Source organism: Meleagris gallopavo, chromosome 1 (assembly GCF_000146605.3).
Source record: "Meleagris gallopavo isolate NT-WF06-2002-E0010 breed Aviagen turkey brand Nicholas breeding stock chromosome 1, Turkey_5.1, whole genome shotgun sequence".
NCBI classification, from domain to species: domain Eukaryota; kingdom Metazoa; phylum Chordata; class Aves; order Galliformes; family Phasianidae; genus Meleagris; species Meleagris gallopavo.
Genome location: NC_015011.2, coordinates 87,724,087 through 87,794,832, shown reverse-complemented (window position 1 = coordinate 87,794,832; position 70,746 = coordinate 87,724,087). Strand labels below are relative to the sequence as shown.

The window sequence follows — 70,746 nt, the reverse complement described above, 5'->3', positions numbered from 1 at the left end:
GGGGCCCGTCCCAGGGCTGGCTGCCACCGGGTGGGACGGCTGGGGGTGGCTCTTGCAGGCAGCACAGCTTCACTGCTGCATCCCCGTACTGAACTGAATTTGGGCGCAGTGTTGCTGAGTGCACCCCTAAATCAGATAGCCACGTGCAGAGCTTGAAAGTATTAGGCTGAGAGTGGTGTCTTTACAATCTGGATATGCTTTTTCATCTCAGATGTGTTATCATTGCAAGAGTGCAAGAAAAGTACTGAATGGCCAATCATCCTATACCTGGTGCTAAGATATCCACTGGCAGTGGGTTCCCTATAAGCCCACGGATCACATAATCACAGAATCATAGGTGTTGGAAAGGACCTCTGGAGGTGATGAAGTCCAACCCACCTGCTAATGCAGGATCCTTACAGAAAAGCATTAGGTTGGTCTTGAATTCACCTCCAGAGAAGGAGACCACCATACAGTTTCTCCCTGAGCCATGCATGGCTAAGCTTATCAGATGCTCACAAAGGAATGTTCATCCAGTCCTCAGCTATGCAGAACGTTTGCCAGTTAACTGCCCTCATTAGTTTGTAGCTGTGAAACAAAACCAAATTCAGGCAAAGAGTTGCTGAGGCAAACTGTTAGCAGTGATGAATGTTGTACATTCGTCACCATTTTGGAGGGCAAACAAACATAACTGAGAATACTCTCAGAGTTTTGTCAAATCAGTTTGATTCCCTGTGTCCGGAGCTCAGCTCATATGAAATTCTCAAACCAGTTTCACCTGGGACTGGGATTCTGGACTATGCAGGTGGTGCATAGGATCTTGTCCAAAACTGTCAACAAGTTTTGGGGACAGCTTGCTTAAAGGAAGAAGGAATATGCAGTGGAGTGGTCTTCCCACTGCTGAAGCTTCGAAGTCTGATCATTTCATCTGTTGCTGGAATCTTTGCCGTTTTGATTCCATGGAAACCAGTATATCCCTCCACGCCAATAAATCTGGATAAATATAATACTGAATTAATCATTAGAGTCTAATTTGTTTTTATACTTAGAGCCTTTTTACATGGGAAAATTGATGAGCTATCTGCTATAGCAGAATAATTTACGTTAATACAGCTTTGCTGATATAACATTCCAGGTAGATGTATTAATTGTGCATAATTATTCCATTTCCCTGCATAGACAAGTCCTATATAGATAAATCCTTAAATCCCCCTTTATGCTTAACAATCGAATCAAATTACATCTCATAATTACATTTACACCAAGTTCAAGGCACTCTTAAGCCGGGCAGGAAATATAATGGGGCCGTAATGTAACTGAAAGTGCAACCCTTAAAATCCTATTTGTGGCAGCTATAATCTAATTGTCATCTGCTATATTATTTTCATTTCTACTCATTCCAAAGTAAGAAATGGCATAAATTCCATTAAAGCGAAATGTTTTGAAGGGCTAACACCAAAATATGTGCATCTATTCACCGTGGCTAAGGAAGCAAATGCAGTTTGTCATATTTCAGCAGAACTGTGCCCAGTCTGTAGGTAACTGCTGCTAGTGCCAGGTTCAGCGCTGTAGTAATCAGGCATCCTGGGGACTTTGTGATAGGAGAGGAAATTTGACTTCATGACATCAAAGCTAAATTTGGCTCTCCAATGCTTAGAACACTCCTGAAGGTATGATGCTCCAAACAATTAATTCTGCATATTATTGAATAAATGCATATAGGACACACTGGCTCACTTTTTGTAATTCCATTGTTACTGGCATATTTTCTCATAAAGAAATGTTTTTTCCAAAGCTGGCAGCCGTCCTGTTCGAAAGCATCTTTGTGCTGCAGAGACACAAAGGACCAGACTCTCTTTCCAGCCCGCTTTCCCCCCTTTCCATTCCCCTACCCCCACCATTGTACACCCACCTGCCCTTCCCCCCATAAAGAAAAGCCCTTCCCCTTCATTTAGACCCGGTTTTTGGCAAGGCTTCTCCTCTCTGTTCTTAACCCTTGTGGTCATTTGAAAACAAAGTTCTGAAGCAGTGTGAAATTAATTTATATGCATAACATTTGAAGTGACGGCACAAATTCCCGCTGGAATGAAGGGCCATTCACTTCAGTGGGAATCTGTAAATAGATTTGTAACAGAACCAATGCGCTTTTCTGAAAACTCTCGCTGCCATTCTCATGGATGGGACGGGGCCTCCCTAGCAATGTTTCTGCACCACCACCCATTATGGCCTTTTAAAATAAAAATACAATGAAACAGCCCAACAGAAAACCTGCCCTTTTCCACGCACCATCCACTGGATGAGACATTTTGCCTGCTGCTGGGTAGAGTGTCTGTGATCTGCTATGAGGTGCTTGCATTTCACAGAGAGTGAGACCATCACTGCATCTTCACCGAAGTTGGAGTCATCCTGTCTCCGTCCATGCAAAACTTCAGACGGGGTTAACAGTGTGTATGGAGACAAACGTCTGTCCAATTCCTGCTCCGGGAAGCCACGGAAATGCATCTCTGCAGGCATGATTGATGCCAATTCCAGAAGGGTCAAAGGTGCAGTGAACGTGGGCTGCATATTTATCTGCATGCATCTCCCATTTCTGCTGTGGGCTCAGTGCTCTGATCGTCCGTGAACTTGTTTGGGAAGGGCTTAGAAGGGCTCCTTGCAGTGCACAAAGTTTTGTTTATTGCTTTTGAAATGTGCTCTTAATAGTGCTGGGTATGCTTAGGAATCTTTGGGCAAAGGATACTCTATAACCACACTTCTTACTAAGAGATGACTAAAACTAGAAATAAATTCTAAAGTTGGATTATTCTTACTTTTTTTTTTTCCTGCTTTCTGTATACAGTGTGATGCAGAATGGTTTGTTATGTCATCTCATAGAAAATTCAAGCACAATGTTTTGATTTAAATCATAAGCAAGCTTAGCCAAGAACAACATACATACAGTTGTATCGTATATGATGTTTAAAAAATTATTTTGCCAAATATTTTATTAATTGAAGATGGCATTTAAATCTTGTACCTTTAAGGAGAAGTCTGAGTGACTGACTCCCTCTGTATTGCAGAGTGCGATTAAGAAAACTTCGGTTCTCCTGCACACAGAGCAACCCTGCTCTCATCTGTTAGTGCAAGACCTTTTCCATGTCTCAGCAAAGTCTGAGATCTCATTCTTCATTTCACAACATAGTAAAGTAGGTCCCGACAGTAATTATCCCTAACCTTACGTTTCATATCCGTGGTCAGATGTACACATCATCCCCTCTTCAATTAAATGGAGAGCTCCATTGCCTCAGCCAAGAGGTTTTAGACTCCCAGCCAAACAAGCAAATTCCTTATCCATTTCTGACAGGCAAAAAAAAAAAAAAATAGGACAAGGAAATGGTCCGGTTTGCAGTTACATCTCTCTGATTACCGCTTACATCCCCGAGAAAGAGGACAGAAAACATAAGGATTCCTCTTGGAAGGACGCTTGCAAGCCAGACAATGCTTCCTCTGTTTTCTTTCTGCTCTGCTTCCCTTTACTGTAATCTCTTGCTCTCATTCTGTGAGCCTGTTTTCTGTGCTTTCTCTCTCTTCATCTTTAACTATTTAGGTGTACTTACACAGATACGTACATATGATATTTTACATTAATAAGTACAGAAATACCCCTTGATTAATTTGTAGCTGTGCAGACAAATGCACAGCTTGTGTATATCATTTTGAAACGATCACATTTCCTTCCAAGACACGAGCAGTTGATATTTAAGATGATCAAAAAGAGAACATGGTAAGTTTGTCACTCAAAGTAGTCCCGATGCTACGTGAGAGGATGCTTGCCATCCCTCTCAGTGTTTTGCTCATGGCTCAAGGAATCTGCTTTCTTGCTGGGTCAAAAAGAGCGAAGATTAGTTCCTGGAAAAAAAAATGTTTATCCCAGTGAGGTCACAATTTCATCGTGCATGTCGACCTTTCACAGTGATTTTCTTATTGTTGCTATTCACTGACATGGTCCCAGCTCCAGCAAGAGCTTAGCTCTTGATTCAAGGAAAAAGCAGTTTTTTGTGCATTCATTTAAATGGGATCTTTTATTCATTTTTAGTATCATTACTGTTACACCAGCTTTACTTAATTATGAGAGAAGAAGCAGGCTTACAATTCCCCAGAGAAATTTTCTTTGTGTTTTTTTTCTTCTTAGACTTAGTCTCTTTGTCTTCTCGGCTTCTCTTCCCTTAGTCTTTTAATTTTCCTTGAGTGTACTTATACTTAGCTTAGAAATAAGCACATTTTCATGAGATTTTAACTGCTGTAAGAGGTGTAATCTTATTTTTTTCTTTCCCATCATCTTTTCCTCTGTGTTCTGATCTCTAAATGCAACAGGTATTCCTCAGGAGCAGGGTCCACTAACCCAAAGGTTGTGCCTGCATGTATCCTAGGAACACAGCTTGTATATGTAATATAAGAAAAATGAATCAGGATAAGGTCACAAGGCAACTGCAGTAATATATATATTCCTACTGTTTACATCCTCATTTTATACTTGTAACCATATTAACTTCCGCAAATTCAAAGACCTGCAAAAGGTTGAAATATGCCATGGTTCACTAAGAAAATTTCACCTTAACCATACCTGTAGATTTCTGCTATATTAAGCATTAAGCCTGCGTACCTTGCAGATTCTACAATGGCATTTTTGAATGTATGTCAGAATTAGTGTTGGCCTGAAACTAAATTAAGGTTTCAGTCTCTGAATAATTTTTAAGTATATCTTCAATCCTTTACAGATCAGGTCTTTTAAAACTTTGAGTGGGAAAGAGAAGTGTGTATTAATTTTAGACAGCTATTTTTACACTTGTATAATTGAATTCAGAATTTGCCCTTCTGCCTTCAACCTGGAAAGAGTAGCCTAGAAGGTGCTGACATGCCTTTGATCCTTTGAAAAAGATTTGTAAACTGAAGAAATCTCATTAAACTTTAAAAACTAGTCTCTGTGCACTGAGTGCTTCATTTCTATATAGCTTTATAATAGATGCTCTTATACACAATTCTCAATATGATATGATATGATACGATACGATAATGTCTACTTTAACATGAGCAATTGTTGGTCTGTCTCAAGGTGTGCCTTTGAACCAGGGGATGAACACCGGTCCACATAGAAAACATTACTGAAGTTGAGGTCTTCATCTATATTGTATCTTCTACCACTTAAATTATTCCCATGTAGAAAAGAAAGATGCATTTATACAGGTATGGATAGCCTTTTTTTTTTCTGAACAGAAAAGAGTGCTTTTATTGATAATAACTGCATCTAAATTGCATTTATGTAATGCTTTTACCTCATGATCAAACCTGTTATGCAAGAAACAAAAATCTCTGTAGATTAAGGGCTTGTGAACAGGGGATTTTTTCTTTGGTGGTCCAGCCAAAACATGGAAAGAAAAAAAAAATAACAACATTAATCTGTGCAAAAAAGAGAATATGGCTTTTTTAATGAATGTTTCTGCCCCCTTCAAATTAGGCCAGTTTCTGGACAAAAGCGCCTTTTAAGCGTGAAGTATCAGTGTTTCAGTTTGGAAATATTGTTTCAGTTCTCCAGAACTACCATTTGCTGGAAGCTGTCCCAAATTCACATTTTCCAATTCTGTAAAAATTAGGTTTGGCTATAGCGGCGGGGTTGGAACTAGATAATGCTGAAAGTCCCTTTCACCCCAAGCCATTCTATGATTATTTTGTCAGAAGCAAGGTGGGAGGAGGCAAGGATACATCTACACCTTACAGAAGGGTTCACAAGGTCTGAGAATTTTTTTCTTTGGATTTATTGTAATGTGCTCAAAAAGGATTAGGTAACCAAAAGAGGCTGTGCTGCAATGAAAATACAAAAGTCTATTTTAAGCTGATGCTGAACAATAATTTTGAAGGAATATTTTATTTCAGGTGTACAATACTGAGAGACCCAACTTGCTTATAATTCTTCCTTTAATAGACACAATCAAGGAAAAATATAGACTAAACTGGTAGAAAGCACACGTGTAGCTTTAGGTAGGAGAAGAACCCAATTGCAAAAAAAGAAAACTTGCTCTAAGTTGTATGTGCATGTAAATACCTTGCTAAACAAGGACAGTAAAATGTATTTTTCCTGCCCATAAACTCACACCTGCTAATACACCTTGTAAAATTAGTTGCATCCTCAATAATATCCTTCAGCAATGACTTCCAAGGTCTAATTATATGTTTGATTATATATTTTCTGTCAGCTCATTTACATCCAACTACAATCAACAGGATGTCAGCTGGGATCAATTCTTTGACAGTGATTTTATTATAGTTTCTGTGTAATCGTACTTTGGTATATCCACCCTGTTCCCACCCATGAGCATATGGTATCTTCTTTTATGCATCTGAATTAGAGACAAGCACCAGCATTAAATATGAATCTCTTGGCTTTTGACGGTTGCCAGTCGTCGAGTTGTTTGCAAATGTTTTTGATATCAATTTCACTTCTGTACCACAAGTGCTTTGTTAACATCTGCCCTGCAGCAGATGATCATTTTTATTTACTGATTTATTCATATATCTATATTGTGGCGTGAAAACATATTCGTAACTCTTGGGCTTTAATTTGCGGAAGGAATACAACATAATGAAACACAGCCTTGCTTTGCACTTGAAAGGAAAAATGCATTATTTCTTTGTTTTTCAAGGTAATCCCAGATATAATAGGTAGCATAGCTATAATAAGTTCAGTTCTTTGTTGAAATTCTCCTTCCCTCAGCCAAAGAGCCGTGCTTTTTCACACATCTATAGTCTATCAAATGTTCTTGGAGGATCTTTTTGCACCAGATGCTATCTTGTTTCTCTTTGTGCTTCAGATTAGCTCCCTAAACATTTTGACGCACACAAAGAATTATGCCAACTAGTAATTGACATATCCTGTTTTTCAGACTTTTTCTTCCAGTTGTCCAGTCGTGCAGAGCCACAACAGTGGCTGAGTTCACTTTGTCATTAGTGTGAGCTTAAAGTCCCATTATCTTATGCTTCTGCAGCATATGTGCACGGACGAAATTGCATGACTTTGTGTTAGCACTGTATACCTAGATAAGTGACAAAAGTCTGTGAGTATTTACATCTTGGTTGTGTAAATGATTGCGTGTGGTCGAGGAAGGGCAGCATCCAGCCCATAAGTTGTGTTTTCCAAGAAGACTCCATGTTCCTACCAAAGATTTGCCTTTAGCTTTGAGTGAGCTGGGATTTTCACTTAATTGTTTCAAGCTGAAGTGGCCATTTTATATTAGTTTTAGTGACACTGTGTAGTTTTTGGGTTTTTTTTTTAGTTCAGAAAACACGTGTGAGTTTAAATCAAAACTTCCCATTAAAACACATGTACCAGTTTCAGAAAGACTGAAATTTCCATTGGGAGAGGTGTCTAAGAGTGAACAGTAGCTTTGCAGGATGGCTGTGCAAACCCCTGGGCCTTTTTCCTGAAATACACTTGCTAGATGAGACCTCTTAAGTAGACAGACAAACAATTGAACTGTTGAAGGAAGAAGTCACTGAAGTGTTCACGTGAGGATTCACATGCACATGTGCTACTTGAAGTCCACGTGCAGCTTCTGGCTTGGTCAAGAAAGGAGCTTGAAGCTGAGTGGTGAAGAAACGAGGAAAACAAGCAGCAGGAAGATTGGCTTTCAGAGGCAGCACTGTTAAGTGTAGATATTCAGTAGACAGACTGAAAAAGGCCTACTAGGTTACTTCCATTAAAGTAAAATGCTGTTTCTTATTCAGCTGTTATGACTGTGTCTATTGTTGCTGCTCCATTTTAGAGTGAATATTTTTATATCTTTTATTGTTATAACAGCAAGGATATATATTTTTTTTCAATTACTGGAGAAGCTACCAAAAGTGTAGTTATAAAGTGACCAAAATTGTTCACACCAGTGAGTGTAATTTGGCAAATAATTATGACTGAAAAAATATGGAAGCAGTATAAAAAGATCTGAAATGTTTCATTTCAGAAACACCAACTGCTTATTTTGACATTTTTTAATGAATCATTTTGGCTTTTCCTTTCTCTTTCAAACAACATTTTGTATTGGTAAGTAGTCTATTTTTTTAAGGAAGAAAGAATTAGGGGTACATTTTCTGAGAACAAAATGGAACATTTAAATGAAAAACACACAAAATGTTCTTTTTTATTTCAGTGGAGCAGACAATTTTATCCTTAGTTTTCTATCTAACAAAAAAATCATCATTTTCTCTGCTGCATTATTAATGATTGTAGATGTCAATAACCCAATGTATGCATCTCAGTTTAGACCTACTTCCTTCCTCTTGGAAAGAAGAAAAACAACAGAACTGTGTGTCAATGCCATTGTATATTTTCATAACGCTGCCATGCCACACAAAGAAATAAAGGTAGCTACACCAATTGTGAGTGCATGACTGTCCAGACAAGGTCCTGAGAGACAATGCATATTAGCAGAAGAGCTCTGATGAATCCTGGTTCTGCCATATGTGGCAGCTTTGCAGGAACAGCTGTCATAGCAAGGACCTCATCAAAAGCCCAGAGTTCATTGCAAGACTGGCTTAACGCCATACAATATATATAGTTATAAGGAAAGGCGTGGGCTTTTTTTATTTCCTCCAGTCTTGGAGATGTGCTGAAGAAGCAGAACGGGACAGCTACAGAAGTAGAAAGCCTGATGTGCTCAAGAGTGAATTTCTGGAAGATGTGTTTGAAATACACCAGAGCCATGTTTTAGAGCTTTGGCATGGAAGCACAATACGCAGATCTCATAAACTGGGCAAAGAAGAGTTAAGATGCATGGCACAATTCCAGGGTATACAAGTGTTAAGTATTAAAGAAGCTGTGCTGATGCAGAAGAAAAAGGGGGTTGGACCATGTTCTTTCAGTTATTTTTTTTATGAATTGTTTATGATGCTCCACCAAGCATCTGTTGGCTCCTGGTACAGCACAGAAACCCCCAGTGCAGAATTCTCATGAAATGGTGGGGCTCAGGGACCCTGTGGTAGGCCCTTGTGCAGAATGCCTGTGTTACCCTGTTCTACTGAGAGTATCTATACTGCATTCTTCCAACTCTTCCTCCTGTATTATAGCAAAAAAAAAATTATAGCTATTTTGTAACTGCTTATGCAAGCTCCTTTGTAAGTTGAAATGGCTCTATATCCCCCTGGGTTATCAGTAGTAAATTGAAGTTTGCATGTGCCAACTCTTTCACATTTGTGTGTAAAGAAAACTGAGGGGATTAGTCTTAATACCTTAGAGCTAGATAAATATTTACTGAGTTTGATTCTGTCATCCTTTCATGGCCAACACTAAGTACAAGGTGACAGCAGGACTACTGAAAATATACAAACAGTATTAATTATGTTTTTCTCCATTTTCAAACCACAGAATCCACTTTCATGGCATACTTTGATTCTACATTTATCTCAGGTGAAATAATGGCTTCTTGTCACTTGTGATGCTGTCATGTCTCGTATGTGTTTCTGAAATATAATGCTCAGTTTCCCTGTTTAGATATGCCTTTTTGGAGATCTACAGCAGAAATTTACTGCTGCAGCAGCTGCAGCCAAGCATCTTCTGCAAAATCCTTCCCATTCTGGAACTCCAAAGTAACCATTGGTCACTCCAAACAAGAATCTGAATGTTCAAAATCTGCTCTCCTAGTAGCAAGAAGAATTTAGTTTTAGCTCCCCACGTAAGGTTCAGCTAATGGTCAGAATCATTCAGAATAGATACTAGTGGTATCCAAAGTCCCTATGAATGCATAACTTTCTGATACATGAGTAAAAATCACAAACTTACTGAAGAAACAGAGGATAGTGACTTTTGCATTGTTCATTTCCATGCATGATTACTATAATTCACTGAACCTGCAGCTTTATGTGAGGATGACAAGTAAAATCACTATGTTGGAAATGTAGCACCTTATGCTGATTAGCATCAGACTTTTGCAAGTAGAAGAGATTCTTGCCTCTTTTCTTCCTTTGGCTCCAGACCATCTCCAAAGTCAGCTGAAGACCTCAGACATAATCCTCTGAGTAATTAATGGATCAAGTCTCAGCTACACAACAGATCTGGTTGCAATCTTTGAATGTCTGAGACAGCTACTTCCTGGGGGGGTGAAGGAGAGCACTGAGCTAGAGAAGCTGTTTTCTAGCACCTATGGACTGTATACCTATGCCATATCCAGATGTCATTAGGAAGTCTTGCAAAAGTGCTTGGCAGTGCCAATGTAGTTGATGGCTAACCTTGTTTTGGAAAGGAATGGCAATCTCCCTTAGATGACACAGTTTTGTGACAGCCATGTAACAGATGATCACTTCCAAAAAAAAAAAAATTTTAATAAGCACTGCAGCCTCCCCTCTTCTCCAACTATTCTTGGACTTAAAAAGCATAAGAGGATTAATCTAATGAAAAGTAAATGTATTTTCACTATGCTGGATCTTCTCCACAGATGCTGGAGAGGAAAAGTTGTTTCTGTGGTGTTGTTCAGATCATCCTGAGGTAGGGTGGGTAGATTCACCCTTAAAAGTGTTTGCTTCTTACTTTGAATAATTGGAAAGGCTGAGCTAATTAGCTCAGTTGTGGCATTTGCATTATAGGCATACAAATTTAGTGAAGAGGAAGTCCACTTCTCATGAATGTATTTTGGACTAAGACTCATCATAATTACTGCAAGACTATATCATTTTCTTAAGTACCATGTATGCATTAAGCAGACTTTATGTGACTGGAGGCACATTAGTGTCCTCCATACAGGCAAAAAAAAAGGGAAACTGTAAAGTGCTTGAACATACTTCAACTAAAAACTGGCACAATGACTTACAGGACAAAAGGAAGAGACCTTGCACAGTCTTTGAGTAAATTCTGTTACAACCACATTTGTTCATTCATTGCTGACTGTATCACAAGGCCAGCTGTGATACATTATGTGGTGTCTGTATCACAAGGCACCACGCATGTTAACCAACCTGAGCTCAGAACAGCTTCAGAACGGAGAGTCCAGAATTTTATTTGATATTGTTCCCAGCACTGCTCTGTACCGGAGAACTAACTCCACTAACACTGCCAAAAGTGACTTCTGTTTTCTCAGCTGTAATACCTCTTGTAAATCTTGAATTTGCTTACTTTTTTCCAATTAACTAAAGTTAAACTTCTTCCAAATTTTCTTTCCTTGCTGTCTCCTAGAACATATCACCAGCACCAAGGGAAGCTGTTGAGGCTGACAACATCATGGACTGCACAAGAAGCGACTAGCAGCCTGATGTTGAAAGCTCAGAGGCTTTAATAGCAATCAGTCTTTATGTGTTGAGGTTTTCTCTGACATGTATCCCAAACATAGCTGTGTATAGGCAGTGTTTGTATATGCATCTTCTAAAATGAGAAACACTTAGGAGAGTTGGGCTTTGAAGCATGCACAAGCTTGTTTGGGTGTTGGTGTAATTAACGATGACTGCTGGTACTGTATTATCCGTGTGTATGAGAACATAAGCATACAAGTTAATGTCTGAAGTCACTCCTTCCTGAGATTTGCCTATAACTGACTACAAAAATGGCACTGCAAACCCATTTTCCACTCCAAGAATTCTCTCTTCAGAGGCTTCCATCTCAAATTTGAAATCTCATGGCTTTTTTCTTGCTCTATGCTACCCTACTAGCAAAATAACTTGTAAAACATACCCCCACATTTTCAATTAATATGACAAACACTTTAGTTCCTCTGAAGGATGAAGCTCAGGAGAGATTAAGATTCTGAAACCTACGCACACTGACATATGATCACAGTAATTTTTACTGACCTGCTGTTAATTTCTTTTCCAGCTTAGTGCCATGCAAAAAGACTTCTGACAAGACACTGAGTTACAGGTCCTGAACCTGAGCCATGTAATATTTGTCAGTTTATTCTGAAAACTTCATAGCTGTATCAAAGCTATTCAGTGTTGACTGACTTCACTGCTGATTTCATATCTTTTCTGAATTTTCCGAAAGGAAGTATTTTATCCATTTTACCACAGAGAAGATCGATGCTGAGAGGAGCAGTGGAATGTCTTGACATTTTGGTAGAGTGCAACCACTTGAAGAAGAAAAAGTATCTACCAAAGAAACTAGCAGAAAGTCAAATAATGAAAATTTCACCAAACAACAATCTAATCTGTTGATGTTTTGCAGATGTCCAAATCCTCACCAATCAACTCTGCAGAGTTAAGGCCAGGGCATTTGGAAGGGGTGGTGTGGTTGAGATATTTTAAAAGAGGAAGTAAAAATTAAAAACCCTATGGAGAATTTTAAAGGATGTCTTTGAGGGTGATGGATCACTGGCACAGGCTGCCCAGGGAGGTTGTGGAGTTTCCTTCTATGGTGATATTCAAGACCCATTTGGATGGCTAGCTGTTGACCTGCTGCAGGGAACTGCTTTAGCGGAGGGTTGGACTCAGGGATCTCCAGAGATCCCTTCCAACCCCCACGTTTCTGTGATTCTGATTCTGTGAGACGTACTTTTCTGAAATACTGTTTGACCTGAATATTGAGATCTATACTTGCAATTAATCTATTAGGTGCTTTTGTAGTCATCATTGACCAGAAGCTTGAGTTCTTTGGATAAGCTGCTCTGGAAAGTGTGGTAATTTAAATGGAAAAGATCTGTTGCCATGATTAATAATTAATTAAATATTTATTCTGAAAGATATCTTGGTTGACTTTCTTATAGCTACTTAAGTATGCTCTAAAATCTTTTATCTCATTACTATTTCTGGTCACTGCTTACTCAAAAACCTTAAAGTTAGATACAGACTGAAATATATATATATATATATATATATATACAAGTATTGATATTCAAGTAGATAATATTTTTCGTTCAGAATTCATGCAAAATCATGCAAAATTCTGATGCAATAAATTAAAACCATTCTGTTACATGCATCACTCAAGATCTTATTTATGTTATGGCAATTTGGGTCATCACGTCTCATGCATAGCAGATAAAAACTTTATTAAGTAATATACTCTTTCAAAGTTTTTTAATGAGTTCTTACTATTCAAAGTACTGACTGTTCAGAATTACAACCTACCACATAGTGGTGGTAAGCAAAAATAAGGGAGTGATTTAATTATGAATATTTAGGTGAATAACTCTGTAAAAAACTGTCTAATTTATGTTCCTCGTGATGAAGCAGTAAGTGGCCGAATTCCAAAAGTATGAGTTTGAAAATGTAATTCAGTGTCTAGCGTGGCTTAATGGCCATATGTCTGAGAAAGAAAAGTGCAGTCCAAAAGCTTGGTTTATGTTCCCTTCAGAATCTTTGTGCTAGAAAGCAATTGCAGGTTTTAGAGTATCAATATTTATCATACCTCTGAAACTGCATTGATATGATTTCAAATCCACATCAATAATAAGCATAATTTCTATCTCAGATATTTTGAGTTATAGCAGACTGTAATTTACATCACCATCACCATCAATTACATCACAGTCCTGTCTAAGACTTTAGTATAAGGGCAGGAGACATATCTTCATACTCAAGCGCTCTACAGAATAATGCTTTAGTATCTTGTCATTCACTGAGACCCCAGAGATGTACAAAGCAGCTTATGCAGTGTGCAGCTGCAATCATATCTGCAGTATTTCCTGTGTCATGGAAGCATGGCAGCTGGTGGCAGGTTCCATCATGCAGTGGTGCTGGGGAAGAGGAGAGGATGGCCAACAACCAAGTGCCAGAAGTGAGGCAAAGCTCAAAATTCCAAAATTTGAATTCCTTAGGAGCTGCAATTTTGTGGAACCAAGGAAAGCAGAGAGATGAAGGACCTCAGCCCTACAGTGGACCATGTTTTTGAAGCACTTTACAGCTTACTATGGCCACAGGAAGGACGGTCTGTCTCCTCATGCTACCAGTTATCATTCCAATTACATGTGTCGCAGAAGTGGTAAATTCTTTGTGGGATGAAAATCAGCTCTGTTTTTGTCATTCAGTTTAGTGAGATTAGCTTTTCATGATAGAATTTTCTTTTTCACCTCTCTATGGAAACTAGAATGTGGCACAAGGTGACCCGAATACGAGAAAAAAATTAAAGTAAAAACTATAAGAAAATAATAATGTGTAGATTTTTCTCTTCTTGGGATCAGGGGAGGAGGCTGCATGTGATTCCCATACACTCATGTGCCCATTTATTCGCCAAGAGAAATTCAGATTTCTTTTTCATCTAGTAAAATTTGTATATAATTCTCACTATTTTATATGTATGTCATTGTAAAGCCATGCTATTTCTTACTTGATCTCTGTATTATGAATCCTCTCATTTTATCTGACAGAAAAACAAAACTGACCTATGTTTGCATTTCCATGACTGAAATTACTATGAAATATGCATGCAGACTTCTCATCTTTTTTGTTGTTGTTTGTTTTGTTTTGTTTTGTTTTGTTTTCATCCTCGAATTCCTGGTAAGACAGATTTCTCTAAGATGCTCATTGTTTCGTCTGTGCCATTCGGCACTGAAACAGCATTACTCAAGGTTTACAGACATCTTTACTGAAGGCACACACAGAGACCCTCCAGGAATCTCTGATCTTTGTCTTCTGCTGCAATTTTAGCCTACACAAGTTTGTCTGACTTGTGAACTGTGCAAAATCTTTTCTGAGCTTTTTTTAAGCTCTCGTTTTGTCCATGGGAATGCATGGCATTTTATTACTTCAAATGTGAAGGTGTTTGTTATAACAAGGGCAGAACAGCAGGAGCTAAAGCTTGTTGAAGGAATGTTAGTTAAGATAACTAAGTAGCGGAGACTCAGATCGCCTTCATAAGCCTTCACCAGTCTTGAGTGTAAGTCACGAAGTAAGAAAAATGAGTTTATTCGTAGAGCAAAAACATTAAAATAATAAAAAATATCTTTTCAGATAAACGTTAAGGTCTGCTCTGTTTTACTGGCACAAACATTATTCATTCCAATAAAGTCCGTCTTTTTGTCTGAAGTGATTTAATAAATTAATGATTACACTTTCTTCATAGCTGGACAAATCCAGATGTGTTTAGAAAGTGTGGTATGTAGCTTTGACTGACTTCTTAGATCAGCACGTTGCCAGTGATTAAGGTAATGGATTCTATCTTATGGTGCTGTCAGTAAGTGAAACCAAGAAGTTGATGTGAAGAGCTGTGAGTCACATGCAAGACTGTACACAGATTATTGCACAGTACAGAAGAAGACTGCTGAGAATTATTCTTACTTTTGAGTTCAGCAATTTATTTTAATGCTTTATTAGCTATATATCATTAATCTTTCAGGAAAGCTATAGGACATTCTGGCATATCTTGAATATTCATACAAAGACAAAGCTGTCTGAATACCTATAGTTAAGATTTTGTTAAGAAAACATCTTGTTTTGATGCAAAGCAATCATACAATATGGAAATAGGCACTTGTTACTTGTCTTTATCTGCATTACTGAAGCAGATAAACTACTACTAAATAGTTTCAACAAGCAAAGGACCATGATTTTGTGAACTGTAGACCATTTCCACTGAGGAACTGAGCACTGTGTGTTCCTGTATCAGTCAACCAATGTTGGGGGTGCTCAAGTGTTTGCAGAGTCTGGACCCAAGGGAAAAGGTTCCACAACATTTTTCCCATTAATTTCATGTTTATGGTTACATTAGCAGGAAACCGTTCCAAAGAACATTTACTGGAATATCTACAGATGAGTTACGTGATTGCTGATCACTTTCAGTAAACATTGCTGTTGTGTGATGCAAATCCTGTAAAGCTGGGATAAAAGCTTTGAAGATAAGAATTATCATGTATATGCCATTATTTGGAGAGGAAGAATTAAATATACTACCTTGAAAATCTTTAATGATTGTTTTACCTACATGCATATAGAAGAAGCAAGTGCCAAGATCAGCGGATACTTGGCTTTTTGAGATTTTAGGTATTGATTTGGGTGATAAATACAGGCTTAGATTTGCAGCTATATCAATTCAACTAAGATTTCCCTTCAGTGTTTTACAATGTAGTTTTGCAAATGCCTTCTTCCCTGCCTCTTCTACTTCACTATCCTCTGCTCAAATCATTTTCTGGGTGGCTCTTTTTAGAAATGTGCTCTGTATGAAATATGAGTATCAAGAGTAATAGACTTTAGATGATACTGTAATTCTCAAATACGAAGAAGCTAACTTCATCCTAATAAATCATAGCTCTAGTAGAATAATGATGAGACTGAATTTGAGTTTTCTTCCAATCTTGCTGTGAATTGAAAGATTCAATATGCTTTCAGTTAAAAGCAGCCAAATGGAAGTTCAGATCATACTCACAATTCTTCCTTTTTTTTTTTTTTTTTGTCAAATTGAAGGAGATAACAGGTGTGCTAAAACTGAAATTTTACCTTAAAAGTGCAGACAAAGTCAGAAACCATATTTCAGCTTGCAGCTCAGAGTTCAATCTCCACTAGTATCAAGAAGGGCAGACCAATATCTGAGTTACCACCTTGGGCTTTGATAGAAATAATTATTTGAAAAAAAAAACAACCCCACATTCTAATTCAGAAAAGAATGATAAAATTAAGGGTAGGAAAACATCTCCACATCTTCACCATCTCGCATCCAAGATAGCCAGGTCAAGTGACAGATAACATAGTAAACACATAAATAACACACTAATGTAAATATAGTAAACTATTGCTCTAGAAATGGTCATGTATGCCATTTCTTAGATCTGTAACTAGGATACTTAAGAAGTACTTTTTACACAATTAATGTGCATGAGTACTGACAAATTATTAATGTACTGGGTCAATCACATAGGACCATGTCCTGCTGGATTATAAAACCAGAGCAAAACAGTGGTTCAAGGAGTGTCTCTTAACCTTGTTGAAGACACTTCTCCAAAGACCCTTGCAATAAATACCCCTACTGCTGCTGGACTGTGACCCATTGTCCTACTTGGAAGATTTGGTTCCTCATCTGCACACCACCCTGCCAATATCCCAATACTTTTTTTTTTCTTTTCATTTTAACAAGCATTTGTCCAGTGCACTGTCTCACGTTCTGTCTATGCTTTAGTCGTGAATTGGAACTGGGCTGTTTCTCTTCTCTTTCCTCTCCCAGTGCTGTATCCCATTTCTGGAGACACTGGAATTTCAATGAACAAGTTCTGTGGTTTCTCTACCCAGCTGCCGAAAGTGACTTTAGAACGAACTGTAAAGAAACGTGATTTGATTATGCAGGATCCTATGGCTTGTAAATATAGGACTTTGACCATTGAACAACTTCCCTATACTAACATTTTCTTAGCTACTCTGATCTCTGAGGGCTTGGAATCCATTTACTTTAGGAGTTAAGTTGTCCAAGGATGAATGTAAGATGTATGTAAGATGAAATCCATTTTCAGTCTTCAAAGTGAAGATAAAGTCTGCTACTTAAGGTAACACAATGCAGAGTTTTTCTTTAATAAAAAAAAAAAAAAAAGGACGACAAAAGTTGAGAAGCTTAAACAGTGAATGCAGAAAAAAATGATGTGTGCTGCTGTCAGATAACTTCAGTCTTTTGGCAGTAAATACAACAGTCCAAGTTCTAGTACCTGTGGCCCTTAGCTGCTTTTCTCAGGAGCCTTGCTACTGCAATTGCAGGCATTTGTGCAGAAACACTGTACATGCTCTTTCACAACTAGGGGCAGAGTAGGCTTCCTGTGTAGATGGTGATTACAGGTTATACATAACTGCGTTTGTCAAGTACTTTAGGCCTTTATGAAGTGCTGTAAACTCCTATTTGAGGGTCATACTTTCCTTTCAGAGCGCTCTCTAAAACACAGAAATATCAAATAGCCAAAATCAATAGCAGGGATTGTTCTTTGCGGAAACAGCAACTTCACAGAGATTAGCTCAGTTTGGCCTCTTTTTTTGTGGAGATCATAATATTGCAGTATATTACAGGGATGAAAAGGTGATTGAAATTGAGAAGATCAATACATCAGCATCTAGGCTGAGAAATACCACACATCTAAAGATCTCAGGTCCACCCTGTAAAACAGCGAACATCCTGAACCACATTGGGTTGTCCTGGGCTTTAGCATATTGGTTTGCAGTGGAGAGATGAGTCAAGAGAAAGCTAGAAAGTCTGCTCTCCTCTTTGCTGGAAGCTATTGGCATGTCATTGTTGAAGACAGAGGAGTATGAGCACTTAAAGTAAGAGAAAGTAAAGCAATCATGAAGAACTGTGTAACTAGGTCACAGGAGGGACTCAAAGGAGACACCAGAAGAGCATGAAGACAAAGCAGTAGTGCTTCCTCTCTCTAACCAGCTTTAGATACTAACACAATCTGCATTGGTGGCCTAATAAAGCAATTGCTCTTATCTTCCAGAAGTTAGTTAAATAAAAAGGAAAAAGGGAATAAACTAGAGTCAGGGTTCAAAAAAAAATCAGCTAAAGGAAAAATCAGTGGGACTGATTTTGTCACGTCCAGACTTCATCCTCAGAAGTGTAAAATGTCCTCAGAGTAAATGGGAGTTCAGCGTAACAATGCATGCCTCACAGCTCCTGTGAAATGCCTGAGAACTGGTCTTATTACGGTCTTCTTTGTCCAATTTAATAAATAGTGAGCTGCAGAATTCTTGGCACGCAAAGGAGCACCATCTGTTCACAAAGCATGGATCCTTGTCGCAGAGAAGGGAGTTGCTGTTATTTTTCATGGAGAGGTAGTTGCCTCACTGTAGGTGAGACTAATGGTGAGTTCTCAGAGTATCAAGTACAGTAACTGTTTTACTATTCTCTATGCTGTTCCTTGTCTGATAAGCCCCAGAAGTTATTTACAGTTCAAATCATTCCAAGGTCACTGGTTATTGCAGTAGGAGAACACATTGTCAGGCAATGAAGATTACATGGCTTGGAAGCACTTTACTACAAGTAAATAGAAATTTTTCCAGGTCGCTCTCCTGCGTGGGCCAGGTTCATTAAAGTGAAGGCTGGACCAAAATTCCTATGGGGCAAGGAGCCATGAACTGAATTCAGTACTGGTGTAAATAAAGTAATATGTGCTCTTGAAGGGCATCTGCATTTACTCCATATAATCTCCTGTGAAAAAAGTTCTTTTCTACCACTACTAATACCTTTCTTGGGTACCAGAATAATCAGATGTTGTGTAAACAGTCCTTGACTGCATTCACTCCCAATCAGCTCCTCTCTTGTTTAATCACTGTTAATTCTTCCTTTAACATCTCTTCTGTTGCAGTCTGTGCTGGGAAAAGTCAGAGAGAAATTTTGGCTCCCAAAGGTCTCCTGAGCCTCGGGGATCTGTGTGCTTCCTCTTGCCCACATGGATGGATACTCACCTATGTTTACAGACACCTTTAGTTCTTGCAGATTTCGTCCTCTCCCCGCAGTCACATCAGATCCGACTTCAGCATCTCCTGTTTCTAACCTCAGGAGGGTCATGTTCCTGGAACATACTTCATCTGTGTAAAACAGTGGTGTAAAACAGGATGCTTAATTTTAACTCCATTTCCTACGGAAACAAGATAATGTAATTCTGCCACATTTTTTTTGCCTCCACTGAGTAGATTTGAAATAATAAGGCAATTGCAATGATCATTGATAGAGAGATAGAAGTTTTAAAAGATAGTTCAGTTCCTACATCTTTAAAGAAAATAAGTGTTCACAGAGCTGAACGAGACCATTTGTTCATTTTTATGCCAAATTCTACCATTTAAACTCTCATCAAACTAGTATCTGAGAATGCATGCATCAGAGTGTGATAAATTCCCACCTATGGCAGAAATTTCACTTTGAGCTCAAAACAAAAAAGCCAAAAATAGACAATAATAAGACAACTCTTCACAGAAAAATAAGCTTCCTTAGGCTGGTACTTGTGGGATGTCCCATTTGATGTTTCTTACTGGGGGCTCTCTTCTACCATAGTGAGTTGCATCTTAAGTCCCATCTGTACATAACAGTGAACAAATAAATGGAAAGTGCAAGACAGCCCGCTCTACAAATACCAATAAAATACCAATAACAAGAAAATAATAATTAGTGCTGAAATGTATTGATTCTCAGGCAATTTTATTAAAGCAGTTGCCAAGGCACAGTCAGAGTCCTTTTAATACAGCTGCAGTGCTGCAGTAGTATTAATACAACACAAATGAGTGGCTCTTGTTTAGCCACATTGAGGGGCTGCACACAGTAATTTTTAAAGTGTTCAGGAATGTACCGATTGCTGTGGTATCAATTGCACTGGAAGATTATCAAGAGCCTTCTGTCCTGAAGTTTTTAGCAAAATAATTAAAGATTTGAACCCCTCATGAGTCCAAAAATTCTTTATTGTTTAATACCATAATCTTCTTTGTTATAAATAAGGGGTCTAGTCATACAAAATAATCCAAAGCCTTTGGCAACGCATAATCCAGTGAAAAGACTCTAGTTTTATTTCAGTAAGCTATTTGTAGCAGGTAGAGACAATAGCAGGATTTTATAGCGGTCAGCAGTTTGAGAGATCCTCTGATAGAAATCTGTGAAGGAAAGTCGTAGTTCATTGTCTGAGGAAGACTTTGTGAAAAGCAAGTTGTTCCCATTTGTTTATTCAACAAGAAGCATCTCTGGAATGAGGTTTTTTCAGGCTGCAGGTCAGGAAATGCAGCTTTGTGTCCAATTTGCGTCTGCATTCACCGAAGTTTAAATACCAATAAAATCCCAAATCATTGTAACAGCAGCAGCTGATGATGAAGCACAGATAAACCAGGGAAGGGAAGACAACTGTTATCAATATACATTTACTTAGGTTGCCAAATCACACTTTTAAAATGAGGGTGAAACATCAAATGGAGATTTTTAATTGGGAAAATAACTTCACTGCTGCCCTGTGCAGCTGAAAGGAAATTCAAAGGTTTTCCAGACATTAATCTCTTAATTAATCCAAAGGAAATCCTTGGATGATGAGAAATAGTTTCAAAGTGGACCTCAGGAGTTACCTCATGTAAATTGCAGGACTAACCCAGAGATTCCTCTGTGGGTATCACATCCTGGCTATTAGCTACTTAAATGCATCATGTAGCTCAGTACACTGATGGATGCTCAGCGTCTGTTGATGCATTTATGTGGATAATGTCTCTATCAAAATCCTCCACCAGCTATTTACATGACAGTCATATCTCTCTTCAGACTTCTATCTTCCGAGTGCTCGGCACTTCCTTCAGCCCTTTCACCAAAAGATTTTCGATTGATGATATGCAAAAGCAATATGTTAATCTGGACCTTTAGAGGCTGAGGGAAGATGTGCTCGGATGCAGTGACACCAGTGTGAGCCGTAGGATGAAGGCTGCCAAGTTTTCAGTGATCAATCCATCAAGAGCAATGAGGCAGTTCTGCAGCTGTCTTCTAACTCCTGTGAGTTCTTTATAGTATTGTTAGGAACCTGAAAGTAAGGTAACTTGTAGTTTGCCACAGAATTATATTATGCAGACTGCTCACTGGCTACCAAGGACCAAATTCTGATTTTTTTTGTGCGTAGATCCCCATCATGGTTGCTGTTGACTTCAAATGGCTCAGTGTTCCTGGGTGACTTTCAAACTGTAAAGTCTTCAGTTGGACAGTGCTCTCAGATAAACCATAGGAGTACCTATAAAAAACCTTCACAAACTTTTCTGCAACTTGAGCTTTGTGCTGATTATGCAAAAAATCATGAGTCAACAAAAAATTACAATCTCATTTTTCTCTCAAATGCATGCATCCTAAGTTTTTTAAAAGAGGAAGTTCAATGAATAAATTAATGGCAGTTGTCTCAGAAGAATTAAATGATATATCCCCTGCGCTGTGTGTTTTTAATCTTTTCACTTAATTTGTCAATGATTCAGTATCATAAATACTTTTCCCTTTTGATTAGAAGGGAAACTTATGGGTTTGTTAATTTTCCAAAGAGTAGTACAAATATAATGAAATTCAGAAAACAAAATAACCATTTAATGTACCCTCTGCTGGTACCTTGCTTCAGTATATACAAATAAAAAATATATTTATGTGCATATAGAGCAGATAGTCCTAGAAGTTGTCACACGTTATATTCCCAAGGGTCACATGCTTCGAGCAGGTGAAAACAGCAAATGGAATGCTGTTGAACTTGGTCTTCCTCCAAGGCTTTTTTCTTTGGGCACCCAGACTGCAACAGCAGAATTTGTGGCCAAACTTTTCATACTATGTCTGGGCTCCTAAATCCTTATTTTGACAGCTGATTGGGAACTGATGGGGCACCGATAAACCTCACTGAAGTATTTGCTTTTGAAAACAAGGCCTTCTTTATTTTGGTGATGAAAATGGATGTAAGACCCTTCATCTAAACACCTAAGTTTGGAAATATTATCAGAAGGTTTTACATTAACCATAGATTAAACAGAACTGCAGACAGCAACTGAAATGAAAAAATGAAAGTCATTCCCTTCCCTGACCAATGTATCTCTTTCTTGCTTACAAGAGACTCAGTTCCTTGTTTTGCCTGTGCCCCCTGAGCAGTTCATGTGTTTTCAGAGCCTCGGTTTGTTTTCCACCTGCACTTTTCATAGCAGTGTTGAAGCTGTTGAAGTGTCAAGGGATCGGTGAGGGCTTACAAACTCAGTGGCAAAGGCAGGCAAGTAGAATACGGTGATTTTATTCTTTTTTTTCATCCTCCTGCCTTGACTCACTGCATCAGCTTTCCTCAGATCCACATTTGCCTGCATTCGTGTGGAAAGCATACCACAAGTAGGTGATACATTCATTCTTTCTTTAGCTCAGTCCAAACAAACTCAGCCTCGCTATTCATTTATTCTCTCTAACCATTATTAACATATAATGCTATCTCCTCAATTCTTTGCTTCACTTAGCCTCTTAGAGGAATAACTTAACAGCTTCACAACTTGCAACTGTGCTGAACAGTTTTCGAACATATTGGGCAATTTTAGTCACGGACAGGAGGTCCTCAGGACCCTCAGTCACTTGGCCTGTAGAGTTACAGAGCTCCTGTTCCTAGGATTCGTTTGGGTGCTTATTTTTGTATTTATTTTTCTCCACTGAACTGAATGTCTTTAACTCAATTTCTTGACAAAACTCATAGCCTTGATCCAGAGCTCATCTGTGTGAATCATTACTGAACCATTTTTGGCATATGCTCCTAATTCAATACTCTTATTTTTCAAACTTCCTAACTTTCCTATGCAACTATTTAGATGTCATTTACTTTCATTTTTATTTCTCTTTCTCTACTTTCTTTTTCCCTACATACAAAGAAAAAGAGAAGAAAAGAAAAGAAAAGAAAAGAAAAGAAAAGAAAAGAAAAGAAAAGAAAAGAAAAGAAAAGTCGCTTATTATCACTAAGTCTTCATATGAAGTGGTCAATAGAAAAACATCCATTTTAAGTGGTGGCAGCATAAAACATTCATGCGATAGAAGTGCCGTGTTCAGCTTGCAGGTGTCTAATTTTACCTTTGTTTTAGGTAGGGAGGACAAATAGAAATCTGGATGTGAAAATGATAATAAAAATCGTATTTTCTTTTAAAATCTCATCTTGCCAGGAATGCTAAATACCACTTCTCTTCTGAAAGTAAGCTTGGAACAGGCAGACAGCAATTTCAGAGCACAGGCAGACAGCAATTTCAGAGCTACACACCTTGTGGCAGCAACAAATCTAGGAAAGTTCCCTGCAGCTCTAAACAATATAACAAAATCTCTATCTGTATATGTTTACACAAAAGTGATGCTGAGTACAGCCTGCACCACCTTTAGCTTGCAGGGCAGCATGCCTTTTCCACTCCCCACAGAAAACAATACAAGGAATGAAGCAGCATCACCAGAGTGCAAATAAAAAAAACAGTAAAGCATGAGGAAATGACTGAGTGGAATTCTCAGAAGTGCCAAGGATTGTTTCAGCAGAGAAATGCACTTTGAGTATAGTGACATCTGAAGGGACTGGCTAAAGACCAAGCCGGTGCCTGTTTTTTCTATTTTCTCCTGAGAACTGCAGGGTGCAAAGATCTTTCCAGTGGCAGAAATACTTACCCTGAGGGCAACAATAAATTAGACCTCCAGCACGGAGACTGCTGCAGGTCATCCCCAAGGCAAAAAACTGCCACAAAGCATCTCTCGGAAGTTCCCCTAACTGCAAATGAGAAATTGCTCCTTTTCTCCCCATCATCCCAGTGGTGCTCTGACAGAAAGATGCAACCTGGCACAGGATCTCCAGCAGTGGGAGGGATGGGGCAAGACATTTCCTTCTGCCTGCGAAATGGTCTCCAAATCGAATGGCACGATGAAACTGAACCACACTTCCCCTCTTGTAGTTATTTTTTTGAGTCATGCGGATTCATCAGCTTCATGTTGGAAAGCCTCTCAATACTTGCTGGAGGTGGTACAGTGCTGATATGCCTCCATGCCAAATATACTAAAAGAATTCCTACTGTGAAAAAAATGAGCTAAGGCGCACACATATGTATTCCTAATAAAAATATAAACTCCACAAGTCTGTGGGTTGATATGTTTGAATCACATCGATTCGACAAGTTCCTGCTGCCAGTAACAATGAAGGAGCAGTCAGTGAAGTGGCATGTGCGTGCGCTTACAAACAATTCTTAACCCTGTCAGATTGCCTCGGGCTTTTGTTCTAAGGATGAATTTCTTTTTTAGACCAAAACAAGTCCAAAATCTTTAGCAGAGAGGAATAACTTAACAGCTTCACAACTTGCAACTGTGCTGAACAGTTTTTGAACATATTGGGCAATTTTAGTCACAGACAGGAGGTCCTCAGGACCCTCAGTGGGTCACTTGGCCTGTAGAGTCATAGAGCTCCTGTTCCTAGGATTCGTTTGGGTGCTTATGTTTGTATTTATTTTCCTCCACTGAACTGAATGTTTTTAACTCAATTTCTTAACAAAACTCACAGCCTTGATCCAGAGCTCAGCTGTGTGAATCATTACTGAACTATTTACCTGAATCATGCTGTACAATCATTTCATTTTAAAGCCACTGAAGTCTAAATTTAAGAAAAAACAATAACAACAACAACAACATGGTTTTCTGGTCAGTTTAAGCTGCCATAAATGAGCCTTTCAGCTGACTGATAGAAACCATGCCACTTTGCTCCCAGCCATGGTGGCATTTTGGCATATGAAGTTGACATTTATATCTCTGCTGTCTGTGTCAAAGAGTCTGAGTCTGAAGCCTGTTCAGGACAAAGCCTTGTGTGCAGCGATGTTCAAACCTCACAAAATCTCAGACAGGAAAGCAGATGTGGATGAGGGCAGGATGAAACCTCTCAGATTTTGATTCTTTTCAGAATCCACTTCAGATGACAAACGATACAAAACTCCATTTATAACTCCAAACTCAACTCTGCATGAAACTGAAGTGCACAGCGATATTCCTTTGTGGCTATTTATACTCATTTATCCTTTTGAAAGATTTGTTTATATTCTTCACTGATGTAATTCGTGTTCAAAATCCTCTGTGATATTGACACAGCCAAAAGGAATTTCCTGTACCTGGGTTCAAGGCTTGAGAATAAATCTCCTCTTCAACTTCAGAAGTGACAGGTAAAGTCATGCAAAATTTTAGAGGATGCTGTCATGGGTGGTTTTGTTAACTTTCATCTAAACATCTCAATGAAGCCATCGGGAACCTTGGCCTCCTGCTCAGTGCCTGTGATTGTAAGGATGGGAATACTTCCCAAGCCTAAAGAAGAAAAAGTGAGGAGTGCAGTTTTTCTGATGTCTTTGCAAAAGCCTCACCAGCTTTACCACTGACTGAGGCTTTGTCAATACACTGGTTTAATAGACATGGAACATTTTGCATGTGTTTGGCTTTTGTTAAGCTGGATTTTAGATCTCCTTTAGGCTTCCTTTTATAAAGCTAGCAAGCTGAACAACACGCACAGCAAGTGTTAAACAGCTAAGCACTATTTGCTCTGATAAACAAGCTTTATGTAAAGAAATGGTAACATATATACTTTCTAGAGCTCATGTAACAGAATGCGCTTTCAGATGCCAAACAAGTCATTGGAAATGACAAGTAGGCATTAATTACTCTTGTTAGCATACTGGGAACATCTAATACCTTTATAACACAATAGAATTTAAGTAACACTAGATAAGACCTGATAATCCATTACATTTATATAACTTTTCTTCTTCTGAAACATGTTACATTAGAGATTTATAGGTCAAATATAAACTGCTTTACAACTCTCTATGTACAATATCCCTCAGAGCATGTCCCTTCACTGCTGAATTTCCAGGTGACCCAGAGCCACCACTCAGCTTCAAGACTGTTTTTCTGTCACCAGACTAGTGGGAACGTCTTAACAGGATGTCACCAGTAGAGTTGATTCACTCCTCTCAGTTGTGAGTGGCTGATATTAGCAGCATGGGAGCCATTCCGACAGACTAGGGTCAAGATCAGCTTCTGGGTAGGGAAGATCACAAAGCAGGTTCAAACTATTTTCTGCTTCTCACCATTCTATCTTCAGCACTTTTTAACTATGGAGAAGTAGCTAGCTATGGAGAAGTTTTCTGTTGAATTTCTCTTCCTCCTTTCCCCATACTAATAAATGCAGCTCATTTTTACTGTGGGCATTATTACTATTCACCGCTTAAAAGGGTACTCAATTGTAAATCAAAATATATGTATATATAGGCAATGTGTGACTACCTGAAATGGACAGTCCATACATACTTCTAGACAGGCCTTCTGGATAGTTCTCCTTCAGATAGCTGGCAACAGCTGCCTTGAAAACTAGACCTTATCTGACAGTTGTTGCTAATTGATTAGTCAGTTAGTGGCGTTATTAGATCAAAGTCTGTGAGAGAGAAGAAACAAACAAACACTGAGCAACAGGCTGGCCAGGCCCACTGTGCAAGAAGTATTTTTTCAAGAGAATTAAGATAAAATAATATAATTAAGACCTTATAATACTTGAATTTTCCCAAAAAAGAAACCAATTGCAAGATGCTGCTTTGCAGCTAATAAGGCTTATGAGCCCTACAGGTAACTGATAAAAGGCCACCAGGGCAAATGAAGTACACCCTTGTGGATGGGTTCCTGGTATTACTTTATTATTGGGTAAAGGACACCTCCCTTCTACTGCCAAATTAAGTTCTTAATTCAATACTGACTCAGGGAAATGTGACACTTCCTGAAGCAAAAGACTATATAACGTGCATTCATAAAGATCTCCCATCCAAGCTTGAATTGTGTCCTAAGCTGCCAGACTTTGAGATCATAGCCCATCTCACTATGGGGGAAAGAAAAGCTATTGCAAAGCTTAATGCTTCTGCACACAGCAAATGAATCACACACTTCGGTCATTTGAGTGGGCTGAAAAAGGTTGGTTACATCGAGATATGGATCTCATTCTTCTGAACAAAGCAAAACATTTAATGAAAAACTGACGTTTTCTTAATATAAATGAGTAAGCACAGTAATTTGCACTTATATAACTCCTTTCATCTCCTCCGCGGCTCAGAGCTTCTTAACAGTGAAAGGTTATTTTTTTCTTTTGTTATATTTTAAAGGAATAATTGAAGCAGTTGTAAGTGACTTGCACAATGATTTGAGTCAGAACTCAGGTCAGTCTCCTTTCTCATTGTTGCACTTTGCTCCATCCTCCTCCCTACCAGTTCAATAGTTTATTGTTTGCTTTTCTTGTTTTCATATAGTTTTCATAATTTAAAGCAGTTGCAGAATGATTAGTTACTTCATTGTCTGGATTCATCCTATGAGCTTCAGTATGTAAAAGTAATTCCTGTGCTACTTAGTAGAGTTAATTTTTAAATACTTTGAACCAGCTTTATCAGAACTGGTACTGGATAAAGCAGGAACATAGTTACACATATTTTTCTTTTGGTGTCAACACTAGTGTACATAGCTCTCACATTGTCCTCTCCTTCAATACTTTCCTGGCTCTCTATTTTTTAATGCGGTTCACTGCATAGTTGTTTTACACACAATGGAGGGAGTGGGTGGAGAGAGGGAGTGTCAGTGGACAACAGGAACTGCCCTGACCAGCTTTGCTACTGAAAAGGAAATCCATGAATATATCAGTGAATGTTGTTTGTCCTAGTTATAGTGAATATAAAACAACCATGCATTTAAATGCTGAACCTGGCTATCTCAAAGGTTCGATAAGAGCATACAAGGCCTTTATCTTCAGGTCACTAGTTCAAATCACAGGATCTGAGGTCCATTTCTTAGTGGAAGAGTGTGAATAGCGCTGATTTTCACTCTCTCAATGCTCTTACTAAAGAGGCAGCAGCACAGGGAATGCATTATCCCCTCTGCCCTGGAGGCGGGTCAAGACTGAGCACATTGGCAGGTCTGCGCATACGATGCTGCTTCTCCCTTTGTCTCTGGTGAACAATTAGAAAATTAATCCCTTCAGTAGTGAACGGGACACCTTCCAACACCACAGTTTCACAGAGGCAGATGGAGGGAAAGAATGCAAAGTGTTTGTGCATAGATTCACACTGTGTAGATCAGGCACATCCGACCTGAGGCCTGGCACAGCAGGCGATGCGGCCTAGCACTCACCCCACTCCACCTGCCCCCACTACCGCTGCAGCTCTGCCAAGCTCTGGCAGCACACCCACTGCTCAGCAGCAGTCAGACATTGGGGTGCTATTAGCGTTTGTCCGAGATGCAACGGGGGCACGTGGTTTCAAGGATGAAATAAGTAAAGGAGGAGTAAAATTTCATCAAAAATCTCTGATGAACACCTTGAGAGCTCACTGAGAATCGCACCCACTGCCATCAAACCAGATTGATGCATTTAGTTTCAAAAAAAGAGGTTCACTTATCCCACTAGCTCTGCGTTTTTGTTACTCTCTTTTCATGTTCTAATAAAAAATCCTAAAGATTAAAATAAGTTTTGTTACTTATATATGTTACACATTACATACATTACCTTCTCACCAACCTTCCCTTACATGCTGTTGCCGTGTGACAGATGGCAGCAGAGGGGCATTCTGACCAAATGGCATTTGACATGAACGTGCTTATGAGGCAAAGATGCGTCACTAAATTCCTCCATGCAGAAACAATGGCACTCATTAAAATTCACTGATGCTTGTGAATGCTTCTGGAGGCCAAAGAGTGGATGTGAGCACAGGGAGGTGCCAGGTGTTGTGTCTCAGCAATGGCCACCTCTGCTACTGCATGTTTCAGTCAGCATGGCATGCAGCCTCTTGTACATTGCTGATGAAAATGTATAGCAAATAGTGATTACTACACTGAAAAATAGTGTTTTGTAGCTGAGATTTTGCTCTATCAAATCGTGCTGTTGTGCTCTTTGTATCTGTTGTAATTTCTATGGAAATAAATAGGAGGCATTATTTTTGGAGTGACCTTGTGTATGCTGCCCAAGTAAACTGAAAAGTTGGGCACCATGGTGTAGATCAAAAGGTACTCGGAAGCAATTTATATAAGACAGATATAAAACTGATGCAGCCTAGTGTCACACCAGCTTCCAACTGATTGAAAAGAGTGTTTAATAAAGCCATTGCAACTGTACAATTTTTAATTGCCTCATAAAGCTTTATGAAACTGGATCATCACATAAACAGTAATAGCATGCAAAAAAGTGCAAAAAACATACTAACAATAGCTTAATAGCAATTCTGACAGACCATATTTCATGTGAAACTGTTTACTACTGATACCCTTCATAAACTTATATTGGAAATAAAGGCTATTAAATTGCAGTCAACCCATGACATTATTACAACAAACATTCATTATTTTATGAAGCAGCCTATTGGCATTCCTTAGCCTGTGGAAAGAATTATGAACTCTTGTTACACTAATACACCATAGCTAGGATTTAAATTGTAAATTCATCACAGTGTTCATAAGCTCCTGTCAGTTTTCATTGCTTACGTGGAGAATTTGTGTGTATTTACCAATCTTGCTAAAATCACCACTGCATATAAATGATTATGCTAAAATGCCAGGGCTTGACATGTACAGGAATTGAGCTGTAGTTCTGTAGTAGATGAATTAGAGGGCTGCATAAAGCCAGGAATACTTTTCTCACTGTGTTAACCAACTTACTGTACAGTATTGTACTCCTAAGGGGGACAGGTACATCCATAGTCTTGTGGATCATATTCATGGTCACTTATGAAACGCACCACTCACTATTTCACTGTGCTCACATCCACTGCTTGGTCTACACAAACATTCAATAAGCTTCAATGAATATCAGTGGGTGCCATTTTTTTCTACATGGAGGATTTCAGTGATACACCTTTGCTTCATACGGACTTCACTGTCGGATGCCATTCTGTCAGACTGCCCCTCTGCTACCATCTGTTGCATGGTAACAGTGTAATGGAATATTTGCAGGAGGATTCAGCCTCTACTGTCATACTGCCAACATCTGCCTCTGACATCATGGGCCAACATAATAAAACTGGAGGAATTACTTTTGGACCAGGCCTCATAGCCATGCTGTCAAAGCCTCACAATCCCAATCAGGCCACTAGGAGTTGCTCAGTTATGGTTAATCTCTCTGGCAGCTACCTAAATAATATAAAAAATCTTTTCTTTTGAACAACTGTAAACAATAGTGTTTTGTCTGGCATCACAGTGTCAAGCAGAATGTGTCCTGTTTCCACACGGACTAAACTGTATCAGTAGAACTTCCTGAGTGTAGACTTAAGGTAGTGTAGGAGATGCAGATATAGAGGATCAGCCAAATGGGGTTTAATTTACTCATGCTTTCTGTGTCTTGTTTTTTTAATTTTTTTTCTTAGCCCATGGAGTTTCCCTTGTTTTTTTCTAGGCTATCTATCTCACTACAACAGTTGGCTGAAGAGCCAGGAAACTGTTTCTGATTTCTTAGCTTAATTTATACTTTTGTTTCCACCTGCATTAGTTACTTGGTCTCCTTGAAGTTTCAAGCTGAGAATACTTAAAGAGCTCTCAACTTGGTGATGTTAGTCTTTCCAAAGCTCTCACAGTAATCCATAAATAAGGTGATTCTAAATATTCATAAGTGGAAAGAAAGAGTCCAAATATGTTGAAGATTCACAGTGACTCTCAGGGTCAAGTTGATGAGATCTAAAGCTGCCAGCCCTGAGATTTCCTTTCCGCATCCCCCCAGAAGAAAAGCTCTTCTTGGACTTTGTGAGTAACCCCAGAAAACTAGTATGTCCTGACATGCACTTTATCACTGGGTGACAGAAGAGGATTCTGACTACTGTTAGGCATTGATTTTACTTTTCACCAACCAAAATCTCCAATAAACTATACTTGGAAGAGTTGTTTGGGCTGAGTAATTTCCTTGTCACACACTTGCTGCAGACAGATGGATTACTTTTGATGTACAGTAGTAAAATACTTCTCTCATTTTGGAATCTTACAAGATGTACTTGTGCAGATAATAAAAGACAGCACATCATTTCAAGTGTACTGGAGATGCCTCTGATACCTACTGATAAATCAGTTCTGATAAAAGCAACCAGTCCAACTTCCAGTACAAGGAAATATTCAATTACATGAGATTTTCATTTGTCAGTACATTCTGACAGATTCTTTTTATATGCCAATATCTTTTCAAAATGGGACTGGACAATACTGACAACATAAATGACACTAAATCTTTTTTTCTGATTTATGTTCTGTATTTGGTCTACTGTAGTCTTGTAAATTTGTGAAGTTGTGCTTCTGTTAATTTCAGAAATGTATTTATATAATGTTTGTTTCTGAGGTTGTTAATCTAGGATATTAAAACCTGGTTGTTAATCTGCCTGAGAAATCTCTACACAGAGTGTATTTGGATGAGGAACATGATACAATACGCATGTGAACAATAATTGCATCTTCTTTCAGAGTGGAGAAAAATAATATTCCTCCTCTCCAGCACAGTTCTGCAGCAATCTGAAGGGAAGAGACTGCAAACTCTTGTAGCTTGCTCTTGGCCCCAGAGCAACCAGTCATCTGTCAGTGCTGTGCCTGTCTTTCCTACTAGCTCTGCCTGCCTGTCCCGCTGCTATGTAACCCCTCCTTCCCAGAGACTGTACTGCAGTCTCACAAGAATATTGCTGTGCATAATGACGTGGAAATTAGCACCACAGATGACAGCCTGAGGGGGACATCAACTGCTGAGTCCAACATGAAAGGGTGTTTTCACCTGGAAAAGCTGGAAATGCTTTGGGGTTCAGTTGACAGCCAACAGAAATTTATAAATAACATACAAAATTTTTCACACAGGGATTTTAAGAGAAGACTAAGTGATGTAAGTATATGAGATAAAAGTAATTTTGGATCACATGGGTGAAAAACAGCATGAAAGCAAAGGAAAATTGTCAATGCTTTGGTAAAGAAAGCTTTTTAGATGCGTTGAATAATTCAACGTAGAATCAAAAGTATTCCACAGATATAACGTAGTGGATGTTGATACATCTATGGGAGTATCTGTGAATATTTCCACACAGAATGATGTTCACAGATTCACTCATAATCTGGGCAGCCAGGTGTGATCACTCTCCTAATCTCCCCATTGGTCTGAGCTAAAACCTGCTAAAAGGGAGAACATGACTGGATTCAGTAGTGCAACGTGGATGTATACCTCGCCTTGTCTCACTGCTCAGGTGAGCAAACTTGTGTGTACTTTGCATAACAGCAGGACAAGGACTGTCTGGACAGCAAAACATAGCAATTTTGTTCCCAGATGTTACAAAGGAATGCCAAAAGGCTTTTCTTGCTTAAGAATAATGCTCAGTATGCTAGGTTTTGTTTTAGATGCAGAAGATTTGCCCACTGTTCTGAATTTGGTTTTAAACAGACCCTTAGCTTCACTCTACAATAAAAAGTATCCATCTGATTTGAAGGAGGTGTCCTCATCTCATTTTGATTTATTTTGTGGTGAAATATTCCTCTTTCATTTTTCATAATAACTTTTCTGCTCTCCGATCAATGAATGTAGTTCGTGTACTACTTGAAAGGATCTGTGTTTCTCTCTTGGTATCTCTGCTCAAGGACGTAACAGTAACAGTATGACTCTTTCAACAGTGAAGAATCATAATACTACTTGCTTACTACAGCAAATGGAAATCCTGTGTTTTTATGTAATTTTTATCATTGGTAGGAGGAGGTTAAGAAAGTTTTCTTCTTTTGGGAATCATTTTCAGCTGTTTACACAAAGTACAGTACATGTTAGAACAATATAATTACAATGTTACCTATCGATTTTTTCAATAAATTTCTATTTTCTTCAGGGAAAAAAAGAAAAAAAAAACAAAAAAAGGAACCCCTATAACATATTTCAGTTAAAGTTTAAGTCATCATTTTTGGTTTGCAAGTAAAGATAAAATTGAAAATATCAGGAGCACAAGATACTTATGTAAGATGGAAAGCCCTGGAACCTGGGCATTTGACAGCTCCAGCAGAAGCGCCAAGTACATCCTTGCCATAGCCAGGATGCTCCCTGGGGTGCTGCAACAGAGCAATCCTGCAAAGGGCACCCAGCACATAAAAGACTAGCATGTCTGATCTGATTGATGGAGACAGTAGACTGGAAATCATTGCATACCCTAGGAAACCAGTCAGCTAAAATGACTGACAGAGAAATTAAGTGATGCTACATTTGCAGAATTATTCTCACTTGCTTCATTAATCAGAATTGGAAGTCAGTTTTCCCTGAGCGTTGTAGTGGAGGTGAATTATTAGGCTTTATAGTTTATCTTCTAAGATGTAAATATTTTGAAATCTTACAGTGAGAATCTATGTTCAAGTTTGTTTGGGAGGTATGTGCTAGTTTGGGAAATATATCCTTTAAACAGATAGAAACTTCACCAGAATCAGAAACATATGTAGTTGTTTTTTTTTGCCCCAAGCTGACCATCTGTCTGAGGGGAGATGTGTGCATATTTCATAAATTTTCACTAGATATTATAATTGATTTCCTTCTAATATGTTTAAAACATTTTCTTTTTCTCTGTAAACATGCCTGAAACAACAAAGCTTCTGGTGAGAAAGCTGTTTGCTCAAAACTAGAAGTTTAAAAAAATAATAAATTATCCTCCACTGGAGTCTGAAAGCAAAAGCACTTGTGTATACTTCATCCTAAAAATATTGGGCTGTGCTCATTAGAAATTGACTGACATTAGAATTGAAAAGTGGATCCCAACGTGTGCTTAGGGAAGATGTACCTGTACTACCAAGAAACAGACACAAAAGGAACATCTATCTTTTCAGTAAGCACAGTATGCTTGGATATAACAAAGTAGAACTACTACAAAGACTTCCTGCTCTTTTTCTTAAAATTAATAAAAAATTATTGACTCTTTTTCTTTTTTTTTTTTGTCTGGAAGTTTCAAAGCCTGTGTTGAAAGAAAAGTTGTGCTGAAGAACTTTGGGATAGGATTAATTTATTCCTGACAGGGTTTACAACTTCTATTTCTTTTGCTAAAAAGTGATGTTTAAGACTGTTCATTTACTTTTGTCCCCGTTCTTCTTCCAGTAAGATGTGATAGAATCATGGAATCATAGAATTGCTCAGGTTAGAAAAGACCTTAAAGATCATCATAAAGTGATACATTAGCTTTGTCAACTTAATCACCAAAATCTTTTTTTGTTTGTTTGCTTGTTTGTTTGTTTGTTTGTTTCAGATCATGTTGGCAGTCCTCTTTAATGAAAATGTTCTGGTTTGTTTGCCTCTTATGGCATATGCTTTTCTCTCATGCTATTTCTTTTTCTGGAATGACACACAAGTCAAAGTTTCCATTCACATTCTAATTAATAATGTATTACAAAGAAATTGAGAGGAGCTGTTGGCTCCCTTGAGGGCAAAGAAGACTCAGGAATTGGAGGACTGGGCAGCCACTACCTTGAGGATTGGAGGACTGGGCAATGACCAATTACACGAGGATTAAAAAGACCGAGTGCCGGATTCTGCTCCAGCAGGATAGGGCAGGAGTGGATATTTGTATTAACTGGAGTACAGGAGGCTGGAGAGTAGCCCTGTGGAATGAGTCCTGGGTTCTGGCTGATGGCAAGTTGAACGTGATCCAGCAGCATGTCCTGGCAGCCCAATGGGCCAACGGTACCCTGGGGTGCATCAGGCCCAGCACTGCCAACAGGTGGGGCAGGGGTTGTCCTACTCTGCTCTGTGCTGTGTGGTCTCGTCTCCTGCATTGGGTGCAGCTGTGCGTGCCGCAATATAAGAAGGACATAAAACTGTTAGAGTGTCCAAAGGAGGGCTGCAAAAATGGGAAAGAGTCTGGGGGGCAAGGTGTGTGAGAAACAGCTGAGCGATCCCCTGTTTTATTCGGCCCAGAGCAAAGTAGGTTCAGTGGACATCTCGTAGTGGTCTGCAGCTCCTCACAAGGGGACAAGAGGGGTGATCTGAGCTCTGCTCTCTGGTGACCTGTCTGGACACCTACCTGTGTGATCTATTGTAGGGAACCTGCTTTAGCACTGGAGTTGGACTCAATGATCTCCTGAGATCCCTTCCAACCCCTGTGATTCTGTGATCTGATCATTTAAATATGCTGACATTGGCAGATACATTTTTAGTAATGTGACTTCACTGGGCTAAATGGACAATTACACCCATTTCACTTTAAAACTCAACTTCGTTTATTGTGCTTAACAGCTGGCTTCATATCCAAACAACCTACTAAAAGACTGAGGAGATAGAGTGACAGACTGACAGAGTTAACTGTACCTTTTCTGCATCGGGAAGGAGATAGGAACAGATAATAGGCTTTCAAGAGAATCAGGAAGAAAAAGGAAGATAGGCATGTTTGTTCTTGTTTTCTTGTTTTGTTTGTTGCTTTTTTCTCATTTTTTTTTCCCCACTAGTTTTAACAGGAAGTTATCTATTGCCATTTAATTGCTAGAGGTTTTAAAAGTGGTGTTGAAACACTTTGAACTTCAACATTTTGTCATGGTATCACTGGAAGTAAATATTGCAATCCTATTCTTGATGAAATGCTAATTTTACTTGGAAGTTGGCTTGCTTACTTGATATAATGAATGGCAGTTAACTTAATACTAGGTATTTTGACTTTAAGCTCCCAACTTCTCTTAGGCCTCCTAAAAGTAACGCATACAAAAATTTATGATATTATATAAATATTCAACAATAGTTCTTTCTTGGTTGTAGACAAAAAAATGTGAGCTAGAGCTTATAAATATACTAATACTTCTGTGAATTCTTGTGTTAACAAATCTTAAAGGAAAAAAGTATTTTCAATAGATCTCATCTCCCCCCTTCTGGTAATACTAACAGTCTGTACCACAGTGCTTCACAGTGCCATATACTAAACACAAGACTCCTACAAACTCAGGTATTTTTCCAGTCCGTGATTATCTAGGTAACTTTGAAACTGAATAGTACTATTCTTGAGTGAAAAAAATTGTTTTGTCCAAATCATAAAAGTTACATAAAAGTTAAATACATTCAAGCTCTTGCTAATGCATAGTATGACCATGAATAAGTCCCAAAAGAGATTAAAGAAAGAGATAATATTGTCAGGCAGCTACTCAGCATTATGATATGCCGATCTGCACTGTTCATCTGGAAGGTTATTGAATACTATTGTCTGTGTTAAGAAATGCTTCCCTTTGATGCAAATGTTGGATAACAGATGATAACATTGCTGATAGACTATTGAAATGAGTGAAAAATCATCTTTAGAGGGAAAGTAAATACATCCCACCAAACTGTTTCTGAACCAGCATGAGTAGCCTTTTGTTATTAAACTTGCTGAGGTCTTCAGCAAGATGTTAGGAAGACAAAGTAAAATTTTATGCCTATTTAAGAAGGATGAGGAATACTAGTAATCTTGTTTTGATGGTTGAAGAGTGGACGCCTTCCTAAGAAGCTCTTTAAAGTTCTTCTTTTGGAGCATGTGAGAGCATGTGAGAAGATATTTTTTAGTGATGGGAGCTGAATTATCACTACTAGCACTCTTTTCTCAGGACTGTTACAAGCATAACATCAACTAGCCTAGTTATATTTAACTTAAAAGTAATAAATTTAAATAGATGTCTTCAATGGACACTTTCAGCTTACATTGTTGATATGAAGCCTATCTCATATTGACAGTAGATAGGTTTAATTAAAGGAGTGGCTAGCAGAATTAGATAGATGTTAGTCAAGAGTAATAGTGATTAAGCCAATCTGAACCTGTAGAGCTGTTAATGGTGCCACTGGTTTTATAACAGGCCTTCACACGAGGGAAACACAGACCTTTGTCTTCAAATTTAGAGAAACTTGAACTTCAACATCTATGTTTATTTCTGTAAAGATAAAAAAAAAGGGTAAAAAAAAGACTCATCCAGAGAAGATTTATCATTTTAGTTGAGGATAACTTTTTTATTGGTAACAAGGGAAGGGAAAGGTAGGTTAAAGAGTAAAGCAGTTAAGATTAAAATTTGATTACACTCAGTTAACACTGGGAACATGAAAAGAAGCACTGTAGTACTGATGATTCTTTTCAATATGATGAAAGTGAGTCGCACATAATTGGCCATTGATGTGACAGCAGAATGAAGGACTGTGGTCATACAGATAAACCTGGGTTGTGCCAGCTCTATGGCAGCTTCACTGTGTTTACAACAGTGAAAAGAAGTTGCCAGAACCTGTTCCCAGAGCTGGATTCCAGGATCCTCTATGAATTTTAAGCCTGGTTTGCCACATCTATGGATGTTGTGTAAGATGTGCCTAGCTCTCCTACAACCATATTTGGTTTGATTTTACTGTGTAATTCCATTTGAGTAGGAATTCCATTCGGCAGGAAAAAAAGTGACTCAATCTCTCTTCCAGAATGGAGACTCTTTCTTCCACAGCTGAGAACTGTAGCTCAATTGTTTGAAAGAGATGAAAAGCAGTTGGTTTCTTATCACTTCTCACATGTAAGATTGAATTGTGGTGAGTTGAAATTTCAGTTATATAAAACTTTAACAAAAATTTTACTTTTTTGTTAATTACTAATGACATGCACTTGGAAAATGGAGACCTGACTGCCAATTTAAATCTCTGCTGTGGCCAAAGAGCTTTAAAAGACAATACCCATCCTTGTCCATGCAGAAAGAGTACCCTGAAGCTGTTAATGGAAATGAGCCATGAGACAAATTATTATAAAATATAAGGGAGGGATTGTTGGCTGAAGTTGGGCTGTGACTTAGGAGTGCAGTGTACCTCTTACAATCTGGCCAGGTGTAATGGATAACCCAGCCCTGCCTGTTCTAGGACTAGTAGGGCAATACAGCTATTGCTTTTGTTACTTGTGTTCTTAGATATCAGTATGACAGTTTAGTTTTATTATCAGAAAAATGTAATGCATTATGAAATGGCTACTGACAAAAAAAAAGGATACTAGAAATTTAAATTAACTTCAACTGCAGTCAAAAGCATAGTAATATGATGATACATGCCAAGAATGACCAGGATAAGATATTTTTGCAGGTGTAGTTTTGATATAAATAGTAAAAAAAAAACAAAAAAACTTACCAGTATGGTCTCGATATGCTTTCAGACATGAGCGCATAGAACTAGATACAAAACCATGGTTATTTTATTTTATCTGAGGTTATCTATGGCCAGAGAAGGTCACTGTGATTAAGAAGAAATATAATGATGGACAAATTACATGGAATTATGTAAATGTAACCATTTGCTGTTATAAATGTGTTCAATCATGGTTCAGAATTACTTATAGCTCAATGCCCATGGTAATGGGCCATGGTAGTTGCTTTGGTGTAGCGGGATAATGTTAAGTTTTCTCATTCCATATCTGAATATAGGGAGACAAAAAAACAAACTCTCCAGTTTCTTCTAGTGCCAGAGCTGCACTAAGGCTGCTACCGGTGTAATTCAGTGATGGAAAAAGAAGATGATTTGTCATAAATGAAGCCATGGTTGACTCAAGTATTTGAACTATAGTATAAATAAGGCAATATTTTAAAGGCAACATAGCTATTAAACAGTAATGAAGAACTGAAAAGCAACTCTGCATAATCATCATTTGGCTAAATGATGATTTCACAGATGGAAGAGCAGATGAAATTCAGCCAAATGATTTTAGGGGCAAATGAATAGGCAATAATGTACTTAGGAAGCATTAGCCTCTCTTCATTCTCAGAGACAGTGACCCATTGTTCACAATTAACAAACACTGAGGCACAAAAGGGACAGAGACAGTGGCTGCCCAAGTTCAGATCCACACAATAAAACAGCCACAGAAAACTGTACATTATGCTGTATCTTGACATAAAACAGAACCTTCAATTACTTTCATACATTCAGATTAAAATGCAAGCCCTGCTAAATCACAATGAGTTACAATTCTCCTTCTGGATCTGATGAAAGTCACTTTTGCTATAAGTTAAAGGATCATTGGTTAGGTAGCAGTTTAGCTATCCTTTGCTCATAGCCTTCCTTGAGCACAAAGAAGCATGCAACAGAGACCAGCCCTTAAATGCCAGATTGTCCTTGAGATCTGAAAGCTCAGAAATTATGCATTGTTATCTGTTTGCAGCAAAACAAATTTAAAAATGAGTAACATGTAGCAAGAACCTGAACCAGCGAAAACCCTAACTGAAAGCTTCAAAAATGAGTTACTCCTCTCACATTGATAACTAACACAGAAGAAATTTTGAAAAAAGAAAAATGTCTGCCTACAAATAGATAGATAATACTACTGCAAGGGAAAGCAAATCCTAATAACTCCAGTAATTCATGGCCATAAATGGATGAGTTTAGAAACAACTGTTAAAACTTTTTTCTTTTGCAAGCCCACAATTAATTATATCTCTATTATCATTTTTATTTTGTCACCCAGCAGTGTAATTAATACTTTAATCTTGGAAAAATAGAGAATTACATGCTCCTTCATTTGAGAATATTTCACCCTATAGTACGTGTCAAAAGTTAATTTTAATGCTGAGGCTGTCACATTAGTGTTCTAAAACCTACGGTACAATAAAAGGACAAGTAAATGCTTTGCAGTAATGGTAATGTGGAAAAAAAAATGTTTTGCAGTTGCCTACCATTCTGAATATTTTACATTTTTTGTGTGAAATATGATACTTAAGGAAATAAACAAAGTAACTTTAGAACTACCATGATCTTTTAGCACATCTGGGCTTGACAAGCAGGTTTTTTTCTGTAGTTTCCCAGTAGCTTATACTGTCCCCCCTGCAAAAGTTCAGACCTGTAAAATCATTGATATCATGGAGAAAAAGAAGATGAGATAGCTACTTATTTATTTGTCACATGCTAGAACAAGAAGTCTGGACAATTAAATTGGATAATTGGATAATTAAATTATCAGGAAGAATGTTTAAAAGCAATCCAAAGGATATAATTTGGAGGTGAAGAGTTTGCAGAGCTAAATGTTGGGAAACCATAGTTGATTGCATTTTACTGGTTAAGGATGAAATGTAGGAGGCTATAATCAGGATTATTGGGCTATACTTGGCTTTTTATTATATTCTTTCCTTTAATATTTTCTACTGGTCAAACAGTGTACTGCAGGATGGATGGATCTTGGGTTTTTAATCCTGTGTTAGGTCAGGTTGTCCCTGGCCCATCAGTTTGCTGATGACTTTGTACAGTCACTGTATGCATGACTCAGTATGTGATGTCTATTTTCTGCAAGAGCTTGACTACATCCTCCTCTTCTTAGAGGAAAGGAGAAGGCAAATCTCTTCGTTCTTCTCGTACTGTAAATCTGAAAAGCAGGCATGAGAAAAAATCAGTCCCATCCCCCTAGACACCTCAGAATAATCCTTGGGGCACAAAAGAAAAGCCAAAAATTAGCATTCTGCATATACCAGCCCTTAAGGAGCTACATGGCTTCCACTTCCTTTCCAGGCCCCCCAAAAAACCAGTACAAGTAAAAAAACGGTTTGAGGGACGAGAGTGATGTGTGTGAACAAACAGTATAGGAAGATTATTCTTCTATCGTAATATAAGAGAATATAATAGAAGAGAAGAGAAACAACCAAATCAATGTAATTGCACCTGTTCAATTCGACTTTGCTTTCAGGAAAACTAAAATATAGATATACTAAGACCTGAAATGCAATCTAGAGTTGCAGAAAGTTTGTGTAAGTGTTTTAATATATGGTGAAAATGAATGTGGCAAGCCTGTAACTAAGAAAACCTCAGAATACCTATTATAATGTTTTTCAGGAGAAGTATGGTGGAACTGTTGTTTCAGTGCTGGAAGGTTTCCAGGAGGATTGGAAGAGTTTTGGTGGAGAAAGGAGGAAAGTATAATAATTACTTAACAAAACTTGACTCTAAAGCTAATTAGCTATATTTTACACACACAAAGCATAGATCTGAAACAGTATTTGTGTGTGTGTGTGTGTGTGTTGGTATGTTTTCTGGGTGGTTTTCTTTTGCACTGTCATAGAGACTGATACAATGGGTCATTGTGTGGGTACTGAAGATGAAACAGTACTTAAAATTGAAATACCAAATGTAAGTTTGCAGTTTTGAGTGATTTTCATTAAAAAAAAGAAAAAGAAGTGATGTTAGGAAAAAAAGTTATCAATATTTCTGGCATATATACAAAGAGGTGTCATTTTTATAGAACTTAGAAATAATATGTAAGTAGCAGCAATATGGGCATGGAAATAATAAAAAAAAGTTCTATTTTTTCAGAGATAAAGCCTCTGAAATGTATTTATACATGTTATGCATACTGCATACCGTACTCTAGTTAACACAGCACTACATTAAAGATTAGCAAAAGTAGTATGTATTTATTTTTTTAATTAAAAATTCTGGTTCTTTAACAACAAATGAGTATCCAGATAGCAGACATTTCATAAAGATTTTGGTTCCTGTTTCAATAATACTAGCATACTTCATGTTTTCTTTGTTAACTCCTCCAGTCACTGTATATCTGAGCAATTTAAAACTTGAATTTGTTGCATTCATTATGATTTTCACACTTTGTGAGTTGAGGATTTTTGCAGCTTAATGTTTCCAGTATACTTTTAGAGAACATCCCAATTACAACTCAAAATTTCACCATGAGCTACATTTCAGACAAATTAGTCTTTCCCTCCCCCACATGACATGAAAAAAAAGCAAACAATTTTTTTTCCCCATACTCTTACATCTTTAGAAGTAATAGAACCATATGGTTTGACACTCCTTGTACTTAACAAGAGTAAAATAATGACTACTGGTGTTGCAGCAAGGGTAAAAATTTGTAGGCTTTAATACCCAGTAAAGCAAAATGTCTTGTAATTTTTCTCATAATGCTGCAAAAGAGGTTAAACTAAAAGATTAACGTATCCTGCCCTCCCATGACACAAAGTGCTGAAACTTAAATATGCCACTTTTTTTTTGTGCCACTTCTTTTATTTTGTAGACTAGTTCTGGGGAAGGTTAAAAATAGAGCTTTGTGCATGTAAGTAACAAAAAACAAACTGACCCTACTTATGAAGTAGCACAGAGCAGGAGAAGGCAGGCATTTTAAACTTCAAGTCACAAAAAAAAGCAATTTTTGTCAAATTTACACTGCCAGATTTTAAGTCTTGAAAATGACATGCCTGGAACAATGCACACTTAAATGCTGCTAAATCTGACAGCCCTAAAAGCTCTACAGGAACATACATTTATATTTCTAGACTTTATGTCATTAAGTTAAACTAAATTTAAATCCTTTGGTAAAAACTTGGCTGCATATGAATAAGTATTTTTTAACATTGTTAAGGGAGTGATAAAAAGCCTACACTAGAAGAGGAGAACTAATGAGGGCTGACTACTGATGGAGATAGATAGCTGACCATCTTTGAATGCACTGACGTCTAGAAACATTGGAATGGAAGAGAACATTTAAATTCTTGGTCCACCCAGGTAAGAACCAGCCCACACTTCTGAGCTGAGAAGACATGACTAACAGGATCCAGAGGCAAGAGGAGCTCAGCAAGCTCATCACATCACTTGTGTTGCTGCTTCCAGAATGATGTGATCACATCTGTGCAATGCCAGTATCATAAGTTTAGCTGCAGCCTTCAACGTCTCTTGTTGGCCACTCAGGCAGAACACCTTTGCTACATCCATCAAAGCCTGCTTATACAGGTTTGGATAGCAATATGGCCTGACTAGAACCCTTCTTGGAAAAGTTAAAAGCTCTCTGTGGACAGGAGGACAGGAGTTAGGCTGCCTGGAGGATGATCCTTCCTTATTCTGGTTGTTAGAATATGGCAATTACTGTCATGATGTGCTCTAGGTACTCTGCTTGGCAAGAAAGCTATGGGCAAGGCAGAAGATAAAGTTAGTTTTGTTCAAAGGTGATATACTAAGATCTCCACCGAAAAACTAGACACCAACGCTCTGCAGATAGATACAGCCATTTATTTTAGATGGAATTCTAAATTCATTGCTCTAAGAAGGCTTTATTCAGATTATACAGAACTTGATCAAAAAGAGGTTACACTCAGACATCAGGCCAACAAACAGTGCATATTTTACCATTATTCTCCAGTTTATTCATTAGTGCAGTTAATCCTATTGCAAAGTTTAGTGTGCAAGTAGAAATAGCTCTGCTGGAAAAAAGTCTTCACCCTGGCTTGGTTGCAGAAAAGTTAATCAGTCAATGAAACTGAAAAACTAGCTGAACTGGTTTTTCAGGGTACATTGCAAATCAAGAAAAGTGAGAATGAATAGAAGGGCTATCTTCAGAGTGGGAAGGACAAAGGAGTCTGAAATGCAAACCTCCAGTGTTTTATCACACAAAAGACTGTGTGGTATTCAGCAAGATATTTAAACTATAGAGTCTAGTATTTGTGCACAAGGTATTTAGATCAACCATGTGTGCCAAGCAGGATGGAGGAAACATCCTGACAGAGGACTCTGCTGGTGCTTTCTTAGTGTAATGATGGGGAAGGGAGTCCACCTGTAAATTATTCCAGAAAGTGCACCCTTTAATACTGGCATTTATAAAAGACTCTTAGGGAGCTGACGTCAAAGCCCCATTTCTGCTGATCTAAGAAAAATGAATAAGTGATCATCTATTAGGGTCCTGAGCCAGCCATCATCCTTGAGTGAAGGAGCTGAAGCCTGCAGAAAAGATGTCAGTACTACCAGATATAGGCCACTTGGTCATTTCTGCCTTACAGTGCTTGGAAAAGCAGTTGAGTAGTTGCTACCAACAGGGATAATGACCTGTTTTGATTCGTGTCCATTTCTTGCTTAAAGGCAAGCTATTTTCCATCAGTCTTGGAGACCACAGTGAGAAAGTTTGGGAGAGAATAAAAACGTGATTACAGTCCTCTGGGCATGAGTTTCAAAAATGGCACCTGAATTTATGGAATCTTGATGGACTTAGTCTTTTAGGGGATTCTTTTATATTTTTCCTTTGATTTTAATGGCAATGTGACAATTCTTTGTCAGAGGAAATCCCACCTTTGATCTCTGAGTGACATTTCAAGAATTTTTTTTTTCACAGTATTGTGGATGCTGTATATTTGTATGAGAGATACATAGAACTGATTTTATGTATAAGCCTTTAAGTCAGTGCAGACTGGCAAACTAATTCATGCTGCAGTTTAGGGTTAGACGGGACACTCAGATAAGGGAAATATTCTTGATAACAGCTAACTCTTTGATACCAGACAAGCAATTGATATCAACCCTTCAAGAAAATGCAGAATTAAAACTATAACATATACACTTTTGTTGAATAAGAATCACTTCCTTTTGACAGGGTGTGAAGTATAGTAGACTGATGGAACGAACTGTTCTTTAAAAAGCAGAAGCTTCATAATTCAAAACTAGATTCATAGCTTAAAATCAAGATTTGTATGTTAGCTAGTGTTTAATAAAAGACGGAGAGGAAATAAAACGGAAGGAGAGACTGGCAGTAACCTTCATACAGCCTTGGACTATAGAAAGCGTTAAAGATCAGACAGTAAGACATGCGACAACATCATACAGGAATATAAAGAAAGTTTCCCCTCTAGATACTCTTCTTTAAAGCCTGAAACAGTAATCCACATCAGAAGTTTTAAATTGACCTATCAAGATCTTATTAAGTATACCAAGATACAGAACAGTTTCTTGCTCGGTTTAAAAAAGAATGATTGGATGCTCATTATTTCTCTTGGGAAACATGTAGCTCACTTAGAGGATTTGCATTTTTACAACACCTTGATGTTCCTGAGTTGCATAGAGATTTTACTTCAGAGGCATCAAAAACCACTAATGAAGCATTTCTTTGCTGAAGTCTTTTATGAAAGGAATATAACATATAATATTACTTTTAGGAAGTGCATTTACCATAAATTTGAGTTCTGTCTTTGAGAAAAAAATCTGCAATTGTTCCTAAAGAAACAATTCAGGTTAAAAATGATCTGATCAACTAACCCATTGTAAAGCTGCAAGAAGTATTTCCAAACTGGGTAGGAAATTAAGTGACAAAGCTGGATATTTGACAAAAATTCTTCCAGCCATTTTTGTGCTGTGCTAACAAAGGAATGAACGTGGATTATGTTAGCATAAGGCATTGTCTCTGTACAAGAAAGAAAACCAAAGAAATCAAAAAGGTGCAGGGCAGACAAAGATAGAGATTAGCAAAAGAAATGTAAAATGTAATCCTGGAATGAAAGATGGTAGAATTGTCATGGGCTAATTAGTTAAATTCTGTAAAGATCAATCATGGGACCTCTAGTAAATACGAACATGGAAAAAAAAACTGATGAAATAACTAGTAGCATGGAGATGAAATGCACTAAAAGAAAGCTTGGAGGCATTCTTAGTAGGAGCAGAATTAGGATATTTTTCACAAAATCAATATAGCAAAAATAGAATAAAATTAACAGTACAGTGGGCAAGGCCTTTTACTTGCATTATATTAATATTGTAAGGTGTTAGCTCTTCAGTCTGCTGTGGCATAAAAGAGAAATGCCTGCCTGTGACAATGTATTTCAGTTTATAACAGAAAATGCTTTAATTTGCCAGTTGTAGAGAATGAATAATGGCACTGTATGTTGCATTTAGGAGAGTTCTTCAACCTAATTTAGAGAAACTAAGGCACTGGAATTTAGGGTGCTCATTTACACAGGAATAGGGGCAGGCAGCACAAGAAACTTCATTTCATAAAGAAATGAAAACTTGCAGAAATGATAAGGATTGTAGGTCTCTAAAATGTAGGCACATTTTTCTTGTAAAATTATACAGCAAGAATAACTACAGATTTAAGGAACGTACTTTGTTTTCTAGCTTGGGTTTTCTATCTTGTGATAGCACAAGCTGAATTTGATGCCTGTAAACATACTACAGAAAGTAACTTCCCCATAATTTACTAGAATTAAGTTGAAAATAATAATAGTATAATAATAATATAATATAATATAATATAATATAATATAATAATAATAGTATAACAATAGATTGGTACACCTAGCTAGCTATTAATGCAGCTAGGACTATGAAGCTCATATTAGCTGCCACAAAGAAGAACTGGCAGGTTCTTCCTGATCTTGGGCATTCAGAAGCTTGAAATTTTTTCAGTATGCGATATGTAACTTAAAGAAATATAATTTAGCTAAAATATATATCCTAACTCATGATTGCCTTGGGATTGAGTCCAAATGCATCATTTGAGCTAGTTGTTAATATCATCAGCACAACTCAAAATTGTTATAAGTCTGCATTTCTGCAAAGGTTCTTCTAACCTTTTCATCTGTAGTATCGTAATGATGGTTTAACATTTAGCATTTTACTTCAACAAGTGGGAGTTAGAGATTATAAACATTAGACCTTGCTTTCTGCATTATGTTTTTCTAACAACAAAATACCAGTGTGGTAATAAATAGCCTTCAACTTGTTATCTTGAAAAAAAAACAACCCATCTCTAAATGTCTTTGCTGCTGCTTAAGTATAAGAGTTTAAGCCAGTCAAAGCAGTAGATAAAGCCTGGGGCTGCTCAGAGGCCTGAAAAGTCTCTGTTCATCAAGCAGGCTGCTTAGAGGAGACCTTGGTGATGAGTTACCTACAGCTAGACATCTGGAGCAGTCCAAAGGGGAGGTATGGGCTTTAAATGTTAATTGCTCGGTTCAGACAATCAGCAGGAATAGTGTGTAAAGATCAGATGATAATGTTAAGGTTAAGAAAACAGTTTTCTGCTGCATTTGGTTGCATTTATGTGCAAATTTGCAGCTCACGAGAATAATCTAATAGTAAACTTTAAAGTAAATGAATGTGACTAGTTGAATTTAGGGGATTAAGTAGCATCTTTCAAAGCTTTATGGACACATTACATTTAGTAACACATTAACAACTGATTGCCGTCTTAAAGAACAAATGAAGCCATACCATCTATGTGAGCAGACTTTTGATAAATAATTTACCTTGGTAAATGTAATCCAATGGAGTTGTTCTTAACTGATTTACATCTCATAAACCTTAACTTCAAGGTTCTAAGTAGCCATAACAGTTTATTGAGCTAAAAAGCCAAGAGAAATGTAGAAACATAGAATATCCTGGAAGGGACCCACAATGATCATCAAGTTCAACCATTGGTATTCTTCATTCTCATTCTAGTGTAACAACATGAGTTGATGTGTCTTTCTGACAAACCATATTGTACATACCACTCTGAACTGTAAAAGTGTATGATTACTAGAGAACTTTTACATTTCAGCAAAGTCTTCTGCTTGGTTCTGAGAGTTGTGTGACAGTTCCACCTAAATGAAATGCTTCAACCTTTTAACAACAGTCAACTTCGTCTTCTTCAGTAGTAAATGCAACTAACTATCTTTTCTACTTTCTAAAGTAGATGTTGAAGAGAGATTTGGTAAAGATTTTGAAAAAAATTCAAAAAAGACCTACTTTCAAAAGTCACAGGCATGAACATAACAATAACAATGAAGTAAAATTCTGAAATTCTTTAAATTTGACTTCAATTAGGATGTGATTAAGGTTGTAATATACATTTTTCAAACAGCTGTTTGTTCTTTAGATTCCACACTGCATATTTCAAATAATATGAACTGTAAATTGATTGAAGTGTTCATTATATAACAAAGTGAAAATTACAGGCCTAAGAAGCATTTGGACATCTTTAACTATTAGGTGAGAATTAAGAAAAACTTATCAGAGAAAAACAGGTGAACCACAGACAGATCAAAATAATTGGTATTTGCTGAGAGGAAATAATTACAGTTGAGTAGCTGGAGTGGACATGCATTGAGATGTGCCATAAGAGGTAGGACTGAAGTGTGAAATAAGAATCAAGAAAACAATTATTTTTTTAAGAAGGGATTTTCTTTGGCAAATGTTTGCCATTGGCCATTTATGTATTGAACATCCTATTGAATTTTACTTCTCTACTAGAGATTGCCAAACTGAGAACAAAACAGAAAATGCAGAAAAAAAGGACGATGAAATTCCCAGAGGGAAGGACATTTTTAGAAAGGTTAAAATACTTCTCAAACAAATCTGTTGTACTGGCACAGCTCAGTGGTATAAGGTTTGATTTTTCTGATTACCATGTTCTTGCTGACTCCTGTGGTGGTTGCAGTTATGTGAATGTAGCAGCTTTAATGAACAAGGAGAGGAAGGAGATAAACATCAGGGAAAGCTCTGTTGGTGTGCTGAGATACTAATTACATCTATGGAGTATGTGATCCAGAATGGTAAAACTCTAAACTAGGTAATGCCTGATTGTCAGAAAAGATGCATATACAAGGAAAGAGATCAAACAACCAAAGTAGTGGAAAGGCATATAGCCGTATCTATCTGAGGCATGAAAACTGTGAATCACACAGTTTAAGGAACAGATAAAGAGACAAAATGGGAAGTTACTTGAAATGCAGCTCATTAAAAGTTAAAGATTTTATGGTTAGTTAAATTACTTTGAATTACTGAAAGATTAAGAACCATGCTTAAGCTGAGTAGTTGTCTTTCACATAAATACATTAACTATAGCCAATTAAATTTGCCTAATCAAGCTTAACAAAGCTACATGCTGTTTCCCATTAGAAAGTCAGTATTTTTAAAAAAATTGACTATTTGAAATGTAATGGTAAAGAGATTCTGTACAGATATCCAAGGGTGCAGCCATCTGACACTCCAGCTAAAAGTAAGTTGATGTCACTGTTTAGCATGTGTCTAATGCAAAAGAAATTGTGCTGATTTTTTTTTTTTTCTTTCTGCAACTAAAAATGTAAGGAAAAGAACATCCGCTTTTTGTAAAACTGGTGGAAGTAATGCAAGTTCTATCACATTTCAGGTTATACTACAGCGCTTTCACTCAGGTTCAGTAGAACAAGAGCTGCAATTCCAGCTTTCTTGTTTTAGGTTACTACTGAGCCTTGGAAAAAATATCAGCTTGAGACTTTAGTATTATCCATAGAATTATCCTACGTTGGAAGGGACTCAGAAGTATTGAGTCAACTCTTGGTTCCACACAGGACCACCCAAAATCCAAACTTGAGAGTGATGTCCAAATGTCCCTTCAACTCCAGCAGCTCAGGGCCATGCCTGCCGCCCTGGGCAGCCTATTCCATGTTCACTGACCTCTGGCAGAACTGAAAAAAAATGTCATATTTAGTATGAGATCAGGAATCACATGACTGACAAGAAAGATTTGAAAAGTCAAAGTTGGAATCCAAATCCTAAAATACAGCTTTGCTGTATGCGTTTTGAGCATCAGGTTATATTAGTGTACAAATGTGGTTGTGATATCTAAGAAGAGAAGAACCATAGTATTGTTAACCATGCTCTTGTTTATGCAGCAAGCATGTTCAGTGCTCACACAAATAGACAATCCATTATGGAGTACCTAAAAGAGCTATAGAATTGAAATGATAAAGTTTCAATAATTAATATCTTAATAATATTTTTAAAGTTAATAATAGAGCAGAATGTGTATCTCCTGAAGAAACAGTAGTGCTTACATTTTGACAGCTTGTCCAAGTGACAAGTAGTTGATTTGGAGATCAGAATTATTCATGAGCTTATATTTCAAAATGACTCTTGTTCCTTTTTGGAGAGACAGACCAATCTTTGAGAGCCTCTAATTTGTTTTGAGGTGTCAATCCTTGCAGGTTTGAATTTTACAGTGTTGGGAAAACAAGGAGTGCTTATTACCTGTCAGTTTTCTTTTATTATGTTTTGCATATTTACACAAGATTCCTGAGAAAATCACACATTTTCTGGCAAAGATAAAGGATTAGATTCCTAATTACACAAATTATAAAATATTGTCCTATTATTTTGAGAAAAATTATTATTTGAGGCTTGCCCTTGGGCCTAGTGAACAAATTAATAATTTTCTGCCTTCTCCCTACCTGATGGCCTGATGGACAACGGTATTTTTCCATGGCTGTTTTTCTGTGTTACAAAATTTACACAAAACTTTTGACTGTGCTCAAACTTCTGTGATGTCACCAAGCTACTGTGGTAGCTTTCTGTAGTAAATATAAAGATGACTATTCAGCTGCCTATTAGTGTAAATTCCATTCCTCAACCTGTTCAGGTATTCACACCACAGCAACCCCATAACCTTTGGATAATTTTACTAGTGTACCTCTCCAAATACACTGCTTATAAAACCCTTAAGTTGTTTCCCTGAAGCCACTCTATCAAAAATGACTCTGCCAACAGCAGTTGTGAATCAGTGGTCAGCTTAAATGAATTTTAGAAGTAAAATCTGCTAATGTAGTAAAAAGTCAAATGAACTAAGAGTTGTTTATTGGCAACTGAAAGCATAAAAGCTTAAACTAGCCCTGTAAACTTCACTTTTCATGGAAAACACAGCAGGTCACGCAAAATGAAGCACTTGTTTAACAACTGGAGGGTAGCAAACAGAATTAAATCCCAGAAAGCCATGCTTTCACACTGTACGCATGGGTGCTTGATGACTTGTCCCGTTAGCTTAGGCAGCCTTTCATAGTAGTTCATAGTCTCCTCTCTGTTCGCTTTGGCAATTGAAAGGAATCCAGATATTGGGTATGTTTGAAATATCACTTTATGTGTATGATGTTCAATAAAGACAAATAGCTAACCTCTTGCTAACTTTAAATTCATCTTATTATCCAAATCAAGTCAACTAGACAGGATTTAGAAAAACCTTTCATATAGGAAAGCCAAGGGCAAGTTCAAGTTCACTTGTGCTAGTAGAACAAATAGCACCTACTGCTAGAAACATCCTGCACTAAAAAATGCCTGTACAGATGAAAAGCAGCAGCAGAACACAGAACTTCCTATCAATTGTGATCAACCGTGTCTGTGAAAATTCAACTGCCCCCATACTATGCTCAACAGATTAAATGAGAACACTTAGACATGAATGATAGCATTCATTTGATTGTAACTACTAAATGTACCAATAAAATGCTAAAGTACTGGAAGTGTGCTAAGTACACAAAGAATTGAAAAGTTTCAGTCTGTGAATTATAACATATGAATAACTCTGGACCAACTGAACAAGCACAAAACTGAAACTAAGAGAGAGTTGACAGCAGCTCTGTTTATCCTTTTCAAGTACTGTAAGCAAGCTTGACTCAACTTAAATTTTTAATGGAGATCTCCTTAAAATCAATTTATATTTTTGCTCACCAATTTTTACTACTAGTTATTATTTTTCTTAACTTCAATCTCTCCCTTCATCTAGCCACCCCAGAACACAGAGTGAAGAAAAAAGAGGAAGAGTAACTTTGAGAGAAGCAACCGATATGTCATCTCACTCAGTTGTTCATTCCATTTTTAAAATTGTCTTAATATTCGAGTTTTATGAAATCTCATAAATGAAACACAATGTCAAGTAAAGCAAAGAAATCTACATGCAGAGCCATGTGTGCAGGAATGACTATCTTGTGTACACCCTTTAGTGATGAATTGTTTTGAAAATGAGCTGTATTGCTACCCTTTTCTGCTGTAGTGATGATGAAACCAAAGGTCACTTGTTGTTTAAAGGATTTTTTTCTTCAACAATGCTATGATAATCTGACCTGGGTAGAGTAAAAACAAAATAGGACTGTTTATCCCTGTTGGAATAAGTGACAAGGAGAACAAAGTAGATAGTAATCTTTGTAGAATGCAAGTGAATCAAAGGATATCTTGGATCAAAATAGTTTCCATGACCTTCACTATTAATTTATAATTTCTCTGGGGGGGAAAAAAAAAAAGGAATTTGCAGTAATAAAAAGAAACATATCAAAAGCACAGACAAGAACAATATCTAGCTATGGAGAAATGCACATTTGAACTTTTGACTTCTCTGATGCCTTTTGTCTGCTAATCCATGTGTCAGAACGATGGTCAGAATTTCTGACCAGACTCTTTTATGTATTGATGTACACCTGACTGAATTTTGGTCACTGTGACCACAAGCTTTGCATGCATAACAAGTATCCATATCTCAGCTGTTTTATTTAGCACTCCATTTCACTCTGTGCAGTGATCTTGGAGCAGTAGTCTGCTGACTTGGTGTTGGCTTAGACATTTCTGACAGTTCTTTTATAATGGAGCACAGTGCACTGCAGCATATCTGCACTGATTTATTTATTCATCTTTATACCCCCACTGTATACTTGAATCATTTTCATAAAGTGTGCTTTGTTTTAATAGTGGTGGGCTGCTAAAAATGCCCACTGTGTACAGTGAACTGATAACATCAATAACATGACAGCTGGTTACTCACCAGAGCTCCCTGTGATGTGCACACCAGGATGAATTTCTGTGGAGAAACTGAAGAGTGGTCACTCACAGAAGTGTTGTTGAGTTTGGAGGAGTTTCCCTTTTCAATGTCATTTCTAAACTTTTCTTTTACTCCTAGTATTCAAAAGATTGCATCAGAACTTTTATTAACATCCCTAATAATAGTCAGTTCTGTGATAAACTGGAAATCTGTAAATGCTAGCCTGGAAGACAAGCTGGAAGACAAGAAACAAAACAAACAAAATGCTTATTTGTCTCTACCATGGTTAACCTGCAGTGTAGCTGCAGTGCTCTAGTCCCAGAAGCCAGAAGTGAAAACTGTATGCTGCAGTGCAGTATAACTAATAGCAGCCTTGCTGCAGTTTGTTTGGTGCTACCCATCAAGAGTCTGCTTAAAGTCAACAGTTCCTTCCCATCTGCTACATCCTGTATGATGCGTGTGGCACCTGTATCAAAACTGTTAAGCCACATAGTTTTCTTTGTAACACTGACTCATCTATAACTCATTCTAAACAGCATGAGAGCTCTTTCCCTTTCTTCTTCTGACACTATACAGGAGACTCTCATTAAAAATGGCATCATCTGTGAAAACCATGTAAGACTTTAAAAGCAGTTAACTTGACACTTACCCACAGTCTGATGCGTTTTTTCCCACAGGTGTAAAAGCTCAGACATGTATCACCAGCTATACACAATCTATCCTTGGCCAGCCTGTTACCTTCCTAATGTAGGAAGAAAATGTCTAGAATGCTCCTGTACAAATTCAGAGAAGAAATAGAGAGAACCAATAACTGTTTCTTTTCAGCTGTCTGAGCAGTCCTCTAAATTCAAGTGCTTTTCTGAAGCTCTGCTAATCTACAGCACAGTTGTGAAACAGATTTGAGACATATTTTCTAGTTAAACTCTGAAACAAGCCAGTTCACTCTGATTTATTTACATTTCATTGCATTGTTATTCTGAAACAAAACACTAGGAGGTATTTCTGGGCATCACCTGACAGCACAGTACATTCCTGTAGCTCCACATACCCAGTCTTTAGTACATTGTGACTGCAAATTCAGTGGTACATCAAATAGCTTGCCTGAGGCTCAGCAAGCCTTAGAGTGAAGTTTTCATGCTCAAATTTTATTCTACAATTGATACACAATTAGGAGTAAATAGATAAGTAATTATTTAGGATCTTTTCTTGTTGATGGAGTGAGAGAAACAACTCAGATTTTGAATCTCTGATGAGATTTATTCGTAGTTCTAATACTTAGGAGTTTTCATTTAAGGAGCTAGCTTACCTATTAGTTCCTCAGTCCTGTGGAGACATTTAAAAAGCAAACTTTTATGAGTCTGTTCCATTGACAACAATAGACTCTTAGTATGAGTTTCCAACCTGAGATTTTTCCACTGGTGGGGTCCCACTGAACTTATATAATATATATATATATATATATAAAACTTATATTCAGTATAAGTGTCAGTTGAAATAACATCACACGCCAAAGAGAAAATAGAGCTAATTAGTTATGTGAGCAGTGACTCAGCTCTGTTGCCCAAATTAGAAGTGTTTTAGTTCCATTAAATAAACAGTCACTTTGGCCGGTTTTCTTGAGTCCTCCCCTTAGCTGCAAACATATGTAAGAGGAAAGGAGTGAGGAGATAAAACACAGTTTACTTTTTAAAGCTATATGCATAACTTTAGGCTGCATGAATAAAACACATTTAGTGTTGAAATGACAAGATATTTGTCATTTCCAAATTGTAAATGATCTGACAGGCAAAGCCTTTCTAGGGAAAAGCCTGAAAGCTCCTCCCATGCAAGATACAAGAAGTATTTTTCCATAGAAAGGAAGTTTTAAGTTGTACTATCACATTAGAGTAATTTTATTCTAGAAAATCTATTGCTGTAGTTTGTTTTGTTTGTTTTTTTTTTTGTGTGTGTGTGTGTGTGCATGTGTGCTACTTTTTTATTTTAAATTCCTTATCAGTACATCCCTTGCATTCATACATCTAAATCATCAACAGGGAAGGATTTGAATGATCTCACTTTGCTGACAGTTTTGACAGACCTAGTAAACTCTAATTATTTCTAGGGTTTTCTTCCTATCCCACATACAAAAGATGTACACTAAAATAAAGAACCAGTTTTCATTCAAACAGTTTCAAGAAAAGTCTATGCTCACTAGATTAATTTCATTTCTATGCTCAGGTTTCCATGTATATTGCTCCTGATTTTCATAGTATCCACTTTTTTTTCCTTAAAGATACAATTTAATACAAGTTTTTCATATCCAAAACTATTTAAAATTGCATATTTCTAATAAGTGCTCACTTCAAGTTTTGTGATAGCAGAACCAAATAGGTTTCATTAAGGTTTCCTAGATGAGAGTGGAAGAAATGCCTTGTGTATCTCCAGTTATAACTACTGGTGAATCAGGACCCTGACACACAACTTCCACTCCTATTTTGTCTTTTACATTAACACATAAATATTGTCCCTTGAACTATACTTACATCTTTCTTCTTCCTTCCTTTTTTTTTTTTTTTGCCACTTTTTCAAGATCTATTGTTTAGACAATGGAGACAGGATATTTTGATCCAGTTAGTAAAATTTAACAGATTCTGCTAAGTATTTCTTTTCCTTTTCTGCATCTGTTAAGAAATCAACTATTTGATCTCAAAAAGCAGTTTTATCACCTTTTACATGTATTCAGAAGTTTGTTATGTGACTCAAAAATGCACAGAAGGAAATAATGGCCACTAGTTTTCCACTGCAGTTTTGAGTCATTTAAGGACATCATGTAAGTATTTTATTCCATTTTAAAATAAGATGTTGAACATTCCACTCCTGCACAATTTGATCTGGAGGACAGATGACAAGTGAAAGCACTGAAATCAACTTAAGAATGCAGCAGAAAGGATATCTTAAAAAGCTGTAAGCGAAATTCTGTTTCTGGTGTTCTATCTCTCCTTTAATTGCAATCGCCAGTCAAGATCCTAATCAATGCACATAAATTGTCACAAGACTACAAGGACTGAATTTCTGAATTTGCTGCTTAGGGATTACATGTGCTTTATGAAGAATTAGCCCTTATGGTTATCAACTTTTTTCTGAACTTTTCCATTGGCATTCTACCTCAAGGCCACCCAATGTATTCATCTTACTAAAATATTGAAACATTAGACTGTTTAAATCAGACAACCTGTCTGCATATTCATAAACTCGTGTTGCTTTTACAGCTTCTTCCCGAAGGATCTTTATGTGAACCATGTCTGTTGGTTTTGTGGTTAAGCCAACTCTACTTTTCAGAAAGTGATTATTATGTGCCAACCCAGTCTTTCTCCACTTCCTTTCCATGTCCCTTTAACTTTTGGCTTGTTTTCAGAGTAAAAACTGTTTACCCAACTTTACTCAAGTGAATATCCCTTTAGGTTGATTCAATTTGCCAAATCTTTATTAATTTCTCATCTCCAAATTGGACTCTCAGTGTTATGCATGTACAAATAGTTATCTTTCCTTATTTTATTGCCAGCATCTATCAATAGATGCATGATTCTTGGCAGCTTGAAGATAGAAAGGTTTTGCTATTGCTCCAGTTATATCCCTGCTTTGAGGAAACAACTCTCATCTATAGAGATCTAGAATTTCATTGAATTATTCTTCTTTAATCTTTCCTTCTGAATACCATGTTCTTTTTGCATTAATATTCATTATATTCTCCACCACCATTCATTCTTTCGGGAAAGTAGAAACTATAGGTATGTTAACTGCAGTACAAATAAGTAGATCTTTCTAAATGTATCTTGTCTTCTCCATATTAAGGTAAGTGTATCGCCTCACTTATGTGTCTTTAAGAAGTGAGGACTAAATCTATTTGAATTTCATATTTGTGCTTCCGGAAAACTAACTTAATTACTCTAACATCTGAAGGCAGTATCCATTTATAAAATTAATTGATCAAATACTCATATTTGAATTCCTAGACAATAAGGAACAAAGAGTTCTCCTCAGAGCCCTATGTACAAAATCTTCACTTAAGTATCTTTGTATCAGCCCATTTCTGAATAAAAGCCTTCCTTTAGTTCAGTGAATCTAGTCTAACCAGACCACTTTAAAAGATCATTCTGTACTTTTCCCCTTACAGTATTACCTTCATATTATAGCCTTTATGTTCTATGCTTTTCATGCTTCAGAGAGCTGTGGAACAACTTTGAGAAGGTGACCTTTTAGAAGACTTGTAAACTTTCAGAAAAGCCCTGCATGCTTTTTGACTTTTTGTACAGAAGGTGCTGTAAGCAAGGATATAAATAAAAAATCTTGTTTTTATAGTGCTGCTTCTAATTATTCTTTCTGTTTTTTTACAATACTGATTCTCTACCCTTTCCCTCCTCCTCTCACAATACAAACATATGCACACACGTTTCTCTGCTAGCTGTTCAAGACTTTCTTTAAAAAACTGTAGGTTGTGGTTTGAAGGATGGATGACAAGAATTAGTCACTACTAATCAACAGCCCTTATCTATGGACTTACAAACACTATGTTTCCTGAAAACCGGTATGAGGTACCTGGCCTTCATTTTATTCAGTGTTGACAGTGCAACCTACCAGATGAATTGTTTTGTGCTCGCAAGGGTCCCTCATGTTGATGAACAGTTGTGCTCTTGGTACAGGAAAATCTGTCAAGGGCTGAACCAAATGAAAAGCATAACTACTCAACATAATATGAAGTGATTCTGAAATCTCTTTGCAGTTATATCAACAAATTGAGAGAGAGGTAGAATGTATTCTAGCATAGCTGAAAGGGTACCTTCATGGCTATTTTCCATTCAAGTTTTTGTGTTAATACTTAAAGATTTTTTGAGATAATCTTGCTAAATTAAAAACTGTGAAGGCCTTAGTTCATTAATATTCATTATTAATATATTACTTAATTCTGTACACCTACAATACTTAATTAAACTGGAAACGGTGAAATCCATTAGCTCATAGCTGATTGGCAGTTAGTACCTCACACAGTACATACCTATCCATGTCTAAGTTTGTAAAATCAGCCTGGTGAGCTGAATCTTTGAAAAGATTACCTCTGAATAAATGCAATCTTCCATATCTGAGGAATACAGGAAAATCATATAGTGAAGATGATAGTTGAAAGCCTGCCCAGAAATGGATAGAAAATCTATTTGGAACCACTTAAAGATTTCAGACAGTGAAAGTCACCTGCAAGTTAACGTATTTTTAAAATATGCCTGGCTTCTAATTTAGTTTAAGATCTTTGATAGTATTAGGTAATACAGAAAGACTGCTGTTAATGCAAATGTCTTAAAACTGTTTGGCTATTTGTCTAGTATCTCACTCAAGCTGCTATTTTTCAATCAAATGAATTTATTAATTTTGTACTTGCTAGTCTAAAAATATAACTGATGGGCTTGTTGCTAAATGTTACAGGAGTACCAGCACCCAGCACTATCAATGTTATTTATTAATATATTTAAATCACCTCAAATATGGTACCTATAAATAAGAATTCTGTAATAGATATAACCAACTGAAAGAAGAGGGAAGCAATTCCAAGCATACTATTGATAATAAATCACAACTTCAATTTCATTAGGGGGAAAAAAAAACAAAAACACAGCCTCATAATTATTAATAAAAGATCTAAACAGAACTAGGGCAAGTTAACACATTCCAATTACCCACCAAAGATTTTTCTGAATCAAAACTTCTTCTTTGATATGATTAAAATGATTTATAACCAGATAAGTAATGAAGAAAATTTAAGGTAGGTCAGGTTGTGCAGTGGACACAAAAAAACCCACTTGCAAAACAAGATGAGCTCACCACCTTTGGCCCCTGTTACCTCAGACACAGGCAAATCGAATGGCAAGTTCTCTTAGCTCTGAGCCTCTTTGGATGAAAAATAAATTAAGGTGGCAAGATTTCAGAAAGATAATATCTTATTAGGTTTTCAGACAACTGTAACTTAGAAGAGAACTAAAAAAATTACAAAGACTGTAAGAATATGGTTAAGAAGTAGAATTCTAACCAAAACGGAGAGGAATGAAAGCCAGAAAAGGAAATAAAAAAACAAGATGAGATCTATGATAAAATAATCTCTAAAATTAAGTGTTAGTTATTCATCATTACACTTCCATGTTTGATGTTTGGTTTCTCTGAAAGTTAGTAGACAAGAGGATATAATCAGTTGTATGGTGAGAAATGCATCATTCAATTTTGCAGATTGTTAATTATAACAGCAATCTTGCAGTGTCAGTTGTCTTACTAAAAGGAGGTATAAGTGGGAAGAAGTAGCAGCATGACAAGCAACCCTTTGTACATGAGAGGGGAATCAGTTTCCGACAAACTTTAAAAGCATTTCATTAGCATAGTTGCAAATGCCAAGAAGTATGTAAAGATTTGTTTGCTCCTGTAGCTATTAAAACTTATGCCTCTAGGCAAATGGGATCTATAAAACCAAAGTAGCAGTCCCTGTCTAAAAGTAGCCCTCTGTAGATAGGCTGTAGTTGACTTGGTCATTTATTTCCATGGCTAACTGTTATCTCAAATAGAAAAGATTGCTGGAGTTAGAAATCAATGTCAGCTATATATTTAAGTTTCCTCTAAGAGAAAAAGTGCTTTGAGTATTTTTGTAATATTTCCAAGTTTTGATCAAGAGCTCAGTCCTCTGTTTCTGAGAATAAATGTAGCGTTGACTGTCTTTTTTCAGAATAGCTGCAGTAACCTGACAAGCTGGGTACATATCATTTACATTAGTTGTTTCTTAAAAAACAGAAGTTTTGAAGAAAACAGATTTGCTTGTTTCCCAAGAACATAAGAGAATAACAGGGCAAAGTTTTCAAACCAAAACATGAGACTGAGTACATGGAATACCAGGATATGGAGCAATGTTTCCAGGTGAACATTGTATTGTGCTTTTTGATAAAGACAAGGGAAGTTCACAAGTGAAGGAAATCTCGTCTCATCCTGTAATGATTTGAAGGATTTTTGCTTGAAGAATTTATAATAAGATTATTCCATGAATGAAATACAATGGTTTAATTAACACTTCAGGATTTCTTGGTGTAGTTAAAAGTAAGAAAGCATTATCAGAAATTTATATTAAAGTAGGATAATATCTTGACAATGAAAATGAAGAAATTACCCAAGTTCTATCTGTTGTCTGATGTTCTGAGAAACACCATTCACGTGAAGCATTTAAGTAGCTGCCTTTGCCATTTTATAGGCTAGGTCACAAAATTGTCAGTACATCTCACAAGTAGGTTAGCAATTGTTATGCTATCTTGCTACTGAGCATTAATGTTAGACCTGTGTCTTGATTTAGTCTGACAATTTTAATAGCAACATAGATTTTATCTTGTCATGCCTCTTGGTGGGAATATAATACTGACTTACAGAAAGTAAGTCTCAAAGAAAGTGGCTAATGATATAAGAACAGCACCAATTAATGTCTTCATGTTTTTGTCCTAGTATACTACTGAGCTTGTTGTGTATGTGTTAATGAGATGCTGACTGACAAAATTCCAGCTTAAAAATATTACTTGGTTAAAGAAGCAAACTCTTTCCTAACTGGCAAATACAAAACTCTTATATGCAAGAGACACCACTTCACAACTACAGGGAAGAACAGTTTTTAGATTAAATAAATGGGAAATCATACAGAGTCTAATATACAACAAGTGCAGCTAGAACAGCCTGGGGAATAAGTTATGCATGTTCACCTCTCTATTTCTGAAAGTTCTAGGTGATTACTTTCAAGTCAGCTTTGCAGCCTATAATCACAAACTCTGTTGTAATGTAGCAACGACTGATTTTCCTCTCTGCAGACCTTTCTGAGAATAGTTTCAAAACTGAAGTTAGTGTGCAGATTTTTTTTTTTTAAATTTGATTATGAATGAGAAAGTACTAGAATTTTAAAGAAGCCTTGAGACTATTGCAGCTACTGTTTTCAAGTTGCAATGACATTTTTACTGGAGAAAATACATTAAAAGGTATCTCATATTGCTCTAACAAAGATTACACTTAGAATAAACCAGAGAATATAAAGGCACATTGTCATGAACAAACATTATAATAAAAGGCTAAAATACACCACATAATATACAATGCATAATTTTTCGTTGTATTGTGTTTCAATCAGCTGTCTCTATTTAATCTCCATGGAGAAAAAAAAATTAGAGGGAACACATCAATCCTTTAAATAAAAAAATGATTATCCAGTGGGAAAAGCAAGTCTTTGGCATTTGCAGCATAATATATTAGAAAATGAACTGAAGATTTTGGAAGTGATTTTTTTATTTTTTTTTTAATACTTCAATCAGGAACTCTTGGAAGAAGAATCACATCTATGGAGGAAAAATCCAACCTTATTTTTTTTTAATTAAGTTTGTGAAAGGCTCAGAATTGCTGTGTTTTGCACTCACTAATTGAACAAGAAAATAATGCACTATTCAGGTAAAGCTAAGTATTACATCCAAGCTTAAAGAGTGTAATGCAAATAAGAGTGCTGCTACTGTCAGCATCATGTAGGAGCAGGTGATACTAACCTCAGCATGAAATGAGGAAAGGATGTCTCATTAACAATATATCTACTCAACAGATAAAGTATCTTAGTAATGAGGAAAGAGATTCAGTTTGATGAAGATTCACCAAGAGAAGCAAAGTATCCACCTCCTGTACCGCAATCACTTGTCCCAGACTTTATGTCCCATAATCCACAATCAAATGAGTATAGCAGATAAAAATATATAGTGCATACATTTAGTATCTCTACAAGGAAATAAAGGATCACTTAGAAGTTATGGAAACATCCATGGCAAGAAAGTTGCTGAGGTGCTTTCCTTCTCACAGTTGTTCATTGATAAGCAAGTAAACGAAAAACAGTTACGATTTTAGTTCTCACATTGTATTTTTTATGGTTTTTGTGTTCAGTTATGACTACTGCTAGAAAATGAATACTAGCTTGTATGGATCCTTCATCTGAATTACTATAACCATGATTGTGTTCTTATGCCTTCTTCACTTATCTGTGTTGAGTCAGCTCTGACGGACTCTGTAGAGACTTTACACACATTTTTATGAAGGCTGTGTACCTCTTCACAAACAGGTTCACCTATGTTATTGGAAAGATTAAAGACAATGTCTTCAATGTTTTAGACTTGAGTGTATATGTAAAATTTATGTAGGGATTCACAATTCACTGTTTGTCCTGTACCATGTCCTTGAGTAGCATTGTTTAGACTTGGATTTCTGTATGATTACCTTTTTTATTCTCGTCTGAAGAAACAGATCTGCTGAATAAAGATTATCTGTGAGACATGGAGAGCTCAGAAAGTTTTCTGTGGTTAATGATTTTTCTTAGGCAAACTTCTAAGTGTGACCGGTGTGACATTTAACTGTATGAAAAATCTGAGAGGTAAGCCCCTAAATATGACTTCAGTTTTGTTTTTTTTCCTATGAAAATTTTTGTAAAAGCTAATGCCTACCTGTGCGACCTGGTGTAGGGAATCTGCTTTGGCAGGGGGGTTGGTCTCGATGATCTCTAGAGGTCCCTTCCAACCCCTACAATTCTGTGATTCTGTGATTCTGTGATTCTGTGATGTTGCTACAAGTAGAATTTCTAGATTGGTGAGTGAATGAATAGCAATGTGCCAACTAATATGGACCAGGCATTTTTTATCTTCATTGTGAGAAAGCTTGCAGCAGACAATCTTATATCCATGCAATAGAATAGGAGTGCAAAATATCCTTGTGTCTGATTGGACATGAATAATACCCAGAAACAAAAATTCATTAGCATGCACATGTTTTTCCAAAGAAAATCTGATTTAAGAATTCACTCTTGAACAGAAAAAAAATGACTAATTTGAGAAATATATATAAAAACCAAGGTTTTTAAAAAGTAGATTTCAAATATGAGTTGTAGTTAATCCATAAGATAGCTGAAAAGATAGTTAGGTTTCCCCTCTTGTTCAGTTACGTACCGTAAGCATCACTTTTTGTTATGTTTGGCACTAGAATGACTTTTTTTTGGGAAGCAGGGGTAATGATACTCCAGTCTACCCAGCCTATGGACATTACACCAGGGAGAAGCCAATTTCCTTATAGGTGCAACAGATTTTCTCAGGAATGACACCTGACAAACATTTATCAAAAAGGCATTGTATCATTGCATCTATTCAAGCTCCTGGAGTGAACATGGGCGTAACTCATCTAGTCACCCAGTCCTTGTGCTGTTCAGAGCATAATTTCAGCCTGTGGCATGAAAGAAGATGATGCTCCTTGGGCAGCAGCCAGGGTTACATTCTCTGAGAGATGGCACTCTCATGGCACTGCAGATCCCCTGGCTAAGAGCCAGCTGTAACAGCGAGGTGCTGATGTCCATTCACTTTTGTGGAGGAGTGTCTCAGAACAGCTTGCTAGTGCACCAGCTCTACAGGATGGTTTAAGTAATTTTTCTCAAAGACAGTTTCAAACTCCTGTTGCATTTGGTTGCAGTCAGTCCCCAAGATATTGCCACAGGTCTCATGTTTTCAGTTTGTGATGCGAAATATTCCTTTAGTTGTACAGTTTCTTTTTCTTTTCTGTGAATCTGGACAGGATTAAGGTTTAAATTATTTATTTTCAGAAACACTGGCCATCTGAAGTGTCTCTACTGGAAGGTATTATCAAGAAATATATATGCAGTAAGGTCGATTGTTTTTCCCATACTGTTGCTGACAAGTTCCTGAAGCAAATATCAAGAACTAGAAATAGTAATGGAAAATTTATTCTGTGAGTTATTCTTATACTGAAGATTGTTTGTTGAAACTTGAAGAGGTGGATCCTTTACGTAACGCATCACATTTTTTCTAAGCAGTAGAAGGAACAGGAAAAAATAATCAGCTCTGCTGCCACATGATGTGAGTCTTTTGATAAGAGGTGTTCTTAGCTGGCTGCTCAGACTTGTTCCCAAGTGGCAAGACCACAGATCAAAAATATTATGCAGAAAATGAATTAGGAAGCCCTTAGGATAAGAGTAAATACTGTCTCACTAGAAAGTGAATACTAATAGGTCCCTATCAGCTTTAATTATTTTGAGTTTAACACTATTATCCATGTAACAAGCTTCCCTGGCATTTCTTAGGATCAGGTATATTTAATAAATAAATGATATAGTAAAAACTATTTCCTAATTATAGCTATTAGAAAATTTAAGCTACAAAAAATTATAAAAGTTTCAGCTGTATCTCACATAGACAGGAACTTATGAACAGTTCTGATAAGGCTGAATTAGCAAGCACGCTTTTCTTGAATATGATACCTTAGATGTTTTTTCATTGAGGGAGAACGTCTTTTACACAGAGCATATTTTCATGTTAGTTCTCAGTCTGCCATTTGAAATTCATGTGGCTGCTAATTAATGATAATATGTCAGAAAAACAGGTATGAAAATGAACATATTGAAATCTTGCATGTTACCTAAAGAGAGGCAAAAAACAAGGTACGGAAATATTAGTTTGTATTAATTATTTGGTAAACTCCACAAATGAAATAATTCACAAACTCACTTGCTATCACACAATTTGCTACACTGATAATTATGTAGTAAATACAAAGTATTTTTTCAGCTTTATTGCATCTTCTTAATTATCATTCTGGTCTGAGTTTTTGTAAATGCAATTGTAATCTCTATTGAAGATGGCACATTGAGGGAATGCTTCTGTTGGATGTAAAAGCAGTAAAGACTTCAATATTTTTATTTTATTTTTATTTTATTTATTTATTTATTTTATTTATTTAATTACTTAAATTCTGTCTTCTTCAAAAATGGTCAGGATACTGTACCAATCAAAACTTGAGACGGGCAGGATTTTAGTGCTAAAATATATTTGAAGTGCTGCCACGAGGTACCAAAAGTGATTTTATTTGTAATGAAATATTAGCTACACAAATAAAAACTCTCAACAAATTAAACACTCTACATTGTAAACCTAAAGTTAAGTACTTGAGCTGATCAAAGGAACCTTAAGTAAACTGTGGAGACAGTCTAGAGGTAAGCGCCATTTGAACCAATTACATGTGTTTTGTTTCAAACCTCAGAGTAAATAAAGCCTCATCTTTTGGTTTGATAACCTTTCTCTTTCTCAACAAAAGGTCATTTAAGGTTGCTGCTTTCCTCCAGTTTGGTCCCACTTGGAAGCAGAGCAGACTTCAACTCTCATTTTTGGAGGTTATCTGAGACTGATGCAGGAAAGGGATGAAAAGGTCATTCTAACCTTTTCATCCCTCTGCATTGCCCTGAAGAGTGATATTTTGTCACTGTGCTCTGTAATTAGGACCTCCCTCACTTCACTAGTTCTGAGGCACCCTGATGGGAAAACAACAAACTGGACTATGTTTCCAAGGAAAGCTTTCTCTCTGGTGGGTAATGTCTAATTAAAAAATGAAGTCATTCCGGATCTTAAGACTTGGACACTTTTGATTTTGAATACAAAGGATTCAAAAATAATTCCTTTCTTCTGTAGGAAAAATCTCCACAGACACAGACGCTACCTCTCTGGAGAAAGACCTTGAACGCTGAAAGATCTAGTTTGTTTAAGAACTAGTATACAACTTCTACAGGTATTGTACTAACTCTGAAAAATGGTGAAAAGTAGTGCTCTGCTTCTAAAATTGCATTTTTGGAAACTACTAATTACAAGACATTAGAGAGCAAAGGGGGTAGTCAGCTTTAATCAAGGTGCTTGGTGTCAAATATGGCCCTTTCTGGGTCATTAAAGAACGATTTTGCAGAAGAAATGGGAATAACAGTTTCCTGTTCTTTAGCAAATCACATGTCAGAGTAAACTCTGTTCATGAGCATTACTGCTAATCAGTGCTTGAAGGCATTTATTTTTCTGGTTATATGGTCAACAAAATGCAAACCTTGTGCCACAAAACCTGAAAACATTCTTTGGGAGTTCTTTGGGAAGCATTATGGCTTCTATTGTTTGCTTCACCCTTCAGGATGGAATGCGTCCTTCAGGAAGCATTATGCCAAGGATACTCACAAGGAAAGCAGATACAATAGTTACAGTCAGCTAGAGACTTACAGAGACTTATATGCTCATTTTTTAGCGTAGTCTGAGTTCTATAGACGTAAAATAACATAGTATTCAGTAGAAAAGCATAATGTAAATAGAAGAAAATATCCAGTTACAGGCATACTTTGCCAAAGGATTATACTCCAATCTCCAAAAAAGTTGGAGGGTTCTATGCAGAGTGAAGTAAAAGTTTATGTACTGTATTTCTTAACCTATATCTGCTACTTGAAATAATACTATAATGTACCTAAAATAGTTATGTACAAGTGTCCTAAAACACATACTGTATTAAGTTACAAGTCTGTGCTAAAGAACATAAAAGCATCTATCTAGATCCTGGTCTACTTTTAGACAGGACCTGATGTGGAAGAACCTGCTGACATGCTCTTTTCAGTGGTAGTTGATGGATATTTACAGCCTGTGTCCTTGGCACGTGTGCATAGTTTGTGCTCTTCATGAGTAGCAAGTAAGCTGTCATAGGCATTGGGCCTACTTTACAGTTTTTAGTCCTACCAGCACCTGCAAATTTGCAAGGGTGAGCTGAAAATTAATAATACATTGTGTGGGACAGTGGAAGCAAGAGTAATTATCTAAATTAATTGTGGCAAGAATAGAGCAGAAATAATAAAAAAAGATAGTCTGAGCCAAACACCTGCAGTTTGGGAAATTGCTACTGATTGGAGAAAAGGTCATGGAGATTTTCAAACAAATGCTGCTGCAATCCAAGTTTAGCTTGCCCCAGAAGATAAACATGATTTTTCAGCTGTGGAAATACAGCGTTTACAGTTCTAGAAATTGATCCTGGGTTAACCTAAATGTGATTGATGTTTGGATGAATATTTCTTTCTTTTCTTAATGGTTCATCATCATTCAGCAGCCAGATTTTAGAACTTATTCTCTCATGATTTAATAGTATTGTATTATTTTTCAAGGCAATGTATTCTTTCTAAACAGGGAAGAGAAGGTAGAGGAGATAAAGGCATGTCAGTTGCAGTCATCTGAATAAGTGTGTCAGCTGAAATGGCTTAAGATCCTCTGACACGATACACACCAAAGGGCTGAAATTTGGTGTCATCAATATGACAGAATTCAAGTCTTGAAATATGTTTCTATATTTTAGGTAAAAATAGCAGGAACAGAAGGGTTTAGTAAGATATATCATATGTCTTTGTGACCAGGATGTTTTAAGTACTAGTACTGATTCAGTTTCTGATTATGACAAGAATTAAATTATTTTCCATCATTTTTCTCAGTACAAATGAACAAGATACATGCAAGTATGTACCATATGTATAAAAGTAATTGCATCTCAGAAAAATACTTGTGAGAATATCAGTATCAACATGACTGTGTTGGTTAGTCTTCATGTTTAATGCATCTGCCAACTAAACACAAGAAGATGGAAGGTAAAAAAAAAACAAGCAAAACTTGGGAAAAGCTGGGAACAAGGTTAGAAAGGCAGATTATAGAATCAACTTTTGTATCTACTGATTGTGCACATGGAGACAGATTCTAGATCTCCTGAAATACTTTAAGAAATTAAATATGATCATAGAGTCAAGGGGTCACATATCAGGAAAGTGTTTGAATTTACCCAGTTATAGTTATCACAGCTCTGTTTAAAACTTAATGGATCCTCTTTAGGTCTTTATGAATGTGTTAAAATATATGAATTAGATTGCTACGATATTAGGCAGCAGTTGCACCGATAACTGTGCTACTCATTATGGTTCTATTTTCGGTTGAACTTTTTGTAAGCAGCCAATCTTCTGTTTTACAGACAGATATATTAAACAATCATACAAGGGCTCCTACTTAGATGTGGGCACTGAGGACCTCTTAAAATATTTAAATGGGGGAATGAAGAATCTCAAAATCAAAGTGATGTAAAAGAAAAACTAATTATGAACTTTGTTTTACCACTGGTTTACCTGAAAATGTGGTGTGCTGAAATAAAGCTTAAATGGAATAGCAGAAGGTTATACTGTTTCTGCTGTGGGTTTTAAATGACTCAGGCAGTTGGTCTTATTGCTGAGGTTCAAAGGCTGTGAACCCAAGAGCTTATATATCTTATGTGAAAATACTGAAGGAGAAAAGCTCCCTTTAGTCACAATAGTGAGGCAGAGTGACAGGTGCTCGTTCCCCCAAATCCTTCCTGAAATGAATGTCTGATTCAGTTTCCTACCAATGGGATTTTCAGAAGGGGAGCTGGGAGTCTCCAACAAAGCCCTATCACTAAGATAACAAAAGACAATCCTCAGATGTGTTGAAATTGTTGCAAATACTAAACGTGGAAATAAACCTTCTTGGTTTAAGAACCATGTCTCCATATGAGCTATACCAACCCCTAGGCTTTCAAAATCCTTTTGAATTCAGTAAAAGAAGCTCTCACTGCCTCCAGAAATTGACTCTCAGCTGAAGATTTCCAAATTCTCACAGCAAAAGCTGCATTAGTATTTAACGAGGGTCCCTTGTAGACCCACCAAGCCAACTGTGCAAGCAAACTCTACATTTGTAGGCTTTTTACTCAGGCACTCTAGGGAAGAGACTGCACTCGACCAATAAGTGATAAATAGCTGCAGAAACTAGTTCAGTCTAGGGAAACTGAAAAATATATTCTAGCTGTTGTGACGTCTACTATAAAGACATGCTACTAATTTGAGATTTGAGCAGATTTGAGCATCTGGCTTTTCCCACAGTACAATTTGTTTGGGAATGTGAGCTCTACAAACTGTTTCTTATTTCATGGCTGAAGAGCAGTAACTGAACATGTTCAGACAAATTTACCATGGAAGTATTGTAACCCTTTTATCTTTGGACAGAGAAAATTCTTCGGGCAAAGTTTCTTTTGATCAGTAAATGCCAACCCAGCAGTGCACTGCTGGCAGTGATGAAGCTGTAGGTATCTGTCTGTTCTGAGTTGACAGAATGGCCTGAAACAAAACAAAACAAAACAAAACAAAACAAAACAAAAACAAACAAACAAAAAAGCATGAAATTCTCCAAATTCCTTGACAATGCCAGCCAGGGAGAAAATGATGGTGACAGTGAAACTAATTGTAGCAATAGGGTCCTCCTCCTACACTTCAGGAAAGGTGGGAGGAGTGCTTATAGCATACAGGCTGTGGGATAGTCAAGAAACTGTAGCAAGAATCCTGTTAATGAGAGGAAGAAAACTTTCTGCCACAGGGTACAGCTCACTTGCTTTTATCAGTTTTCTGAAACAGACTGAAGAGTAACAGCACTTCTGCCACCCAGCTAAGATACACAGCTAAGATTGTTGCTGTCAGAATAAAAGTAACATGAAGCATATGTAAAAGTCTAAATGGTAAGTGTTCATTTACCTTTTAGTATATGGCAGTAACAGGAATACAGAGTTCATAGTCTTGGTTCAAGGAAATTTAGTTCCTCTTCTCCAAGCTCCATTCCAAAGAGTGAGTCTATTTGTGGCAAACTCTTTATCTTTCATGTATGATTATCCAAGGTAAATGACAATCTGGCTGCACAAGTTCTTTATTATTTCTGTGCTTACGCTAAATGAAAGGCATTAACAAGGTGGGATAACCTACTGATGGGTAGGAAAAATACTACATTAGTGTATCTGGGTAATTCATACACTAAAACAGACTGGTTATTGTTTTCTCTGGTGCCAAGCGATTGCCAATACTGCTCAGACAATCTTACTGAGAATTTTATCCCTCTGAGTCTTCAAAATCAGAACTTAGTCACAGTTCTTAGTTTACAGTCTCTGTAAATTTAAATTTAAAAATGTAAGGAAAAGGAGAAGAGCAAGATATATACATATTATCACTGTTAAATCAAAGAGTCATAGAATCGTAGAGGGGCCTGGGTTGAAAAGGACTACATGGTCATGTAGTTTCAACCCCCGTGCTATATGCAGGGTCACCAACCACCAGACCAGGCTGCCCAGAGCCACATCCAGCCTGGCCTTGAATGCCTCCAGGGATGGGGCATCCACAACCTCCTTGGGAAGCCTGTTCTAGCATCTCACCACGCTCTGAGTGAAAAACTTCCTCCTATTATTCAACCTAAATCTCCCACCTTCATTTAAAACCATTCCACCTTGTCCTATCACGATTCACCCATGTAAACAGTTGTTAATGATTTAACCTATATAAAGGGTTATAGTATACGCTGAATTTTGCTGGTAACATATTTTGAATTTGAGAAATAATTTCTAATAAAGAAGAAAAATCATAATGGTCTTCTGAACAACATTTTCCAGGGATAAAACAGAAAAATGCTGCCAAACCTTATAGAATCTAGATGATATTTTCTATCTGGAGGAGTTGAGCTGACAATATCACTAGAAAGCAGATGTTTCAGAGGACTGGTGGCTGAGCTGGGTAGAAAAGTCTTTTCTTGAACACAAAATTGCATCCAGTGAATAACTGCTCATCTGCTTTTTTCAGTATAATATACCTGTTTCTTGTGTATCCGTAGCTAAAGCTGAAATATGAAAATCCTAGACATAAAAAATGGCAACAATCAGCTGTACAACAAACTGATTTTGCAGATAAAAATCTGAGTTCTGAACAGATGGTGTGATGTCCTGTTATCCATATTAACACTGGCTGTCAGAAATGTATCAAAATCTGGTACCCAAAAAAATGGAATAAGCAATGGGCATACTGCCATTCAACTGCTAAGAGATGGCATGGATATTAATTATACTGCAGAAAAAGCAGACCACTTAATAGCAAAAAGACACTAGCTCTTTTCAGGATGAGCCACACAACCATCTCAGATGTGTTCTGACTTAGAATTGCGTGTGAAATACTGTTTCTCTGTCCTGGAGCTAGTGAAAACATTATTTGCAGCATGCAATGGAAAGGACTCTATTCCTCCAGTGGATGCACTTGAAACTTGCAGCAGAATTGAGTACTGGACAACACAGTGTATTCAACCATTATTTCACACTAACTGAGCATTTTAAAATATGATTTGTGCTGCTGGATTTATTTATTTATTTATTTATTTATTTTGCTCAGTTCTCCTTCATTTTTATTTCTGTACCATATAGTATCTGATAAATATTTTA

General features: G+C 37.1%; 1 long non-coding RNA gene across 2 annotated transcripts; it reads right to left on the bottom strand.

The window, feature by feature from the left end:
* Window positions 1–16,840: 16,840 nt before the first annotated feature.
* On the bottom strand, window positions 16,841–53,072 carry LOC109369748. Of its 2 annotated transcripts, XR_002119183.2 has the most exons (3): window positions 52,597–53,070; window positions 19,294–19,416; window positions 16,841–19,194 (listed from the first exon to the last, which is right to left on the bottom strand). It is a non-coding gene; the product is annotated as an uncharacterized LOC109369748 (long non-coding RNA). The 2 variants fall into 2 exon arrangements; XR_002119182.2 differs by having other exon boundaries at window positions 16,841–19,416; window positions 52,597–53,072.
* Window positions 53,073–70,746: the final 17,674 nt, after the last annotated feature.